Source organism: Convolutriloba macropyga, chromosome 8, assembly GCF_964194025.1.
Source record: "Convolutriloba macropyga chromosome 8, txConMacr16.3, whole genome shotgun sequence".
NCBI classification, from domain to species: domain Eukaryota; kingdom Metazoa; phylum Xenacoelomorpha; order Acoela; family Convolutidae; genus Convolutriloba; species Convolutriloba macropyga.
Window position 1 is genome coordinate 41605135 of NC_134475.1, and position 72089 is coordinate 41677223.

Sequence of the window (72089 nt, forward strand, 5' to 3'; positions counted from 1 at the left end):
GCTCCCATATAAACATGACAGCTGTTTCATTGGAAGCCTTTCTGGAATTTTGTTTTGCTTATACAGTAAACATTTTAACCCAAAAAAAATTATTGACTGGAATGTTGAGCAGAGAAGTCAATTGTACCAGACCTGAACGTTCTTTGCCATAAATAGGAGGATATCACTGTCAAAGCTGGAGTGAAGACTGAACCTTTCTACTTCGTATGATGAAAAAACAAAGAACGGGGAAGCAACGGCTGCAGAGAAACGTTGAACTCTTGCTAACCGAAGCAAATTCATTCACCTTATTTACTAATTTGAACACTTTGTTCTCTGGAAACAGAATGTAACAGCTTCATCGCAAAGTCTGCCTCCGAAACTACTTCTGATGCCCAAACACCCAACTGCTGAAGAAAATCAATAATGACACAAATTTGCCTTAGAACAAAACACTCGTATTAGCACACAAAGCGCACAAAATAGTTCACTATGAAAAACTGACAGCTCTTCTGTTTTACGGTTTATATGAGAAATTTTTTTGAAAGATTATAAATAATATGAACTATTTCTTTAAGAGATGTTTCAGAGAATGATTCCTTTAATTTATCTTTTTGTAAACTTTCATTGTTTTTCGAGACTGAAGAGGTAACAGCTGATAAGTGACACTGCAGTTGAGGAAACGTATTTTAAAAAAGAGCAATGGTAAATAGTCATAGAAATTTTGCAATAAAACAACTCTGCCGAGATTGAATATTTCTAATCACAGCTGCGAAGAAGCTTGATTTTGGATATCCACTTTCTCAAGTTTGGTTGATTGTATTGTACTTGATCCCAGGCTAAACAAGATTATACCAAAAGATCGCGTTTTCATGGCAGTGACAGGCCCCTCAGGAGGAGGGAAAACAGAATTACTAGCAATGCTTTCTGGGAACGTTTTATCTCAAATACGAAAAATTTGTGTCGTTACAGTAGTTCAAAAGGCTGCTCAAAAACTACCACTAAGTTTTAAAAAAAACAAGTTAGACTGCAAAATATCGAGAACTGTCTTCTCATATTTGACGACTCTTGTGAAGAAGTCTTCAATGACACAGTCTTCGTAATGTTAGCTACTGCAGGTGGCCATAAAAACAAACAATATTTATGTGAAAAACACGGCCTATATCAGCAAAGTAAATGGCCAAGAATAGAATTGAACACAGCTTACACCATTTTGTTTAATTCACCACGCAAAATGAGTTTTGATATTTTCAGTTTTTGCTATGTCTTCATCAGCTAAGTGTGCTAAGTTGAAAAGCTATCTGACGACAACACCTGCTATAATTACGGAGTTGCAGCTCAAATTTGGGAGTTGGTGGTCGAGTCGAGCAAGTTTGAGGAGGCACCGCTCATCACCAAAGAGTATGTGGAGCAAGAGAGGGTGCGGCTTGGGAAGGTGCCGGCCCCAATGATGAAGCTTGACTCGGAAGAAGCTCAGGTTTGTTGTTCTACTTCCTCGTTGATTGTTCCTGTGCTGCTTTCCTTGTTGTTGGCTAGAGCACATGAAATCAAGACTTGTTGTTAGAATAAAAAAACTAATTTTGTTACAGGCAGCTGCGGTGGCGACGACTGGTCGAGGGACCTACCGACAGATGTTGGGCAGTGTGGAGGATCCTCGGCCAGACTGGGCGTTTGGGTGGACGACCATCTACGAGGGCGTGTACCCTCTGTTGAGGAAGAAGCCCAGCAACGCTCCGCAGCTGTATGAGTTCGAGGTGTTTGGCGGGGATCGACTTCCTGATGCATTGCTCCTGGTTGCTGATGGCCCATCGTGGAGAAGTCCTCATCTTGATGAGATCCCTGACTTGGTCCCGACGTTGGCTGTGCTTCTCAGGGGTCTCCAGCAGTGGATCTTCTCGACCAACCGCACAACGACGAAGTTTTGGGTCAACCAGGAGTTTGATCTTCACTGGATGCTCGCGTTCCTGCAGGTAATAATTGTGTGTAATTAAACCAAATAATGATTGATTAACCCGCAGGAATACTAATCCACTAATCCGCTTGTTTGTCCTGTGGCTGTAGTTTGCATGTTGTGTAGGGTGTTGGCGTACAGAATGTATAGGAAAAAGGAATTCATAGTTCTTATTCTAGCCAATCAGTAAAGTATTGCACAGATAAAACAGCATTCAATTACCAAATTAAGTCATTGGTACCTCTATATTAAGAGCCAGTGTACTTGCTATTTTCAAAACGACCAAAATCTTACTTTTTGCTAATTTAAGGTTTCTAATAATAACGAGTTCTAACCACTCCAGAAACAAAATTCATTAGTTGGTTTGATTGACAAGTTAGATCGTTAACAAAATTAGGCATACGATTTGATCAACCAGTTGGATTGTAGGAATTTTTATAGAGTTAACGAAAAATAAATAGCCGTTTCCGCAATTTACCGTGAAAAATCAGTAGGATTAAACTATTTCCTGACCGCAGGTAATTTTAAGAGATGAAAATTTTTGATCACGATATTGCTTTCCAATTGCGTCCCCATGGAGGTCTGATTGGGATTGATAACTCGTCTCTAGACAAGTACCTGAGGACATCAAAAAATTTACGTCCATGCCAAATTGGATGAGGCTGGTGTCTTCATTCAAGAACTATATGACTTAGGAGCCCGTTAAGCTTACATGCTCCCATATAAACATGACAGCTGTTTCATTGGAAGCCTTTCTGGAATTTTGTTTTGCTTATACAGTAAACATTTTAACCCAAAAAAAAATTATTGACTGGAATGTTGAGCAGAGAAGTCAATTGTGCCAGACCTGAACGTTCTTTGCCATAAATAGGATATCACTGTCAAAGCTGGAGTGAAGACTGAACCTTTCTACTTCGTATGATGAAAAAACAATAAAGAAAGGGGAAGCAATAGCTGCAGAGAAAAGTTAAACTGTTGCTAACCGAAGCAAATTCACTCACCTTATTTAATATATTGAACCCTTTGTTCTCTGGAAACAGAATGTAAGAGCTTCATCGCTCTTACAGTTCTTGAGTGTTTTACGGTTTATATGAAAGATTTTTATGCAAGATTATAAATCTTATGAACTATTTCTTTAAGAGATCTTTGAGAGAATGATTCCTTTTATTTAGCTTTTTGAAAACTTTCATTGTTTTTCGAAATTGAAGAGGTAACAGCTGATAAGTGACACTGCAGTTGAGGGAACGTATGAGGAGAAGAGAAAACAGAATTGATACTAGCAGTGCATTCCAGGAACGTTTTATCCCAAATACGAAAAATTTGTTTCGTTACAGTAGTTCAAAAGGCTGCTCAAAAACTACCACTAAGTTTTTAAAAAAAAGAAGTTAGACTGCAAAATATCGAGAACTGTCTTCTCATATTTGACGACTCTTGTGAAGAAGTCTTCAATGACACAGTCTTCGTAATGTTAGCTACTGCAGGTGGCCATAAAAACAAACAATATTTATGTGAAAAACACGGCCTATATCAGCAAAGTAAATGTTCAAGAATAGAATTGCACCGAACTTACGCCATTTTGTTTAATTCACCACGCAACACTCAGCAAGTTGACTACTTGGGCAAACAATTAAAACTAGTTGTCACCAGCGGCCCAGAAAGTAGTTTAAAACACAAAACAAATAGTCGCGGTTCAAATGGTGCCAAAATTATTGCGCTGCGATTAGCGGTTTGCCTGGGGTTTTGTAATTTTCATTTTCTATGGATGCGAAAATTGGGTTACTTTGGTGTTTCTCAATTTAAACTTGAAGGTTTTGAACTAGATGTTTTGCTTTAATTCAAAGAATCAGAGATAATACAGGCATTACTAGAGCTGCTTAAGTTCAGCTATCCGAATCTAACTTGTCCTGACGAAGATTAGTTTATTAGCACCTCACTTCAATCTTTAAACTAAATATTTACAGTTCAATGATAATCAAGTAACCTCTTAAAAAGGTAACAGCTCTAATGACAGGTCAAGATAATCTCATGATCATGAGGCGTAGCTGCATTAGCATGACCCACCCGCACGTTGAGAGAAAAAAAATGCATGTTTCATGAGTTTTGATATTTTCAGTTTTTGCTATGTCTAGTCAGCTAAGTGTGCTCGTTCGTCGCTAGTTGAAAAGCTATCTGACGACGATAACTGCTATAATTAAAGAGTTGCAGCTCAAATTTAGGAGTTGGTGGTCGAGTCGGGCAAGTTTGAGGAGGCGCCGCTCATCACCAAAGAGTATGTGGAGCAAGAGAGGGTGCGGCTTGGGAAGGTGCCGGCCCCAATCATGAAGCTTGACTCGGAAGAAGCTCAGGTTTGTTGTTCTACTTCCTCGTTGATTGTTCTTCTTTGTTGTTTTCCTTGTTGTTGTTGGCTAGAGCACATGAAATCAAGACTTGTTGTTAGAATAATAAAACTAATTTTGTTACAGGCAGCTGCGGTGGCGACGACTGGTCGAGGGAGCTACCGACAGATGTTGGGCAGTGTGGAGGATCCTCGGCCAGACTGGGCGTTTGGGTGGACGACCATCTACGAGGGCGTGTACCCTCTGTTGAGGAAGAAGCCCAGCAACGCTCCGCAGCTGTATGAGTTCGAGGTGTTTGGTGGGGATCGACTTCCTGATGCATTGCTCCTGGTTGCTGATGGCCCATCGTGGAGAGGTCCTCATCTTGATGAGATCCCTGACTTGGTCCCGACGTTGGCTGTGCTTCTCAGGGGTCTCAAGCAGTGGATCTTCTCGACCAACCGCACAACGACGAAGTTTTGGGTCAACCAGGAGTTTGATCTTCACTGGATGCTCGCGTTCCTGCAGTTAATAATTGTGTGTAATTAAACCAAATAATGATTCAATAACCCGCATGAATACTAATCCACTAATCCGCTTGTTTGTCCTGTGGCTGTAGTTTGCATGTTGTGTAGGGTGATGGCGCAGCTGGCTTCTCCTTTTGTGTGCAGCGTCCTGGTGAGATGGTCTTCATGGAGAAGGCAGTTGGTCACGGTGTCCTGACGGTGAGCGGCATTCCTCGGGAATTCAAGGACTTCAGGACCGAGCATGTCGGCGCAGTGCTCCTATCCTCTTGGGTAGTGAGCTACCGGACGGAAGGTGACGAGCCTACCCTGCAGAAGTCTTGGTACTTCGCTCCTGGCCATCGGACATGGCAGGCGACTGCTGAGTCGAAGTACAAGAAGAAAAGGAAGTCGATATTTGGTCGAAACGGAAGTCGACATTTGGTCGAAATTCTTTTACTGCACTCTCTTGTTTGAGAAATTAGTTAGCACCGCACTTACTATGAACAGTAAAAACAAACACTAGTTTTACTAATATATGAATGTTACATTTTGCTAATCCAAGGTAAAAATGTGTGAAAAATGTTGCAAAGTCTGTGAACCACCTGGCATATATGATCAAAAAAATCTGCACAACAAAGAGAGATAGATAAGCATGTCATTGAGAATTCAAGTTTTTCCGAAGAGCAGGGGTTTTGTAATTTATAAATTTGAAGTCACTGTATTTTCGTGAAAATCGGTGTTATGAAATTTCAAAACCATATAACTTTGAAAGTAATAACACATTCACCATGGAAAATAGATCATGACAATCAGCAAATCTAGGATAATTCAGATCACTATCAATGAAATTAGCAATTTTTCAAAGCTCAGGGGTTTTGTAATTTGCAATTGACACCTCGAAAATTAGCATCAAATATATAATTATCAAAAAAAAATAATATATATTGTTTTATTATTAGTTAATAAGTAAGCACTTGGATATTATGTTAACGATAAGCAGAATGATAGAATTAATACACTTTTTTGTAAGTTTTAAAGTTTTGAATTTTTTTCTTTCAGAGCTTGTCAAGTTATCAAATCTGTCAAATTTAAGAGAACAGCCAGTAATCGACAACTGCGTTGATGGAATCAGTCTTTTGTTTACAGATGTTTGAAATAATTCAGTAGTTGTGTTTGTATTTATCTCAATTATATACAGTACCTTACAAATTATTCAGTTCTGCTGCGCCTTGTTTTTGCTATTTATGTTAAATTAAGATTCAATTGAAACATGTTTTTCCAAAGACAAAAACAATGAAAGTGTAAATGTACTGATAATGAAGTTCAGTACCTTAGCTTGTTGTTGCAACCATGTTAAACAGCAACGATAACAGTACATAGGGGCCCTTTATGTAAAGTTAGTAAATTCAACAAATTATTTCTAGATTGCAAAATGTTTCAAATGTTTTGGGGTGTTTTGCTTTTTTTGGATTGATTTACTGCGCGAATGAAATATGCGAATTGTTGCAAGAGATATGGGAGCACAAACAACACTTGGAATGGAAATGTTGCGAAGGGAAGGAGTTGTACTTGGATGGAAATTTGATGGCCGAAATTGGAGACCGTTTTCACAGTCAAAAAGTTATTGGAAAACCACATAACGCGATGATGTTGTTTACTGCAATCGTTCAACAGACTGTAGCTCTTTGAATTTTGGTGTGTTGTGTTAGATACTTTTAGAAACTTTACAACACAGTTTTAGCAAATTTTAGTTACTGTAAAACAGATTCAGACTTTTTATAGCTCCGTTTTAAGAACTTGATGAGATTTTAGATTGAAATAGAATTGAAGATAGAGCACAAATGTTTTATTCTAGACTGCTTAGAGAGCATCGTCAAAGAAAGTTTGGTGATCACAAGTGTGAATCACCTAGGGTAGGATAAACCCCACCAAGTTTTTCGGGAGACCCTTTAGAAATATTAATGTTAGCACTGGGCTCATTGGAGTTTAAACTTAGTAACTGAGTTTGTAATTGAGAAAGTGCTATAACAACACCTTTCTTCAATAGGCGATGGTCTTGATGACTTTTTGTATATTCAAAATCTGCGTCAGAAACGATAATAATTGGTTTCGATTTAAGTCGTTTTCTCAATTTGAAGGCGAAAGGGGAAACGTTTATGAACTTCTTGACATCTCTGGAATAAATAGCTCCTAAGGAGATGCAAAAGGAAGGAAGTTACAAACAAAACAGATCCAAAAACTAAATAGGGCGTCCAGCTTGCTGTATTATCAAATTTGGAATCAAGTTGAGGATGAAACTTTTTCATGTTAGTAAGAATAGGTTGAGTTACCTCTTCAATAGCGTCTAGGCTTCGCTTTTCGTGTTGTGGTACCTGTACGAGTTGCAGTTTTACTTGTTGAATGAGATGAGTTCTGGCAATAGCCACATCTTTGATTTGTGGCATGTCATCAATGGGTGGTAGTTTGTTAAATAGAAAGGCAAGAGGAATAGGCAAGGAAAGATCTAGAACTGTTGTCTCAGTATTCTGACATGTTGACCAGTCAGCGCGCAGATGAATGTTGGCACCCTCCAGTTCTTGACCACAACTAAGGATGACAATGCAGACTTTGCAACCACTTCTGTGCTCCTTGTTAAATGTATGTGTTGAATTGGAGGCAGTTGTTGACATGATGAAGTCTTCCGAGGCACTTGTGATCAACCACAGACCATGCTTTCAGCGGAAGTTGAACATTGCGGATTCGGCAAACTTCTAAAGCAGACAAAAAATCTTTAAAAAGCAAAGTCGCCAAGCAAGAATCCTTAGATTTTTCCATAGGAAAAGACGAAAAACAGATTGAATAAGACTTAGATCCTATACACTCTTCTATATCATAAGCAGTAAGCAATGGTGCTTCATTTTGGTTTTCGGTTACCGCTTTATACTCTGTTTCCAAGTCCCACATTGTTGCTCGGATCGAATCAGTCGTCACCATTGGCAGGGGAATGGCGTGAAAAACATCTAAAACTGTTTCGCCTGAAGAAAAAGGAATTGATAGTGTAAACATTAAACCACAATCAGTTGAAATGACATTTAAAACCAGCTTAGTTTCGTAATAAGACATGATGTTTGCTATCGGAATTGACAAAGTTAACCGGCTAGCTGGAAGCTGAGAACGTATTACAAAGCTTCGTAAGATATCGACAAGAACACGTTTAGGTATCAGTGATAAAGGTATCATTCCTTCAGCAATAGCAGGTGAACCTGTAAAAAGATTCATCTTAAAAGCATACAAGGAATTCCGATAAGATCTTAAGTTAGTGTAAACAGATCCTAAAATAGAGTTTAGGAGAGAAAGGTGATGATTAGTTTCACCTCTAATATACAGAAGTTGGTCAGAGTTTCTCATTAAATGAATGCTATCGGTCAACACTTGAAACTGTATCTGCAAAGTCTTAGCATTTTTTGATTGAATATCCATTAAATGTTCAGAACCTCCAAAAGATCATGAATTTCCTTACCAACAATGAAAAACTTTTCATTCGTGATGTTCTGAACTGCGGTCCATTGCTCTTGCGCTGCATTGATATATCCAATTGATTCTTTGATTGCCTTTCTATTCTGCTTAGTCAACCCATTGCATCCACCAACGATCGTCCCAAGGGTACATGACAATTTATCTTTGAGTCCAAGATTAAGACTAAAAATTGCAGCACCAGTCATAATTGCAAAAGGAACAGCTCGGGCATGTCTTGAATGAACTCTATAATCAGTAACAGAACTTGGATAAAGAGAGCTTACCTCAAAACGGAGAAGTTCAAAATCCCGTTTCACTCGTTTCTGTTCGGCCAAAACTTCTCGTAGTATCCAGTAAAGTTCAAGTGATGTTACTGTAAACCAATTTGCAACCATAGTTAGGAGTGTTCCACAACTCGTCCATTTTATTAGCAATTTTGTGAACGAATTTGTCAATTTGAGAATCAGAAACAGGAAAAGGCAAAACAAACTGTAGTTTTTCAAGCTTATCGGCTAAGAGAATTTTTTGATGAGTTAAAAACAACACCATTGTGATTTGAACCAAGTACTGCACTTATGTTGTACACTGAAAACCGCAAAAGCCAAAAAAGTTGATTACTCCCATTTGAAATTTGTCGACTTAAAATCAAAAGACGTTTCAACTGTGGAGTTTGACAAAATTACTGATAAGAAGATCAACTGATATTGACTGAGGTCCAGATTATAATGATTAAAGTTAGAGAGCAAAGTTGAACAAACACATTTGGACTTTGGTTTCACTAATTAAAAGGACAGTTGATAAAAGGGGAGTTTAATCAACAATAAAGTTTAAGGGGGCGTTATGAAGTGTAACATTTAATCCAAAGAGTTCATATTTACTTACTTTGAACTCGATTGAAATCTGACAAGATTGACAATCCTGCGAAGTTCATATGCTCTGTTTGTTCCTGAGCGGGGATCACTCTGAGGTGAAAAGGGCAAAGTGCGTCGTCTCTATTTCGGTTGTGTTTGATGAACTGGTAACATTCGGGCATTGGCAAATATTCCACCAGGTTGAGCTGGAGGGTCAGTGAAGATATTGGCTCGAACATCTATGACATCCGGCTGTAAAGGTTCATCAGGGGCTGTAGTGCCTTCTACAATGAATGCGTCTGGGTCATCAGGCTGAGGATGAAATTGAGCATGAAGATTAGGATCTTGATTTTGTATTTCACCTGCTGCTGGTTCATTTAATTCAACAGCAGATAATTCGGCTGCAGTTTGAACAGCTGGGGCAACAACTACTGGGGCTGCTATGGGAGCTGCTGCTCGATTTGGACATTCAAGGCCAAAGACCACTGTATGGCCTGGTACTGCTGGATAACCAACAATTGGTTCGTAAGCAATCATTTGATCAAGCACGCTATCAGTTATTTCAGGTTCAGACATTCGCTGAGTTGATGGATCAGGGACAAAATTTTTTGAACCGACATTAGGTATATCAATGATTTCGTACTTAGGTGAAATAGAAGGGAGGCGCATTCGATTAACACCTTGAGTATGATTAAAAACTGATTAGTATGATTAACTTTACGCACAACTTTAGTTGGAGTTTGTTAAAACAATTTCTACACGATACAAAGGCAACCATTTAGTGATTGACTTACCAGCAAAATCACTAGGGGTCACAAGTTTTGGATTCAGTAAAATACAACTATGAAGTGACTATGGAGTAACTATGGAGTGATGGTGGCATAGCATTTGCCTTTTTGTCATAGATTTTGCGATATTTTTGATATGCAAGTAATGAATTATCACGTGCAGTTGCAAAAACTATTCAGGTTCTCTTGGGTGTCAGCGAGAAAATCATGTGTAGGTGCCAAGTTTTTGAAAACAACATTGTTGTAGCGATAGTCAATTGGTTTGAATGGATCTCTGCCATGAAATAACAGGGATGGTGTACAACCCAGAGATGAGTGATATGATGTGTTAAAGCCAAACGTTGCAATATCAACATTTTTATTCCAGTCTTTAGCTAATGAATCCTTATAAATACTCATAATTCTCTTCACAGTTTAGTGACTACGCTCAATAGCACCAATAGTTTGTGGATGCTTGACAATTGCAAATTTAAGGTTGGTTTCGAGTAATGAACACAATTCTTGCATCATTTTAGAAGTGAAAACAGTTCCTAAGTCACATAAAATAGTGATTGGCAAGTATGAGTGTTGCATAAATAAATGAAACAAATGACTTGCAACAGTTTCAGCACTAGCATTTTGGATAGGAATGGCAAACAAATAACGACTAAAAACGTCCATTGCTGTTAGAATATGAGTATATCCATGAGATGGTTTCAATTTTCCTAGAAGATCAACTTCAAGCAAATCGCCAGGATAGCACTTCTGAGATGCGAGAGAAAGCATTTGTGATCTAAGGTCACTAAGCTTTCGTTTGCAGGCATGAAGAACAGATTTTGATATAATCTAATAGCATTTCAGTGAAGTTAGGAAAATAAAGCCTTTTACGAAATTCAGAAGCTGTCGCTTTGATACCTAAATGATCACTGAACCTGCTATTGCGAATCCTATACAATAATCCTTTACGCAAATAAATTGGGAACCGAAAGTAGGCGATGTAAATGCTTACGATACTTTTGTAGCTCATCATTAAAGTATGGACAGTCCGGTTTCTTTGATTGTTAGATCCAGTCAATGCCAATTCGGATGTTCAAATCTTTGTGCTGCTCTTCTAAGACATTTAATGGCTGATTTTCATCGTGAAACTCAATCTCATCCAAAGGGTTCCGTTCTGCCAAAGAGTTCAATTCGAGGTCGCACAAGATTTCACTGATTTCTACGTCCAGGTCACATATTTGAAAGTCATCATCTTCGTAACATTGGAGGGCTGTCATTGCAGGGCTATTATCCGGTACGGAAGGTTTCATTTCCACTTCTACTCCATGAATTGGCATCTTGGTTGATATCTTGAGACTCAATTTCGTTAAAAATTTTGTTAAGTGAATTCGAGATAAAAAGTCAGCTGCGGTATTTGCACGGCCAGGGACGTCCAAGAACAAAATTGAAATTCAAAACATGCTCAATTGCATTCCAAAATGGCGCTGGAATTGTTTTAGTTTGGAAAAATGACGTTAAGTTTTTGTTATCGGTTAAAACTAAAATCGGTTTCTTCGCTCCCCTAAGATATGGGCAAAGGTGTCAAAAGCAAAATGAACGCCTGGAAATTCCTGAGCATAAATAGACAGCTTTAGCTGAGTAGCGTTAAAAATCTTTGAACCAAAGGGTACTGGTGCAAAATTTTTGCTCAACATCACCTTTTTGAACATAATCTTCAACCATAAGAACATATCCAGCAGAATAATAGCTAGCGTCTGCTAAAATAACGTACTGCAAATCTGGTTTTGGTAGCCGAAGAGTAATTTTACACGAGTTTTCCAACATTTTAGTCAAGTCTTTCAAATAAGTGTGATGTTCGTCGGTAATTTCATAAGGCGTATCATTTTTTGTCAAATGATAAAATGGCAAAAACTTATCAGCTAATTTAGGCAAATAGTGTCGGAAATACTGAAAACATCCAATCAAACGTTTTGTTTCTTTTACAATTTTAGGCATTTTAATTGCTGACAGGAACTTATCGACCTTAGTTTTGTTGAGCATTGTTCCTTCGGAACTTATTGAACGACCTAAAAATGTAATGTTTGGTACTCTTATTTCACATCCTTCCATCGGAAGTTTCGAACCTGAACGGCGAATACAATGAAATATGCTTCCTAGATTGGAATACAATTCGTCGAAATTGTGAGCAGCGGTGCCAAGATCGTCAACGTATTGAAAAAATGGTCATTTGCAAAACATGGGTCAAGATACTTACGCATGAAGGAACTAAATGTACTTACAGAGCGGCTTAAATCCTTGCGCTAATCGTGCGTAGGCAAAAGTTCTCGATGAGAAATTGAAAGCAAGTAGTCGAACGGAAAGGGGGTCTGCCATTTTTACAGCATAGTACGCTTGGCTACAATCTAATTTTATAAAAAGGCTTTTACCGGCTAAATGGATACCAACATCCTCGAGCGTTGAAATTGGAAAATTATTCGAATTATAATCATGGCGAATTAAATGGTTAACACGTCTAATGTCTACAAGCAAACAGAGTTTGCCGGATGGTTTGCGTTGCGCAAAAAGAGGACTTGAATATTTTGAATACGGCAAAGTCGTAATAATTCCAAAATGTTGCAGTATTGCAAGATCGACTAAAATTTATTCACGCAGATGAATTGGAGTTGGGGGACTTTGCTTGTTAAAGGGTTTGGGTTTTTCCGGCGTAAGTTTGATTTTGAACTCGTCGTTTCCACCAACCAACATCGAAACGAAGTCCTGCAAAAATATCATTAAATTCGACTAAAAGATCCTCGACTTTGGATTTTTGCTCTACATTCAGTACAGATTTATTCCAATTAATATTACTTAAAAATTTAAGTTTTTCTTCGTGACGTTGTAAAGGATCAAGCTCTTCAAGTTGTTTCAGTTCTACCAAAGTTTCGAAAATTCTTTTATGAATTCCTGTCAAGTTTTGCGATGACGAACAGGCTCGGGCGTAGGGAACCAAAACTCTTTTTGGGAAAGGGATCGATGACTCGTTACTAGCTCATTAAGTTGAAAATTGTCTAAACTAAACAAACTAGGATCAATTGGTTGAATATATTCGGCTTGTTTTTCGGTTAAAATTTGGACAGGGAACTTGGACAGGGAACTTTGGGCAGGGAACTTGGACAGGGAACTTGTTAAGCATAACCCCGAATTATTTTCAAAACCAGCATTAGGCTCAACTATACCTATGATTTCTTCAGAGAATTTTTTAAACTATTGCGCACTTCAAAACTTCTTGACTGTGGTGAATAGTAAACTTTTGAGTGCTTTTTAGCGCAAATTTGTTCTTATGATGAATAGTTTTCCGCTGGCTTTGGCCACAGAGTTAATTTGCAAAGTAATATCGGGCAAGAGGAGCTTACGGGACTAAAGATCAATTAAAATATGATTTCGTTCAAAAAAGGGTAAACCTAGATTTGGTTGGTCCATTTTTGGCAAAACTAAAAATTGCTCAGTGAATGGTTGATTGGCTAGAGTAAAAGAAATATTAATTAGGCCTAACGTTTTTGCATAGATTCCGTTAGCCACTTTTACAACAGGGAATGGATTAGGTGGCAAGTTTTCGATGCTTGTTGGCGATACTTGCTTGATTTTGTCAATAATTAAAGGAGAAATAGCAATAGAAAAACTCCAGAATCGACTAAAAATGATTGAAAAGATAAAGGAACATAAAATAATTTAGTACAATAAGGGGGTAGCACTGAATTAAGATGAGCGACTTTGCGCTGTAATTGTGGCTTACCTAGTTTTTGGTTGTTTGTCGAAAGGTAGCTTCTGGTCACGCTCAGCTTCACAATACCAGCAATACTTCGGTCTGTGTCCATACTTTCCTTAAATGTCACAAAAGAACCTTCCGCGGTTTCCTCTGGCATTAGATCTGTTGAAGTTTCCATTTCCACATCCACCTTGTGACTGAAAGTTTCCTCCGTTGTTGTTAGGCTGAACACCATGGTGCATTGCTATCATTTGCTGCATCATGCCTTGCCAGTCGAAAGGAGGGTCGTTTGCTGCTGCGTGGGAGATCTGTTAATAGCTGAAATACCAGCAACAACTGTTTCAAACTGTGAGGTTGATACTTCATTAAAGGCTGACTCTGAATCATCCTCGGGGTACTGATCACCTAACATTAACCTTTTTGAGGCTTTTTCGCAATGTTGTTCGACGGGGGTCGCTTCTGGTAGAGTTAACAGATATTTTTTAAGTTTGTTTGGCATACCGTTTATAAAAGCTTCTTTAACTCTTCTAGTTCTATCATTTGCTCTGTCTTCTGCAGCTATTGCAGGTAAACCACCGGCGGTCGCTCGTGATGCTATATTTAGAAAAGCTACATTTGCCAATCTTTGTAACTCAGTTAGGTAGTCTTGAACTGTTTCTTTTGATTTATTAAACTTACGATTCTGAAACTGCAATTTAAAAAATTCAACGCGTTCGGGACCTACATACCTTTCACGTAAAGCTGCCAAAGCTAGATCGACATCTTCTCTTGTAGCTTCTGCAAGTTGATCATAGAAAGTTAGAGCGTTACCTTTCAGGTAAAGATGTAGGTACAAATGTTGATTAGCTGCATCAATTTGAGCCAAACCAATGCGACCTCTCAATTGCCGCTCAAATTGGTCAATGTTTTTAGTTTCTGCTAAAGAAAAAGTTTGCAAATTCAAAAAACGTTGGATAAGTTGTGCCATTTTGAATGGAAATTTTCAAAAACCTCAAAATTCTGTTCAGAAACACCAAATGACTCCTGTCACCATGTCACGAGCGCCCGGAAAGTAGTTTAAAACACGAAACAAATAGTCGCGTTTCGAATGGCTACAAAACTATTGCGCTGCGATTAGCGGTTCGCCTGGGGTTTTGTAATTTTCATTCCCTACGGATGCGAAAATTGGGTTACTTTGGTGTTTCTCAAGTTAAACTTAAAGAAAGGTTTTGAACTAGATGTTTGCTTTAATTCAAAGAGTCAGAAAAAATACAGGCACTATTAGAGCTGCTTAACTTCAGCTATCCAAATCTAATTTGTCCTGACAAAACTTAGTTTAATAGCACCTCACTTCAATATTTAACCTAATATTTACAGGTCAATGAAAATCAAATAACCTCTTAAAAAAGTAATAGCTCTAATGACAGGTCACGATAACCTCATGATCATGAGGCGTAGCTGCATGAACAAGACATTAGTAGTATTTAGAAAACTGTTATAAGCAACGAAAAAAAATTTTGGACATTCGCTGATAGACCTTGATACCAAAACGTATGACTGTTTGCTATATTGTTCAAACAAAATTTAGCCGGGTACTTCAATCTTTTATATTCCATCTGACAACGCAGATGTAACACCACTTATTAAAGAAAAAAAAGTTATGTCAGGCGAATGTTTTCACTGCCAGACGATGAAATGCAAAAATTTCTACGTCAGCCAGATCAACCAGTAATTTTTGCGCTGTTTGAGGGTCAGTTCAAACAAAGAACTCGCAACAATATCTGACCATTTCCAAAATTGTTCTAAAAAGCCTCTGAAGAACTAACTCAAAAAAACCTTTTTTTGTCAGTAGGATGGCTCGCTACTGACAAAGAGGTCAGAAATGAAACAAAGGCTCTCAATTGTCATTGCTAAAAAGAATACCGACCGAAAATTACAAGAGCCATATATCCGATACTATTAGTGAACAGAATCAGGAACAGAACGAAGTTTCACAAAACAGGCTGACAAAGTAAAAACATTTAAACCATTTTGATTCCGAGTACAAAACGACTTAGGAGAAAATTGATCACCTGAAACAATCAGAACGAATTTTAATTAATGAAACAGAAAGATTATTGTTAGATGCGAGTCACACCAACATACCTGCGTCTTAATTTTTGTACCATTTGCAACAACCTAACCAGAAAACTTCAAAAACCTGAATTTTTCAAATTTTTGGATTTCCTAAATCTGAAAGAACTTATAACCAATATCTATGCGAAAGCTGCAATCAGCAAGAAAAATCCAACGCCTTCCAGAAAACTACAGAAGACAACAAAAGCAAAAAGAACATCAAAAAACCCAATAAATCAGCCCACGATAGGCAGACATCTTCATACCGAAGAGAGCAAAACGTCTCGCAAAAAAGTTTGGAAACCTTACTGGTGACAAAGCACAGGAATCAGCTAAAGAAAGATGCTCCAACAACTGAGATCAAACTGCTAGAATCAAAGTACACGAGGGGCACAGCCGCATACGGCAGCGAGGCAAGTTTACAAAAAATGACCATCTAATTCCTTTTAAAACGAAAACTGCTCATACAAAGCATAAAAGGAATCAAACAAAACTTCCTCGACTGAAAGTAATTGCATTCAATATCAACGAGATTTTGTCTCCTGACTTAGCTCACGCTGACACTTTCTCAGAAAACAACCGTGGTGAAGTTTTTGTTAGTAGCAGTTGACTGTATGTCACACGATTTAGCGTTGAACCACAGAAAACAAAATATGCTACAACAAAAGCCAAACCTTAAAGAAAATTATTGAAAACAAGCTACCAGAAGGTGCTCTGATGCTGGTAGAGAGCTCAAAGCCTCACTTCAATTTCTATATTAAAACGAAAAAAAGATTGATATATAAAACTATTGAAACTAAGAAAGAAAACTCTTCTTTTGCTTAAAGAAACATACGGCTGCTGAAAAACTTGATATAGAAACATCATGACGACAAGTTGATATATTCATAAATTGACCACTTGCAAAAATTTTCAAACAATGAAATCGAGTCAATAAATTAGCACCCATCAAGATAACAGAGAAAAATGTTCCGTTTTTGTTATCATTATCTGTTGAGGCATCATTGAATATATTTCACCGTCCAAAACATTGTTGATTTTGTAAGAATATCCAAAGGTGATATACCTTTTCGGAAAGGTTATAAACATTCGTAACGGGTGGTAACGCCCCCACCGGTGACAAAAATTGATGAACGTTTTATCACGGGGGGACGCCCCCGTGATAATGCGTGCATTTTATACTACTTATGGGTGCAAAACAACCTATTAGGGTGAGATTCGAACGCTCGAGCTCCAAAGTCCATGACAGAAGCATTTAGCACGCTGCTATCAGACCCCTGTAATTCTCTATGCCACAATCTTACTAAGGCAAACTTTACTTCGGAGTGAGTAAGATCTCTAAAATAAGAAAAGAAACGAGAAGTATTCAGTTAACAAACTTTTTAGAAAAAACTTGAAAACCGTCAAAAGCCAATTTTGCCTAAAAAGGCGCGTTTAAAGTAAAAAATACATTAATGGTTAGAACCCTTTTTAGTATTAAGATCAATGTAAACCTTTGAAAAACTATTCTAGCACAAATCTCATTTGAGCGATTAGAAAAAACTTCCACCGAACTTATTTCTTAAAATTACTACAAAAAAACTCTCACTTTACTTTATCATTGTCATCCTGTTTATATGTCTCCAAGGGCGATTATCATGAAAGAAGACCAGCATCGATTCATGAACAAAAACCTACAAAAAAGAAGACCGTAAAACAGCTACAAGACAATAAGTGGATATTATCAGATTTGAGAAGGCGCTGATGAAAGCAGCGCAGGAAACGACCAACCATTTTAAAGGATAAAAAAGGGAATTTATATTTGATCCGACAGGATAGATGAAAATGCGAGGAAAATTCTTGACGACTAAGATATTAAATAAATTCCTTAGCCAAACCGGGAAGGATAATGCAGGCACAAAGAAATTACTGGATTCCCGCAAGGTTTAAAGTCAGAACTCCACCAAATTCTCCATTACAAGAAAAACCTGGACTCCGTCAACCCTGAATGACACAGTACCCAACTTAGTGCCAATTTTGCGTTTTCTGATTGCTTGGGATAAAAACAAAAACTAGCTTCTGTTGCTAAAGGTTTTTTCCTCTTAGTTTGCTCTTAAACTACCACTCTTATTTTTACTTCTGTTTGTGGTCTTCTTTTGGACACGTTTCCGGTGGCTATTATCTTGAAAGAGCCCAGTCCCGATTCAAGAACACTAACATACGAGACCTACAAGAAAAATTCGTCATTGCTAAACAAGAGTTAAGACAATAAGTAGATAACCTCCAACCACAAGGCGCTACCAGTCGTCAGCTTTGACTTTATCCAGTCATCCAGAGTAGAAAAGGCGTTGATGAAAGGAGCGCAGTACATGATTGATCTTGTTAAAGGACATGTAAGGGAATTTGAGTTTGATCAGGTGACGATAGATGAAAGCGTGAGGAGAAATGTTTACGACAACTATATCAAAGAGATTCCCCTGAAGCGTCAAAAAGCACTCTATGTGCAAACAGCAGTCTTCAAACTCCCCTAGTCAACGTTTGCTTTGCTCGAAAGAAACGAAAAACTTATATCATCTTATAAAGCTTCTCTAGAGACACTTTTTGTTCTTGGATTGTGTTGCTCTGACAAACTATTTTATTTCTGCGGCTGAGTTTTGCTTTCGGCGTTGACAAACAAAGTCGAATATAAAATTAAAGTTAAGTTATCCCAGCATTAAGTATTTTTGAGTTAATTTCACCTAAATTGTGTCAATACTTGGCAAACTTGGTATTCCTTCCGCCTGTAAGGTTTACGACTTCAACGGCAATTCTTTGGCCGGCACACACCATGATTCTCTACCTGGAGCATCGGTGCTTGAATTTTATTTGATATCTAATATGCGCACCCACACTCTAATAAGAATAACATGTGGTCAAAAAATCTATCAAATTAAAAAAATGAATTTTGTTTAGTCGAAATTTAACAATCTGACGGCTTTCTCTCTCTCTCACTCACTGACTCAGTCGCTCACTGACTCACTCAGTCACTCTCATTCACTCACTCATTCTTTCTTGTTTTGAGTATGAACTGTTTTTGGGCACGCTTGTCATTTCTCCATTACAGGATATACACAATGGATCAACAAGCAATATATACTTGAAATGAAGAAAACGCTGCATATTTAGCTCAGCATGTGTCTGAACGAATTGATATGATTGGCAGATGAAACATTTGCATGTTAACAAAAAAGAAGATCGTCTTTTCCTTAAACTGAAAAGGTTACATCTACAATTTCAATTTAAAACCCGAGAAAAGTCTCCTCTGACCAAAAAGCTTTGTCCCCGCACAAAACTGGCAAAAAATTGGCAAGTTAATGTCGCGACCAAAACTGAAAAAGAAATGCAAGTTTCTTCACCACGAAATGTGCCGCACGATTTGTAATGGGCGGGGGCGTCCACACCCGTGACAAAACGTTTACTTAAGATCTGCAACGGGTGGGGACGTCCCCACAAGTGATGAAACTTGTCCTTAGTACAACAATCAATTGATTTGTTTTTTAATTAAAAATGCCACCAGTTAAATTAGCAAATTAAATACGCGAATGGATAATACAAAATTAGGAAGATAAGTTTGAGTAGTACCTCCGAAAAGACAAATAGTCAGATGAAAATCAATCAAGAAAGCAACAGCATGAAAAGACCAGAAAGACCCATATAATAGCTAAAGCTTGTTTGAAAGCAATTAACCATCCAATCGAAAGAGGGGAAAATATGAGCTCAGTACTCCAACGAGCGGCTCCACACATCGAAGTACCTGCAGAGCCATAAGAGTAACAAAATTCCTCCTTAGAGCTGGACGAATAAACAACGGACCATAGTGGAAACTATTACAAGAAAAACTATTTGAGGTCTATGCACTAAAAACATCTCCAAAGTGCCACTTCGTATCAGTGAGAAACAACTTAAATGACGACTTACTGCATCAGCTTCAACTAAAGGACAAGACTATTTTAAAAAAAAAACATGGCATAATTAAAAGATCTTTTACTCAAGGCAGTTCGTAGAGTTGATACTTAAAGAACACAGCTGGCACGATTGCCGGAAAACAGCCGCGATAGACGCTTGTGGACTTCCATGAAATCAAACAACTAAAGAAATAAGATAGACAGAAAAGCAGAACAAATGGCGCCACGCACACAAATTTTAACTGCAAAGCAGTAAAAATCACAAATTGAAAAAAAATTCAAGAAGTCAGGTCGTAAGAATAATCGATGGAAAAACGACAAATTAAAAAACATAGCAGGATAAGTCTTGACGCACAATTCAAAAAGTTTTCATTGACTAAACAACAAACTAGACCTAGAACGGACTATGAGTGAATTGGGAAAATCAATTCGAAAAAAAATTAAGACAAAAAAAAACAAAAACAAAACAAAACGCATATGAACAATAACCCACTAGCGAGAAATGGAAATTTGGTTCAAACAAAAAACTAGGCCTAGAATGAACTATGAATGGATTGGAAAAACCAATTAGAAAAAAATTCGATCCAAAAAATAGTAAAAACAGTAAAAATCACTACTCGCTCCACTTCCTGTTTCGGCGTGACCAAAATCACTACTCCAATTTGACTTCAAAAATCATGAAAATGTGTGAACATATCTTTAAAAAAAGAGAGCGCCCCAATACAATTCAAATTCTTTGATTTGTAAAAAACCAAGATGTCCCCAATAATTGCCGCTATCGCTTCGCGGCTATGAATTATAAGCATAATGTTTTCCGGCAATTGGCTTTTCGCATTTATGGTGGGACTCTTACAGGTCCCTGATCTATAACATGGACAAATAGAATAATTATGAAGATAATACGCTTTTGAAACGGCAGCCAGTGTAGCTGTCTGATATAACTCGGTGTATCTGGTGAATTCATAATACGCTGCAATTTCTCTACCTGATATTTAGGCAGCCCATAGTAGAGTGAATTACAAAAACCTAGTTGTGAGATCACACGTACTCTGGTTAGTTGAAGTAACGAATCTCTGTTCATTCATTCTTCGCTGCAAAATATTTTGCGTAAAAATTTTCGAGGAAACTAAATTATTCTGTTTCAAAGTAGGCATGTTATCATCATTCGAGAAACCTAAAATTTCATTTTTCGAAAAATTCCTGACAGAAGGTAGTATCAAGTCGCATTGAACAGCTTTCTTTCGGCTAACAAAAATAAACTCGTCTTATCTGTGTTCAACTGAGTTTCGCACTTATGCAAAGTTTATAAGATGGGATTGAAGGCATCATGTGTCAGATAACGGTATCGTCAGCATAAAGTAGAAAGCCAGTGGAACAAAATTATTACGCTATCGAAGTTGATTGGAGAGCAAAGTTTCCCCTGCAGCAGCTGACGACAAGGCTTGATTTTGATTATAGCACACGACGCTCAAATATTTACAAAAAAAGAAACACAGTTTGTAATGTTTCAGATGTGTGCATCTTTCCTTTGGACAATGTAGGGCATGTCTAACCGCGTAATATTTATTAAAAGCGCATAATGATGGCATCTTAACGAGATCATAGCTATCTTGAAGTGGAATGGCGTCACGAATTTTGCTCTTCATTTTATCAAAAAACTATGGATTCAAAGGCATAGAATTAAGGCATTATGATGCACCCTTTTCATCTACCTCGCAAAATGAGCGATTCTAAGTTCGTTCTTTTAAAGGATTTTATTGTTATGTCAAGACCAGAGAACCTTAAACCGGGCTTTGATGCAATATTTAGAATTGCTATCAAACATTGTGCGATAAAATTTTCCCCTTGTTTCTATAAGAACTTATTCTTGAAATATCTTGTAAATTGGACAATTTTTTTATAACTCATGGTAATTTTTTTAAAAGTGATTCTGTAAATCATTTAAGGCTTTGAATTGACTTTGGAACGTTGCGCCATGTCATCACATACCAATTACCGCAGTAATTTTTTTTTAGTTTAGCCAAGAATTTGCAATAATAAATCGATTATTTGATGTTATGGCTTAACCACTCCCGTATGTAAAAGGAGGGAGGTGAAAAATGAAAATAGGTTTACGGTTGATTTAATTGTGGGCATTGTCGTTATTATCACTCTCATACAACGAAAGAAAGCACCTTGCTGCTAATGAGTTAGCACAATTTAGCGAATACCAAGTTTCTCTCAGCTAAAATCATTAAGTCGTCCATTATTTTCGGATCGTCTCGATAACGGTCCACAAAGGACTGGATCAACCCAATAGGCGTTTCTGGATAGTCATATTTTAACTTGATCTCTCCCTGAGAATCCATTGACAAATTTGGCAGTATTAGCAACTTCCTGGGAGCTTTGTTATGTATCACCGCATCTCTTACGCTGAGGAGGAAGTCGTTTGGAGTTGAGTAACTCGAAAACATTTTTAACGCTTCGGAAATATTTCCCGTGGATTTGAAAACTTGAAGTTTGAGTAGAAACTGTCTAACAGCATTTTGGCAAATATTAATTTTTGCTGCATCGAAAATCAGTTGAACATTTATTACGTTGCCGTCATTGTCTTTTAAAGGCGTAACAGTGACTGCAGTAGCATCCGCCTCCATGAATACCTGCATGATAGCAAAAGCCGCCTGCATGTGAGCTTGGCCCCAAGACTTTTTCACAGGATCGTAAAACTCAAGTGACCTCAGGCCATCATATGCAAATTGGAGGTAATTCATTGAAACTACGTTCCTTTGGTCCTCTTCGGTTAGGTATCCGAAGAGTTTCAACACCTCTCTATCAGTACACAAGACAAGGCCTACACATTCAGCTCTGCATTCTTCGTAAGGTGAACTGATTGACGCAAACTTGCCATCATAAGTCTCTCCTGCTTCATAATAAGACTGAACGGGTTGTCCAGTCAATGGGTCCACAACTTCAGGAGTATTTTGACTATTGAACAGGAGTCCACTTCCATGACCTAGCAGCTCGTGGAGAGCAGTTTGCAACTCCCAAGCTTTTGCTTTCCAAGCCTTTAAAAACTCTACACTGGCTTCACCAAGGAATGGAATTCTGGTATTTATAGGGTTAACATTTTGGACATTTCCCAAATCTAAGTTTTTGAAGCCATCTCTTTCTCTGATGTCATCATAATTAGGAATGTTGATTCCCGAAGGAACGTCGCTGCTCCCAAATGTAATAATATCAAGCGAGGTGAAGTCTGGTTCAAGAAAATTTTGTTTTTCGAAGTCCGAACTCCATGGTAGCTTTTCCAGAAGCGTCGGGGCCATTTTGACTAGCTCTTCAAATTTCTTGCTGCGTTCTTTGTTCACAACTGCGACAAAACCTTCAAATTCAGCTCTGCTTCCATGGGGATCTCTATAGTTCTCAATAAATCCGATGTAGTACTCGACAGCAGGACCCTTATTCTGAACCCAGTAGCGAGACGCGGTTTTATGGTCCTCTATAGATCCACTTTCGAAGCTAAGGATATAATTAGCTATCATTTTCGATTCAATCTCATTCGATACATGTTTTGCAGCTTCTCTTAAACCTTTATTTACTCGTGTGAGAAGAAGATCATAATCTCCGTACTCTAAATGCAATTCAGGCTCTTCGGCAACTTTGGACATCGTTTTTGATTTTTCTGACGCAACTTTAACAACAAATTGCTTATCATGTTTCTTCAGCAGCCTTGTATTGTATCCAGATATGTCGTTCTCATCTAAACTCTTCTGAACTAACTCTACATCTAAGCTTGTGCAGTTATGGGATAGGTACGTTGTGTTCCCATAAGATAGCTGGAATTTCTCTTCAGCGAACTCGTAAATTTGTTTCTGAACATATAACCAAATATTGGAAATGTTGTCAAAGGATTTGCTCATTTTGATCAATGTTTCAAAAGAGTTCAAGGTAAGACCAGGTAAAATTTTGGTATCACCAAATGACTTATAATTGCCAAGATTCGATAGCACTCCAGCGCTGTACATCAGGAATGCTTCAACTTCAGTTTTACTGACTTCGACCGTACTGCCTAAAGCCTGCTCAAAATCTGGATCAGAAAATAAAAGGAAGAGCATTGCCACGATAGCTGGACTTTCAATTGAAGTTTGTAAAGGACATATGAGGGCACCGTCATTTGATGCCTTAGAGAGCCAGAAGAGATACTGTTTTTCAGCATTTGTCAGAGATTCGAAGGCCGTCTTACATTCAAGCTTGCAAATAGGTGTATCGAGTGGCAAAACAAAACGCTGCTCCATGACAATTTTTTGCATCTAAAAACGAGTAATACACTTTTATATCAGGTGCTTAATAGCTGCGGAGCTCAGTCCTGTATATCAAATTTGCACGGAGAGAAAAGACTTGAATCTAATTATCGGCAAAAATAAACAAACAATTCACTACTTTAAAAAGTAGCACAAAACATCTTCGCGCGACGTCCCACTGATAACGAAAGTTGCGAAGAGTGGGAATTATTTTTGTACTTGGTTTATGCAAAATGCACAACAAAAAGAAGCAAACTCTTAATACCTGAGCATGCGATGCAAAGGTGTTTTAATGGCAAGTGAAAAAGACAGAGCCAATGTATTTGAACATGATCGATGTACAAGTATTAGCTGGACTTGGTTATTGTCTGAGCAGTTTTGTTTTTCGAAGCTCTTTTGTCTTGTTTCCAAAACCATCGGAACAGCTGTTTTGTGTGGGTTCTTCCGACTAGTACCTGAATTTTTTCTTCCACTTGAGATGGATCGTCAACCGCTGGCACACTGGATAGACAATCCTCATGATGTATTTTCCTTTCTCCCTGGTGATGGATTTGTCCCAGTTTCTTAATCCATCGCACTAGCAGTCCCTCGTGTTCCTTGAAGCTGTACAACCACGTAAGAACATGATGATCTTTTACAATGGTAAAGTTTCTTCCCAGTGAAAAATTCCAAAAGTAGTATGTGAAATAAACAATGGTAAACAACTCTCTCTTTGTTGCTGAGTAGTTTCGTTGACCCTTATTCAGAGTATACTGGCGTACAAATTACTCTGTCCCCCAATTCGTCTTCTGGGTAATGAATGTTCCTATTCCAGTTAGAGAAGCATCTGTTGTCAAAGAGAAAGTGTCGGTATCATTTGGAAAACTCAAAATGGGCGCTTCCTGTAGTTTTGATTCAAGATGCTCCACAGCTTCGCTGCATTCGCCAGTTCAAACAAATTTTTGGTACAGTGGTTCCGCAATTTAAACAAAATCTGCTACGAATCGGCGATAAAACCCGACTAGACCAAGAATTGCACGGATTTCTTTCAGACTGTTCGGAGGTTTCATTTTAGCTATTGTGTCTACCTTTTCCAGATCAACTTCCACACACTCTTTTGATATAATGTGGCCTAGAAACTGGGCCGGTTTCTGAAAAAGCGGCATTTTGAGCTTTTGATATTCAGAACGGCCTCTTTTATCGGACAAATGCTCTCCGAAAGACCTTCCAAGAATGATTATGTTGTCAAAATAAATCAAAACTATCTTGTCTTCAATCCTGCCAGGATTAGTTCCATCAGATTTTGAAACACTCGATTGCTTATTTGCGCTAATGTAAAACCCATTGGCAACCTCTTCCATTTATAAAAACCGATAGAAGGGATGAACGCTGTCAAGCTTTGTGATTCCTCCTCTAAGGTCATTTTGAAAATAGTCTGTTATTGAGTCGGTAGTTGAATAGGAAACATTTCCCTCCACGATTCTATTACATCACTATTTCTTGGCAACGGCTAGCTTGTATTTTCAATTTGCTTTTAAACCCTTGTAGTCAACTACCAGTCGTAATAATCCGCAATTCATTTTGACTAAAATGGACGGTGCAGTCTAGTATCAATAATTTGATTCCAGCAAATAGTCTTTTTTCACGTCTTCCACAATAGTCTTTATTGTTTTGCGCTTTTCAATTCTTATAGTGCCATAGGTACGTCGGAGCGGTTTCGCATTTCTTCTCCAGCTTTTTTTGCCGTATTTTATCATGGAAACCCAAGTTATTGGAGCTTTGGAAAATTCTTGAACAAAGCATGCATGAACAAAGCAAACACTTGGTCTGAGGGATTTCTACTCAAGTCTGTCCCCTCCAGGGTTGCATGAGTCCTCATCCGGAATGCTTCCGGCAGTCTTGGTTTGTCTTTAATTGAATCATTTAGCTGCAAGCTGTCACAGTTGCCGAAGAGTTCTCTTTTTTGAAATTTTTAAACAAATCGATTTCATTATCTGACAGGGCAACAACTCTCAGTGGCCTAATTGAGTCGTTTCAAAAATCAAACTGTCAGCCACTAATGAACCAGTGCTACTTTCAAACTCTCTCAGCCCTTCAAATAGGCCATGATTTTCCTTTCCTCTGGTATTCCGTTTTTCACAATTCTGTCTATGCGGGCTTCATGTTTCGTCGGTATAATGAGTGTGTTCAATAAAAAAGCGTATGAACTAAAATTGTCTACGTTCTGAGTAATAAGCGGAATACTTAATTTGAATCATCCGCAAAAACAATCTTTTCATTCAATTTAAGTATATATTTTTGGTAACTGAGGATTTCTAAACTCAGTAAATGTGAGATATAGTTTTTTTAAGTGATTAAAAACTCGTGGAGGAATTCGGACTGTATGGGTTTCATTTAAAGTAAGACTTCAAGCTTTCCTAAGTTTTTAACTGATGTATTATTAGCAGCTAGAGCTCTATTGTCTTATGGGACTATTCATTTTACGTCTATTATGTCTTTCAGCATTTAAGAACTGATGAAAGATACACCCTTGGCACTATCAACTAGCCCCACTTTTATTTGACTTTTCAGGATTATTTGCATATTAAAATATTTTGTTTTTCTGTTTGAACTGACTTCGATAACATTTGCTGTTTCTGTTGTTTGTTTGTGTTTTTTGTTAGGGCAGTAGCGTTTTATGTGTCGCGAACTTCCGCAGTGGAGAAATTTTTACGTTTTTTAATTCTGTGCCCCTTTCTTTCGCATCCACTAAAAGAATGGAGTTTCCATTAACTTTTTTATCAGGATCCATTTTTTTTATTTCTACAACATTGTTATTACAAATTAATTTGTCCCTGACATCCTCATCGTGTGTTAACCCAGCCTTGATTGATACCGCCACTTTCGCTGGAATTGCTATCAGAGCTTCCCAATAGTTCCTAATGCAAAACATTAACTGCCTCAACTAGGGACTTGTTTGTGTCATCGTGTCTAATGGCAGCCAATTGAGGCACTTAATCCTCTTCCTCTCATCTTGCCACGGTTTCAAGATGTACGATTCTTCTAAGCGCTTTGCCCATAGTCACATTTTAATCTTCTTATATTTTTCATAGGTCTGGCCTAACCTGAATGTGATGTATTCCCTACAGAAAACCCGGAGAACAAAGTGGTCACGTATAACTTGTGACCTCACGGGGTGGCTTTGTAGGCTAAATGCTTCAAACCTCCTAGAAAATGTGTTACTTTTTTATCTGGGCGTTGAACACTAGCAATCAGCGGAAAATAACAGGATTTTTGCTGTAAGGAATTTGAAAAGCCCTAACCGTATCATCGTAGCTATCTCTCACGTTGTGCGGTTATGTCCGATAAAGTTCGATTGCTGACTTTTTTATCCAGAGCGCAAAATAGTGCGGCCGTTCACCTAATTTCCGAGTCGCTCCTCGAGAGTTTTGGATATCTTCCATTTTTGCAGGCATTAGCTTAAAATGAGTCAAGTAGCTCTCAAAATTTTTGAAACGGGTCAGAGCTACCGGTAATAACATTTTAAATACGTAACTTGCTGCCTTTTTGACTCAAATTGGTTGTGTACTTGCTCCTCTTTAATTTTATAATATTTTGCTACTGATATAGATTTATATTTTACTTCGCCTTCAAGTTCAACGCAATGATCAAACTGAGAGAGTTAATCCATTTCTTGTCTTTACCGAATAAAACTTCGATTAATGGTTGAGGTAGCAGAGCAAGACAATCTAAAGCATACTCAATAGTAAAATATACAACCTAAATTAATTGAACTGGAATTCGTATGAAGTTTTGATTCTCAACTTGTTTCGTTCAAAACTGCACTGCATCACCCCAGTTTCCTGTTGTTACCAAAACTTAATGCTACTATCGTGATACTTGTGATATTTCTAAGCACGGTAGTTCTACTCATTTGAACGCTTCCAAAATCACTTCCTCCAGAATGGTCCTGCTCACCAAAGAAGCATCACTCGATCTCTGACCAATGAAGCCACTTTCTGCACTGAACTCAGACACTTCCAGCATTTTGCTGTTTTTCCTCTCTCTGTTGAATAAAATTTCTTTCCCAGCAACTTGCTGTAACTTTTGGTGTTGAACAATACTTCGCTGCCAGCAACTCAATTAGTTGAATAAAGAAATACAATCAAAAGTCAGCTCGAAGTAAGATTGCAGGGAAGGCAGCCTCTGAAATGGGTTTAAAAGTTAGTAAGAACTGTGATACTCAAACTTTAATGGTTTGACCCCCCCGGTGCTATCTCTTTTTTTCTATTTACCACTCTAACTTGGTCCCAGAGACATTGCTCTGTTTGGTTTTTACCAAACACAAGGTTTAGTTCCAACAATATCGTTTCTACATCATAATTATTCTCTGACATAATCTCGGTTCTGATTTTTGAACCATAAATTCTTTTGAAAAGTGGTTAGACATACTGTCTCAATAATAATAAACCGTATATCAGCACACTTAGCTGTCACTCTCAATTTTTGTGTTAAAAGTACCTGAATAGGTAAAATTCAAAAGCGTCCGTTTTTTTAAAAAAGACTCGTGAACAAGTTTCAAAGCAATATTATGGTAACTACCGGACTGATAATTGCCACCAACGGACTAGGAGAGACACATCAGCACTTCACCAGATAAAGAAGAAAAAGAAAATAAATTACATTTTAACAGGTTGTTAAAAAACTGGGTCATTTAAGAAAAATTATTATACAAACGTTTTTACTGTATCTGGCATCATCTTGTCAAATACAACTTAGTTTTGCAAGTTATTCTGTTTACAATTAAAATTATTTCAGTTCAAATAATAAACAACAATGTAAAATAAGAGGTTCTCCGAGTATTATTTATTAGTAAACCGAAAATTCCTCAAATTTCAAATTGAATAGCATGACAACTGTGGATGTAACAGATGATGAAAAGATATCAGAATTGAGTATGTCTACGAACTTTAACTTGCTTGATGACCTGAGTTCTAAACAGACAGGAAGAAATCAAGATAAAGATCACAAGTGAAACCTCTCGATACCATGCATGCTCAAAACGCGATCAAACACCATCTTTAACCACATGACGTTCCATACATCGTATCAATTCCGAAAGGAAGATATTATGCTAACGCGGATAACTTATTAACTAATCTACTTGAACAAAAACAGCAGAGAGGATAAAATTGTCGACTGAAAATCAAATTGATTTAAAAAACGAACGTTCACGGACATTGAGTTTATCGTCAGGTTTACTTAAAATTATTTTCACAATCGAATAAAATTTTTACAACGTGGATAAACGTGCAAATGACTCCTTTTATCGAATTCTACGAAATGAGTTAGAATAACAACGAATTTTTGAAATTATTAACAGTTAAAATCACATTTAAAGTTTTTCGTTTACATTCAAAACAACAAAAAAATTACGATCTTTATTGCTGAATTTTTGAACTCCCAGTTGTTTTGTTTTCAATTACTGAAGAGGAGTGTTCACTTTCATTCCTATCTGTTGTTATCGCTTACCGGTTGAGGTTGACAATATTTCGAACAAAAAAGTACCAGAATCACTTTAGAATTTCAAATCAGCAACAATAGCAATCAGACAGAAAAAAATAACGTTTGAAACCGAAAAATCTGAGAAACTGTCAAAACTCAAAAATGGTCATAACTGAAAATTTTTAATAGTTGGGACCGAAATTTTGTACAACCCCAGATTTTGGAAGGGGAAACACGAGCAACCCGAGGTCACGGCATACGGTTAGGGTTACCTCTAAGCTACTCATGGGCCCAACAAAAATTATTGAATCAGAACCACAGCTGTGGCAATTGGCACTTACTTGGTAAAAATTCACATTTTCGGTATTTTGTTATTTTTTGTTTAAATTCCTAAGCTGTTTATTTTATGATACTTTCGGTGTTCATTAAAAGTCAAATACCGTACAATCGAAGCATATAGAGCCACGTAATAACCATCCGTGCCTAGTTCAATAAAAATAAATATTTCAGTATTTGACATTTACTATGTAAACAATGATCTAAATCACTTTCTTTTTTAACAATCAAAAACAAGTAGTGATGATGTTATAAATGATGCAATAGATGCCAAAAAAATTCAAGTCTGTTAACGGTCAAAAAGTACATGAAGGGAATTATTGCGGTAAACTGAAAACCAGAGCTAATGGAAGTTTTTCGAGCAGTGAATAGGACGCTTCGGGTACCGTATTTGAGAGTATTCATGCTTTGAAGTATCTAGGATCCTACGTCAGTTTACAGGACGGTGATACAAATGACATTATCTGTAAATTGGCTGAAAGTAGACAACGCTTCAGCGATTTTCGGACATCTGAAAAAACAAACAATTAACCACAACGTTGAATTCAAGCTTTGCGAAGCGTTCATCTTGTCAGCGGTGTTGTACAGCTCAGAGGCATGGACGATAAGCAAAGTGTTGGAGAAGCAACTTGATAGTTTTCACCTCAAATGCCTACGTCGTATACTTTGTTTCTCTTACATGACAAAAAACTAATCAATCTGTCCTCAACAAAACACAGATGCCAGCCACATCAAAAATTATCATGATTAAAAGCTTCAAACGGTTTGGACACGTCCAAAGAACGGAGAACGACAGACTGCCAAAGGAAAGCTCCTGAATGGAACCCCACTGAGCATTATCCAAATGCCGTGAAAGTTGTTGGAGGACAGCGAAAAACATGGCTGGGTCAACTACAAAACGATTGCAAAAGAAACAAGCTAGAATTTTCAGTGTTTCAAGTAAGAGCTAATAACAATTTGAGGTCAGCCTTCAACAAATTCATCAACAAAAAGTTTCTTGTTTAACTAATAACTTGATGCTGATTTAATTTAAAGAATGTTATATTTATATTTTTGCCTTTTATCTATGTTTGATTGTTTTGTAATCGTGCCTTTATTTCTTATTGGAATTTAAGTGTTGTATCAATAGTTAGAGTAGTAATGTTAATAGTGGCAGTAAGTGTAGCAATAGCTGTACAGATTCAGTGTTGATCCATGGGTTTTGGACCCGCGGTGCAGTTTATCGATTAATAAAATATTTTTTTCATGTTTCCTGCAGTTTCTACATGTGCAAATTGTTTGCCTTGGACATTGTGTCTACACACTGTAGCTTTCAACAAACAGTTTTCAGTAAATATCTCTAATAGTCTTTCTACTCCATAGTTGTGGTGTTACATTTGAAACCTATTTAAGTATATTTGTCTGGCGTTTCATTCTCACGTAGAAGCATGTCCTCTACGTAAAAATGAAGACTGCCAGTATTTTGTACTCTTTTTGACACTAGAAGTTCTTCTCTTGTTCCATTTTATGCATTTTTTTTCGTTCAGTGCAGTTTATTAGTTTCACTTTATATCAGTCGCATTAAGTAATTGTTCACTTTCATTGCAATTTTTACATATGCATATCATGTGCCATTATTATTGTTTTTGCACATTGCAGTGTCCAGCAATGTTTGCGGGTACATTGAAAAAATTGTGTGATATTCAACTCATCTTTACATCGAAGTTGCTAGACCACCATGAAATCATCTTTTGATAAAAATCTGAACTCGCATGTGGTTTAAAAGTTACCTTTTACGGATGCAATTCCATCTACGTTCGCCATACCAGCTGACATGTTACCACTAGAACTTCGGCTCCTCAAAAGAAAAATTCCTCTAGGGGCAAACACCTCGTGGTACAGCGCATAAGATTGAATGAGAAATTCCTGACGCATGTTGCGGGGTTGAAAAACTAATGACAACAGAAGCGATCTACATCGAAAAGATGAAACCACAGCTAAATAAGCACGACCATTACCGGAGACTGAAACTGGCATCGAAGTATTAATTCATATTCAAAAAAATTGACTTTTCTGTTGCCGCTGCTAAGAATCTCAGCGGAACCGATATATCACACCCCTGTTCATGAGCTTTACGCCGGCCTGGTTGTTCACTGAATCCACTTGTCTAATGATCTCGCCGAAACTATTAGTCGCGTTGACGTATTAAAGGACTGTAACTTTGATTTTATTGATTGAAGGTAAAAAAATCCTTACTGATAAACTATGTTCAACCTCTTGCTGAAGGTTGTAAGGCCTCAGACAGCAGCTAGTATTGTTGCTGAATATTCTTCAACTGAACACAGCTAACTTAAACTCGCAAGATCTTAAGATCTATCAAAACTTAGCGAAAAAGATTAAGGTTGTTAAAGAATCTAGTTTCAGTCTAAACTGAGAGCCAACAGCGCTTGGTAACAGTTTCTCATGGTTCTAAAAACAGTTCGATTTCACTAAATAAACAGTTGCGTGAAAGTAAATAATCAAATTTTTATCATTTATAACATCATCACTACTTGTTTCTGAATGGTTAATCAAGAAAGTGATTTAGATCCTTGCTTACACAGTAAATGTCAAATTACTGCAATAATTACTTTTTTGAAATGAGTACGGATGGTTATTGCGTTGCTCTAAAGACCTCAATTGTATGTTATTTGTCTCTTACTGAACAACCAAAATATCATAAAGGAAACAAAGTAATTTATTAAAAAATGATAAAATATCGAAAAATGTCAATTTTCTACGATATAAGTGCTCATAGCCACACTTTTGCGTCGGATGCAATATTATTTGTGAGGTCCAGGAGTAGCGTAGAGAATACCTAACCGTGTGCTATGACCTCTTCCTCAGATTTTTCCTTCCAAAAAGCGGGGGGGGGGGTGTACAAAACTTCGGTCCCAACTTGTAAAACTTTTCAGAATTTCATAGTTTTTTCCATTTCAGAGTTCTGACAAATTCTAATTTTTTAATCAGTTTCAAAGGTTATTTCGTGCTGCCTGATGGCTTTTGTTGCTGATTTGAAGTGGCGCCTACATCGCCGGCCGGGATTTTGGTTTCGAATACACCATCGTAGAATACTGGCGCTAACTTCACTACTGACCGGTTCAGTTCTTCATGTGCCTTTTTGACTATCACTGATCTCACAACACCGTCGTTGCGATTGAAGATCTCAATGATTGGACCCAGTTTCTAATCACAGTGTTCAACAGAATCATCTTCTAGCCAAACACGTTCACCTTCTTTCTGGTTTCGCGTATGTTCTTTTGACCACTTCGATCTCTGGTTCCATTGTTGAAGTTATTCGCCCATCTTTCCCAGATCATATCGTCATATGCTTGAGCCGTTTTGAAGGATTTTCGCAGATAAAGGTAGCGTTCACTGGATGGCATGAATGGTGCACTCGCGCTCTCTCGTTCTAGCAAGAAATGATTTGGACTGATTGCCGTCAAATCTTCTGAATCGGCGATGTTCAATGTTTTGGAGATTTATTTGCTGTTTGCTATCCACTATGAAACATTCGGGAAGTTTTCCGTTTGAACAAATCGAAACAGTATTTGATCTGCTTGATAAATTTTGTCTGTTTTGTGGGGTCCCTTCTGCTTCGTCTTGAAACTCATGCAGTAGGCCATGAAGTTATGATACGGTTGAAAAAAACCGTATAGTCTCCAGTCAAATAGTTGGTCTAGTTTTGTTTCTGTCGCTACAGTACTGGTAACTTGCTCGGGCTCAAGTTCGTTCTCTTGACGCTATGGCTTTGGCCACTTACCTTTGCACCGTTGTAGCCATGCCAGCCCTTTCAACCACACGGACCCCTTGAGGCCTTCGATGGACATTCCACGGGTTGACATTTCGGCAGGTTTTTGAAACCTTTGACGTGTCTCCATTGAAACATCGATGAGTTTTCCAGTATTTCCGCTACGCAACCAACATTAACTGTCTCTGGAGTAAAAACTTGCCGTATCAAATTCTGTGGCAGCTTCTTCATGAAATATCATATTGCCACCGCCAGCAATTGACATGGCGTCATCCGCATTGCGATTTGCTGGGATAAGCTTTTTGTTGTTAAGAATCAATTTCTTCACTGACTAAAAGATATGATTTCTATTTAAAGTATGTCTTTTGAAGATGTCGTTCTTACTACGCTCATCAAGTTGAGTCTTTGTTGTGTGTCTGGAAGCTTCTTCTACTACTATTGATCAATTTCCTCCGCATATTTGTTGAGATTTTCTTGTCGCTTTGACACTCTCACCAATCTTGTAGTGAGGTTTGCTGGAACAATTTTTTTCGGTTTCCTCTTCAATGTTTCTTAACTGTATTGTTTGGCACAAGGGTACTACCAACCGCTTCCACTCAGAGGGTCTCTTCTATTGATGAAAATTGTGCGAATGACGTGGTTTGTTAACCCAATGAGTCTCATGCACCAGAACGGGTTTTTCGTCCATTTCGGAGATGAGTGAGTAGTAAATCTGCCCTTCGGTTTACTCACTTGTGTTCTCTCCTGGGTAGGGTAGAATCAATGCCTTCTTGACTGCAAATCAAGTGTTTGTCGAGTTCCTAAATTGTTTCATTAAGAGAGTCTAGAAGCTTCTGTTTCCTTTTTAACAGCTTCTTGTTTTGGTTGGCAACAACTGTTTGTACCATTTCAGTCTCATATTCCTCTTTCTGTTTGTTAAATGGAAATGATTGCTGCTGTAGCTCCTGCAGCTCTTCTGTTAAGGAAACAATTTCCAAATCACTTGATTTCTCTTTTTGTGAAACTCAGATATCCTCTGATTGTGATCTGGGATTAGTTTGACTCGATATTTCTTTGGCTCGATATAGTTTGGCTCGATATTTTAAGAGTCGATATTTCTTCTTCTAGTCGAGCAGTCAACTGCGCCATTTGCCAGTTTGTCTTATCTAATATTGTTCTCAATAATTTCTTTTTGTCACAGTTTCTCTGGATGTTTTCGATGATCTCTTTTTCAATCCTGTAATACCGGTAGATATCATCATGGTGGTTTTCGTCCTAACGTTTTCATTGACGTTCGGGTAACACATCGTGTTTCTGCCTGACTCTTGCCAGTTCCATTTCCAGACAACTTCCTTCAGTTACTAGCGTAAACATCTGGCTGTTAACAGTCATTAATTCTGTTCCGTTGATGTCACCCATGTGTGACAAGGAAGTTGCTTGAATGTGCTCATGTCTTATCCACACTATTTCGTTAGTTTTTTCATGTCAAGATTTTTCAAAAACTAATAGTTCTGTTGTTATCATCCGGGTCCTGTTTTTTGAGTGGGTCAGGCAATGCAAATCGAACATTCGTTGCTGTCATATTGTTGTTGTCAACGTGTTGTTGCTGTGGTCCGGGTCCGGTTTCTGTTGTCCTGGTCGCCAGACCAAATGTTGCAGCTGCTCAAGAACCTCAGCGGAACCGATATATCACAGCCTGGTTCTCAAGCTTTACGCCGGCCTTGTTCTTCACTGAGTCCAATTTTCTAATGATCTCGCAGAAACAATTAATTGCACGGACGTATTCAAGGACTGTAACTTTAATTTTGTTGATTGAATTTAAGAAACTTTTTACTGATTTTCTATATTCAATCTCGTGCTGAAGTTTGTAAGGCTTTAACCAGTGGCTAGTTTTGTTGCTGACTTCTCGTCAAGTGAGCTCAACTAACATAAACTCGCAAGATCTTAAGATCTAGCAAAACTTAGCAAAAAGACTTAATTGTTGAAGAATCAAATTTTAGTCTAAATTGACAGCCAACTGCTCTCGGTAACAGTTTCTAAGGGTTTTAAGTACAATCCGGCTTCGCTGTTCAAATACGTGGTTTAGAGTAAGTAATCAAATACTTATCTTAGGCTCTTTTCAAGGTTTTTGAACTTTGCACTAATGGGCTTCACTAACTGAGGCTTTGTGTTTGCGTCAGCTTTCTTGCAATAACTTGACTCGTGTACTTTTCGTCCATCCACAGTATCAAAAGAACGCTTACACGTTGAGCATTCTTTTGATTCGATGGTAGATTCCGGTGGTCCATTGTGACTAGTCTCGCATGTCAAATGTTTCAAGAGGATCTTGTCTCCTTTCAGGGTTTCAAACCAGAACCAGCCTGGTTTTTTCTTCGTTGCCTCGAGCACCTCCGTGCCAATGGAAAATCTCCAGACTTTGTGTACCCCTGAAGAATCAAGTTTGTCCTTTGTAACATCATCTTATAATCTCGACTTGATTTTGCTGTGCTGATGTTGAGGCCACTGGGTTTTCAAACGATTCTCCCATGTTTTTGTTCTTGCTAACGTTAATCAGAAGATCAACATTCTGAGCAGTTTCTTCAATCCTATGTAGGTTCTCCTCAACATCCAGATCACAATTTCCCACAAGGGCAACATCATCAGCAAAGTCAAGGTCTGCAACATATTGGCCAATGTCTAATCCACCACGCACCGAGTTTGCCAATACGTAATTGATGACAAGTCCGAACAGCAATGGAGACCATACGTCACCTTGACGAACTCCAGCTCTGACGGCAAAGGTATCCCCTACCAATCCTGCAGATTTGACTCAACGTTTGGAGCCATCATAGCTATTTTTGACGATGATCACAACTTTTGCGGGTAGTCCATAATGCCTCAGTATTTTGTACACGAGTTCTCTCTTAACTGAATCAAAAGCCGCTCTAAAGTCAATAAAGCAGAAACTTAGATCAGCTTGGTACAAAAACGCTTTTTAAACAATCTGTCTCAGCGCAAAAAGTTGATCGGTACAACCTGTGCTCTTCCTGAATCTTTTACCTCAATACCTTATGAAGAGCTTCCTGGAATCTGCTTAAAGCTACTGCAGCGAACACTTTCCCCGGCACTGACAGTAGGGAGCTGCCACGTAACTGCTGCCACGTCTGTTCGTTTTCCTTTATTTTTTGTACAGTAGTACAATCTGCGCAACCTTCCAGTCCTCTGGTAGATGTTCTGTTTTACACGACTTGTCATTTATGTTCCAGAGCATTTGCGCAATGCCGTACTTTTAACATATCAGTTGAGATTGCTCCACTAGCTCTACCATTTCGTACAACATCAATAACTTCGTTCAAGCGAATGGGACCAAGATCAAAATCAAGGTCTTTTGAGGCTTCAAAAATGGCGATGGACAAGCTTTGCATCTATTCGACGAATTTAAGTGTTGTTTGAAGTGTTCCGTCTACCTTTAGAACATCTACTCTTTCTTTCTTAGCACTTGGCCACCTTTAGACATGAGTTTTGTTGTTTGTGGACACTACTTTCTGCAAACAAGCTTTGTTTCTCCAAACATTTCTTTGATGCTACCTATATCAGCAAGTTTTTGATTCAGAGTACCTTTTTTATTGAGCTATTTTCTTTTATCTGCCCGCACAGATTTTCGCACAAATTTGCAGCAGTCTTCAAATTCTAACAAATCCTCCGCTTTGTTAGAGTTAGTGTCAGTTAACTCAACCAAAGCCTCCGCTTTACCTGAGTTGGTTTCTCTATTCAAATTGGTCTGAACCAAAGCCTCCGCTTTACTTGAGTTTTTCTTTATCTGCAACTCACCTCTCTTTATACTCAGATCGATTGTCTCTATATATATCCAAGGCTTGTGTTCTTTTCTATCCTGCACAAGAACCTTTGAGGCAGCTTCGTTAAGAGCACTACGAAAGATGAGCCTCTATTGTTCGACGTCGTCAATGTCCTCATTTTCGTGCAGTTTTCTTTTCACTAATTCGTTGAACTTGTTTCGAACCACTTCGTCATGCAATTTTGTCAGGTTAATTTTTGCAGGTTTACGTAGTTAAGAGTTCTGCAGTTTAAGGTCAAAATGTGCTGTTAATAGTTCAAGGTCAGTCAAAGTAAGTTTTCCCCTTCTGGTTCTGACACCTTGCAAACAACTGCGACACCGACCTGAGAGCAATAATTGAATCAACAAATTCTTCCGACAATTTTTGTCCGCCGGGTTGAAAGTGTACCTATGCAAAAAATTGTGACGAAACCATGTTCCTCCAATCAGTAGCTTTTTTGCGTCAAAGAGACTCAGTTATCGTTCTCTTCGCCATAACCAAAAGAACCAATGCATAGTATTTCGTTCTTTTCATTACTTCTCGGCTCTGCATTAAAGTCTCCGAGGAGACATTTGCGCTGCATTTCTCTGAAACCATTTGTTAAACTTGTTAGTGTGTTCCAAAAACCTTCCTTTGTTTGAATATCTGCTTCATTTGTCGGCGCACAACACACAATGACAATCAATTTTGTTCTTGGTTGCACAGCGATTTTGATTTAGCACACGCGTTCATTCACAGTCAGATTTTCGATTATGCAGCCAAGCAGTGTCTTCTTAACCACAATACCCACACCTGCTTCTTTTGAACAATTGGTGGAACGCAGTGCTTTGGTCAAGAAGAATTTGTGCGTTCCATGGTCAATCTCCTGTTCGTCAAGTCTGGTTACCTGAATGCCTAAAATGTCTAAATATAACTTTGCTCAGTCAATTTTAAGCGTCTGTAACCAACCAGCAGGAGCAAGCGTCCCGATATTTAGGGATCGAATCTTCAATTTTTTCCGCGGGAGTTTCTTAGCATCCCTAACCCGTGACTCGGGGCCTTTCTCATCAGTTTAAATCTTGTTATAGTGTTGTTGGCTGTAATACATTTAGTCGCGCCACCAACCATAGGACCATTGCCTCGTTTGCTCAGCTTACGGGACTGAGCCACGCAACGCTTACCCAAGGGACACAACGGGGAGGTGAGGATGGATTTTGACACCCACAACTACTACTACTACAACCGCTACTACTACTATCACTACTACTACTATTGTTACTACTACTACTACTACTACTACTACTACTACTACTACTACTACTACTACTACTACTACTACTACTACTACTACTACTACTACTACTACTACTACTACTACTACTACTACTACTACTACTACTACTACTACTACTACTACTACTACTACTACTACTACTACTACTACTACTACTACTACTACTACTATTAATACTACTACTACAACTACTACTACAACTACTACTACTACTACTACTACTACTACTACTACTACTACTACTACTACTACTACTACTACTACTACTACTACTACTACTACTACTACTACTACTACAACTACTGATACAACACTTGAATTCCATTAAGAAATAAAGGCACTATTACAAGACGATCAAACATGGATTTAGGACAAGAATATGAATGAAACAATCATTAAACGAATCAGCATCTAGTTATTAGTCAAACAAGAAACTTTTCGTTGACGAATTTGTTGAAGACTGATCTTGAATTGCTTTTAGCTCTTACTTGAACCATTGGAAAATCTATCTTGTTTTTTTGTTTTGCAATCGTTTTGTAGTTGATCTAGCCATGTCTTTCGCTGTCCTCCAACAGCTTTCATGGCGTTTGGATAATGCTCAGTGGGGTTTCGTTCAAGAGCTTTCCTTGGCAGTCTTTCGTTCTCCATTCTTTGGACATGTCCAAACCATTTGAAGCGTCTAATCATGATAATTTTTGATATGGCCGGCAGCTGTGTTTTGTTGAGCACAGACTGGTTAGTTATTTTCGTCATGAAAGACAAACAAAGTATACAACGTAGGCAGTTGAGGTGAAAGCTATCAAGTTTTTTCTCCAACTCTTTGTTTATCGTCCATGTCTCTGAGCTGTACAACACCGCTGACAAAATGAACGCTCTGTAAAGCTTGCACTTCAATGTCGTCGCTAGTTGCGTGTTCTTCCAGATGTTCGAAAAATCACTGAAGCGTTGCCTACCTTGAGCCAATTTACAGATAATTTCTTTTGCATCACCGTCCTGTAAACTGACGTGGGATCGTAGGTACTTGAAAGCCTGAACGCTCTCAAATTCAGTACCCGAAGCGTCCTTCACACTGCTAGAAAAACTTCTAGTAACTCTGGCTTTCAGTTTACCGCAATATCTTGCTTCATGTACTTTTCGACCGTTAACAGACTTGAATTTTTGTTGGCATCTATTGCATCTTAGGCTCTTTTCAAGGTTTTCGAACTTTGCACCAATGGGCTTCACTAGCTCGTGTTTTGTGTTTTCTTCAGCTTTCTTGCAATATCTTGACTCGGGTACTTTTCGTCCAACGACAGTATCAAAACATCGCCTACACTTCGAGCATACTTTCGAATCGTTGGTAGGTTCCGGCGGTCCATTGAGACTAGTCTCGCATGTCAAATGTTTCAAACGGATCTTGTCTCCTCTCAGGGTTTCAAACCAGCCTGCTTTTTTCTTTTTTCCCTCGAGCACCTCCGTGCCATTGGATAAGCTCCAGACTTTGTCTATCTCCCTGAGGAATCCAGTTTGTCCTTTGTAACATCCTGTTAAAATCTCGACTTCTATTTGCTGTACTGATGTTGAGGCCATTGGGCGTTGAAACGATACTCCCATGTTTTTGCTCTTGCTAACGTTAATCAGGAGACCAACCTTCTGAGCAGTTTCTTCAATCCTATGTAGGTTTTCCTCAACATCCAGATCACAATTTCCCACAAGGGCAACATCATCAGCAAAGTCAAGGTCTGCAACATATTGGCCAATGTCTAATCCACCACGCACCGAGTTTGCCAATACGTAATTGATGACAAGTCCGAACAGCAATGGAGACCATACGTCACCTTGACGAACTCCAGCTCAAACGTCAATGGTATCCCCTACCACTCCTTCAGATTTGACTCGACATTTGAAGCCGTCATAGATATTCTTGAGAATGTTGACAATTTTTACGGGTAGTTCATAATGCCTCAGTATTTCGTATATGCGGTCCCTCTCAACTGAATCAAAAGCCGCTCTAAAGTCAATAAAGCAGAGACTAAGATCAACTTGGTATAACAACACTTTTTCAATGATCTGTCTCAGCGCAAAATTTGGTCGGTACAAACTCTGCTCTTCCTGAAACCACACTGCTCTTCCCTCAATACCTTATCAAGAGCTTCCTTGAATCTGTTTAAAGTTACTACTACTACTACTACTACTACTACTACTACTACTACTACTGCGGCATTATGGAAACTGTGTAGGGCGTCCGCGGTTTCCAGAAATTGTCCGCTCCCGCTCAATTCTTGTTTTAAATGAAAAGTGAGATTATGTAAGGTAAGAAAAAATGTTTCTCTACCGAAGTGTCAAGATGGCCTCAAAAAAAGTAAAAACTGACAGCGAGATTCTAGTTCAAAAAAATTGGACATTTTTGCAAAAAACTACATTTTTCTCTGTTTTTTTAAGAGCAGAAAAACCTTGTTTTTTACACGAGCAGATAGGGTTTAACTTCCAGTTTATGGAATAATTTTATTTGTTGTTCTACGTGTACTATTTGTTGAGTTATTGTCCGAGCGGAATTGGACGCTTTTTTGGCCAGGCTGCACGTAAAATTGAAATGTGAAAATCTCTTCGAAAAACAAATTTTTCCGTAAATTTTTTTTTTAATTCGTTGCTGTATGACTATTTTTTGACGTTTCTGGCAATATGAAATTAATCGCAGACATTAATATCGCCGATCAAAACTTTGATACATTAAATGATGTGGACCTCATCGAGTGCGTCTGGACCTCCTGAAGTTCGAGATCAGGTCAAATTCTAAAAATGACCCTACAACTCTAGTTTTTTGCATGCGGCTACAAAAGAGTCATACAAGGCAGCTCACAAAATCCAAGTTCTAGATAGTTTGAAAAAATCGAGAAAAAACGGTCTCTGAAAATGCTCTATGGAAATTGGGCATGCTTTTTGAATAATTTTTTAATCATATATTTTTTGTTTTTTAAGATTTTGTTGGTTTTTTTTTAGTTTTTCGGATCTCCGAAATCAAGTTCCAGGAGAGAGGCAATAGGGCCATTATTTTATTGAGCAACTGAACATTTTTCTTGAAGTCGGAAAAAAATGTAACAAATGCGAAAAAAAGTCAGGAAAGAATAAAACATTGGCCATTTTGTTTTGGCTTAACCCAGAGTAAAAAAAATAACAACTTTCGCAAACTTATGTAATTATGGAGAGATCTCGATGTTTTGGTGTCCAATTAAGGACGAGAGGTATAAAAAACATTTGACTGACTGTGAAAATTTTCCGGAATCAAGCTAAATTTTATTGTCGTATAGAAACTTCAGCAAACATTTGTTTGTCTTTCAGTTTGTTTTTGAGGCCTGAGAACGTTTTTGGTAACCATTTTTCATCTTTTTGATCTCGTCAGTTTGACAGAACTTAAATGTTTTGGTCTCAAAAAAATTTCTGCGTAAAAATGGAAATTGGGCAGAAAAACGGGCCTTGTAGTCAAACTCTGCATTTTCAGGTCGCTAATGGGTTTTAATTGATTCAAACAAAGCCCCAAAAGTTTAAAAATGGTGGCACTTTTTAATTTCAATTAATTGGCTATGCAATACATCTTCTTAGAAAGGTAAGTAGATTTCTGGGTTAACATAAAAGAGTTGAAATTCTTTTTGAGACTGGAACAAAAAAGTCTGACTCTTTCAGTCAATTCCTTTGGTACAATCCAACTGCTTTATTGTTCATTTTAATATTTGTACTAATGCTAGGGATTACGTAGTTTAAGAGCACATTAACAGAATTTCTCTCATCGTTTTTCTCTCAACGTACGTTTCAAATACATTTTCTAAATTTTGGAAATTGGGCATATGAATTTGACTCTCATTTGGCCACTTCATTTTTTTCAAATAGCCAACAATACTAAACCGCAATCGTGCGTTTTTAAGTCCTGGATTTTGTGAAATCACGCTGCGTCTAGCTGTCCATCGCCAAAGTAAACTGAAAATGAAAAAAACCCTAACTTCAGGAAAAAGGTACTTGAGACAATTAAAAGAAACTAACAAAAAACATTTTCTGCAACAATTTAGAGCCAAATTTTAAAAGAAATTATTTCATAATGAATAGACACAAGCATATTTAATCAAAAAATTTCAAATATACAAAATGAAATGGTTTTTTTTGCATTCATTATGAGTTGTCACTCATATTTGTCTCAAATTTGCTGATATATTGTCACTGTTTTGAAAACTTTGAACCGCTTTTCTTTTGCCAGTAGGTTGGCAACTTGTCAAAGTGGAACTCAAAGCAATGAGAGCAACCATGGCAAACCATGGCACGAGTTTTTGATCAAAAAATTTATCAAGTTCTGTTTTTCACCAAAAAATGGAAATTGGGTAGGAAAACGTAAATTGAAATCAAATAGAGTCGTTTTGAATGGTTAACCGAAAAAATAAGAGCGTTATCACCACCATGCCCTCAGAGTGTTCAAAGAAGCTCCCAATTTGACATAATTAGGGATAAGATTGTGAACTTGTCACATAAAAATTCTCTCGGGAAAGAAATTGCGATTTTGATATTGAAAAAAGAACAAAGTCTTTGTTTCTGACGTAAAAAATTATGTTATTTAGTTTAAAAAAATGCTGTTTATTTCAACTGCGTACCCTCAGTCATTATGTAAAGCCTATCTTTATCAATGGTGTGTAATAAGAACTGATATAGAACTGTTAGAATGCGACATAAGTGTATGAAGAGAACAAAAGTTGAACAAATTTTGGTGCCATGAATAAGTCCACAGTCGCCAAAACGTTGCGCCAAAATGACAACCGTAAGCGCTCGTTTGCAGAAGGGTCAAAAAATTGAGCAGAAGCTCGTGCCTCAGGCTCAAAGTGGACCCTAAACACCACCCACTAAATAAATGTTGAGTCTATATTCAAATAGTGAGCGGACTAAACCAATTATCACCATCATACCTTTCGAATGTTCTAAAAAGCTCCCCATTAAATGAAATATGGACTACGGTTAAGAACTTCTCACATATAAAGTCTCTCGGGCAAGAAATTGCGCTTGTGAAATTGAAAAAAATGCAAAATTTTTGTTTCTGAGTGAAAAAAAAATGTATGAAAATTGTATTTTTCACAAAAAATACATGCTGTTTTATCACCCAGTCCACCTCAATAGTATAATTGCATTACCTATTGCCTAACTGGATCAATGATGGGCAATTAAATTTGATCTAGACCTGTTAGAAGGCAACATAAGCGTAAGAAAAGAACAAACGTTGAACAAATTTTGGTGCCATGACTAAGTCCACAGTCGCCAAAGCACTGCACCAAAATAACGATCCTAATCGCTCGTTTGGAGAAGGGCCAAAAAATAGGGGGTCACTCTGAGCCCGAAGCTAATGCCTCAGGCTCAAAACGGCCCCCTAAACCCCACCCACTAAAAAAAATGTTGAGTCTATATTCAAATAGTGAGCGGACTAAACCCATTATCACCAACATGCCTTTCACATGTTCGAAAAATCTCCCCATTAGATAAAATTTGGACTACAGTTGTGAACTTGTTACATATAAAGTCTATCGGGCAAGAAATTGCGCTTGTGCAATTGAAAAAAATTCAAAATTTTTCTTTCTGAGTGCAAAAAATGTACTAAAATTGTGTTTTTCACAAAAAAAGACATGCTGTTTTTTCACCCAGTCCACCTCAGTAGTGTAATTGCATTTTTTATTGCCTAACTGGATCAATGATGGGCAATTAAACTTAATCTGGACCTCTTAGAAGGCGACATAAGCGTAAGAAATGAACAAACGTTGAAAAAATTTCGGTGCCATTACTAGATCAACAGTCGCCAAAACACTTCACCAAAATCACGATCGTAATTGCTCGTTTGCAAAAGGGCCAAAAAACAGGGGGCCACCTTGTGCCCGAAGTGGCAATGTCAGTTAGCTTGTATCCGAAAAAAAATTCTCGTTGTTTTTGTGAAAATAAAGTTATTGAAACATTGTATTCAGACGTCTCCCCACCGTCGTGTTTATGTTAGCGATAAACTGAATTTCACAAGGAGTGAAATTTGTATCAGAAAAAAATGAGAAACTTAAACATAAAACCTAAGCAAGATCTAAAAGTACTAGAACGAGCACAAAAAAACGGTTAAGCATCATTTTTTCTTTGCAAGAAAAAGAAAATAAGTTTTAAGTTAGCAATAATTACATTAACTTCGCTCGGGAGCAAGCAAGCATTAATCCCAAAAGAAATTAATTTTTGTTATCTTTAGACGTATTTTAAAAATATTTTTGAAGGTTAGCCAACATTAAGGGCTTTAAACTATCAGTTTATGGCTGAACGTTTTATTCAACAGAGTGGCAATTAACTGTAATTTTAACAAACACACCTAATCTTTTGCAAAGAATTTCTCAAGCGTTTCTTATTTTGGTTCAACATAATGAAGAAATTAGCTTGTTGCACTTCTGAAAGATAGATTGTAACATCAAATAAATATCTTCAAGACGAAAAAAATTGAAAATTAGGGAAAGTCCAAATGACATAATATCTGCTTAAAATTGTATTCGAAATTATCTTTTGCTTAAAGTTCAACAAAACGGAAAATTTCTTTTGAAGAACAGCCTAATCATTATGTCAAAGAATCGTTCATATCAGTTCAATCTCTTACCAAAGTTTTTTTTGCTAGATGTCTGCTTGCCGTTTGGTGCACATCACCGACCTCTACGCACGATTTTATGTAATTCCAGTGTTTTGTCACAAGATGGTCGCACAGTTCGATAGAAAGTCGCACGAATTTTTGGTTGCTCGAAAGTTGCACAAACAATTGTGTCGCCCAAAAGTTGAGCAAATGTCTTTTGGTCGCACTATGGTTGCATCAACTCTTGGGTAGCACTACGATCTGAGCGTCGTACTTGGGTCTGATCAGACCTTTTTGCGTCGCACGATGGTCTGGTCAGAGGTGTTTTGAATCGCAACTATGATCGCACTTTTTTCTGGGTTGCACAATGGTCTGATCATAGGTCCTTGGGTTAAACGATGATCTGACCAGAGGTCAAAGTCTTGGAAATGGTCTTCACCTATTCTTCGATGAACATTCGACTAAAAATGAGTGAACTGCTTCAAATACCGATTTGCAATTCGGAGAAACTGCTTTCAAATTGTTTCCAGCAAAAATATATACATTCCCAAAACGTTTGAGGACGAAAGTTAGGGAGAGCAGAATTTATGGTTCGGAAAGGTCAGTTACGAAAAATTAAGACATAGCAACATTAATTCTTTATAACAAAGTTTTAGAGAAAAAATTTGATAATTACAGAGACAAAAATTTAGGCAAAGAGCTTCAGAAAGAAGAAAGGTGAATCGAAGTTCAAGTTCTCGAAAATTAAGTGCAAATAAGAAGCTTTCCAATTTAATCTTCATTACTATTGAATAAAAAAAGTCAACCAAAACACCACTAGCGCTAGCAACTGTGCCTTACAAATTGGCCAGATTGAAATAAAAATTAAATCACTGCGCTCACAAAATTTTGAACAAAACTCAATGTAATTGCTATATTTATCAACACGAGTACTTTTATGAGCTTTTATGAGTAACTGACCAACCAATTTTGGTGCTACTCAATTTCCATTCTAGTCAGCGAAGTCATAGGACCACGGATGGAAATTGGGGACTGGGCCAAAATGGAAAACAGCCCTGATTTGTGTATGGAAATTGACCATCAAAATTATGGAAACTGGGTAAGGAAAATTTTATGGAAATTGGGCAATGGAAATTGGGTGGGGTTCTGCAGGGCCAATTATGGAAATTGGACCAATTTTGGGCCAATTTCCATAATGTCTACCTCTACTACTACTACTACTACTACTACTACTACTACTACTACTACTACTACTACTACTACTACTACTACTACTACTACTACTACTACTACTACTACTACTATTACTACTACTACTACTACCGCCACCACCACTACTACTACTACTACTACTACTACTACTACTACTACTACTACTACTACTACTACTAGGCATCATACCAATTTCATCGCATTCCCTGCATATCTCACATATTTTTGGAACTTATCTCTCAGCGGTAAATATATGTAAGTTCACCACTAAACTTATCGGTGGCTGTATGTAGTTTCACCGCATTCAAAGCTATTCTAAAAAAATTTTACACTTTTCGTCTACGCGGTGAGTTTAATTAAGTTCAACACCAATTTAGGACAAAAATTTATGTAATTTCACTGCATTCACTGCTGTTCTCACAAAATTTTAAGACTATTCGTCTAAACGGTATGTCTATGTAAGTTCGCCACCAAGTTAAGCGGTGAATTCATGTAACTTCACCGCTTTCACTGCTGTTCTCACACAATTTTACCACTTTTGTCTAAGCGGTGAAATTATGTAATTTTACCGTTTTCACTGCTTTTCTCACAAATTTTAACACTTTTTTCCCAGAGGTGAGTTTATGTAAGTTTACAACTTTGTAAAGCGGTGAATTTATGTAATTTCAGCGCATTCACCACGTTTCTTACATAACTTGGACCCCTTTTTCAAAGCGTTGAATTTATGTAATTTCATCGCTACCAAGCGATTAGGGTTTTTTTCACCGCGATCACCGTCTATTTATGTAATTTCACCGCATTCACCGCTTATCTTACAAAATTTTTCGCATTCACCGCTTATCTTACATATTTTTGCGCTGAATGGCTGTGACACCTCGACCCTGGATAGACCCATCGCAGTTGAAGGGGCACCCAGGATGAAGTCCGCGACCCAATACAGGTATTGGCCAGACCGACTTGGGTCGCGGATAGGGGGTCCGGTGCGACCGTCCACAATGGTCTGAAAAATATTTGGGTCGCACCTTCCGTCTGGCCAATGGCAATTTTAGTCTGTTCGGTCTGGCGAATACCCATATTTCGGTCTGTTCGGTCTGTCCAATACCCATATTTCGGTCTGTTCGGTCTGGCCAATACGCAAATTTCGGTCTGTTCGGTCTGGCCAATACCCAAATTTCGGTCTGTTCGGTCTGGCCAATACCCATATTTTGGTATGTTCGGTCTGGCCAATACCCATATTTCGGTCTGTTCGATCTGGCCAATACACATATTTCTGTCTGTTCGGTCTGGCCAATACCCATATTTCGGTCTGTTCGGTCTGGCCAATACCTAATTTCAAGGCCTAGATGTCCAGCCAAATAAGAGCCAAATTGCATAAATGCGTGCTGTATTGACTGTTTTTAAAAATAGCAGCCCGTAAATGGTAAACGACATCTACTTCTAGATGATTAGAATACTTCATTAACCTTCTTTTGAAATTTGCATTTGTCTTTCAATCGACGGTTTTTTCAATTATTTCTTTATAAAATCTCATATTCATTTGTCATTCAAAAAAATGAAACGAATAAATTATAAATTTTATTGGATGCTTATAGACGTTTAAATGAGTCTGGCTAATAGTCTGGCCTAGGATCTGTTCGGTCTCGCCAATAATCTTGACAACGGTCTGGCGGATGGTCTGGCCTACGGTCTGGACAAGGGTCTGGCGTAGGGTCTGCTCGGTTTGGCTATTGGGCTGGACAACAGTCTGGAGGATGGTCTGGCCTACGGTCTGGACAATGGTCTGGCCTAAGGTCTGTTTGGTCTGTTTGGAAAAGTTAGTTTTTCATACGGAAATTTGCTATTATTTCAAATAAATGATTTTAAAAATAGGTCTTTTTCATCGGGTCAAGGAGTTGTTCAAAGTGAACCAAATTGATATCCCAGACTACCAGTAATATGTAGGTTGTAATGCAAAAAGAATGGTCCGCCTAACTTTCCTAGAAAAAAAGTTAGTTTTTCATACGGAAATTTGCTATTATTTCGTTTGAATTGCAATTATTCAATTTTAAAAATAGGTCTATTTCGTCGGGTCAAGGAGTTGTCCAAATCGAACCAAGTTTGGCATGTAGTATCTCTTGTGTACCTAGAGTCTAAAACGAAAAGAAATTTTTGCCATAGCTTGCCTAGGAAAAAAGTTTGTTTTTCATACGGGAATTTGCTATTATTTCAAATAAATAATTTTAAAAATAGGTCTTTTTCATCGGGTCAAGGAGTTGTTCAAAGTGAACCAAATTGATATCCCTGACTACCAGTAATATTTAGGTTGTAATGCAAAAAGAATGGTCCGCCTAACTTTCCTAGAAAAAAAGTTAGTTTTTCAAACGGAAATTTGCTATTATTTCGTTTGAATTGCAATTATTCAATTTTAAAAATAGGTCTATTTCGTCGGGTCAAGGAGTTGTCCAAATCGAACAAAACTTGGCATGTATCTCTTGTGTACCTAGAGTCTAAAACGAAAAGAAATTTTGCCATAGCTTGCCTAGGAAAAAAGTTAGTTTTTCATACGGAAATTTGCTATTATTTCAAATAAATAATTTTAAAAATAGGTCTATTTTTCAGACTCCCATTCTCTCCAGTTCTCTCTGCTTATGGCAAAGTCCTTTTCTGCTTTTTAGGGTTGCCTTCTGGGCAAATTCGGTCGTTCGCTCGCTGTCACGGTCGTCCGTTTTTGTTTTTCTCGTTTTGCGGCCGCTCGTTTTCCGTTTGTTCGCTTTCAGGCTCTTCGTTTCGCGCTCGCTTTTCGCTCGTTCGCTTTCACGCTCGTTCGTTTTCGTTTTGCTCTCGCTCGCTTTCTGTGTGTTCGTTTTCACGCTCGTTCGTTTTTGTTTCGCTCGTTTTGCGCTCGCTCGCTGTTCGCGTGCTTATTCGTTTTTCGTCGCTGCTCTCGCTTTTCGCTTGAACCCCCACCTCTTTTCTGTGCCCCCTTTCTTGTGCTTTTAGATGTTCATTTATATGTTTGTTTGTTTGTTTCTTTAGCGCGGTAACCCCCGCCCTTGTTTCTGACCCCTTCGCGCAGCACAATACCCCCCGCCCTCTCTGTGCCCCCTTTGTTTTGCATTTAGATGTTCATTTATATCTTTGCTTGTTTTTTTATTCTGCGCGATAACCCCCCGCCCTTGTTTGTGACCCCTTCGCGCATTAGTCTTAGCTATTTAGGGTCTTTGTTTTTTTCTTTGGTGGCTAGGTCAGGTGCGCTCCTTAAGGAGCACAGTAATGCGCCGGCTCTAGTCTTCAAAGAAGCTAAAAAGGCCCATGCAAAAGCTAAGACAAGTTTACTGCAGCAAATATCTGAACGGAAAAAATTGGAAAAATATGTAAGATAAGCGGTGAAAAAATTTTGCTATATGTTGCCTAGGAAAAAAATTAGCTTTTCATACGGAAAGTTGCAATTATTTCGTTTAAATTGCACTTATTGAATTTTAAAAATAGTTCTATTTCGTCGGGTCAAGGAGTTGTCCACATCGAACCAAATTGATATCCCAGACTACCAGTAATATTTAGGTTGTAATGCAAAAAGAATGGTCCGCCTAACTTTCCTAGAAAAAAGTTAGTTTTTCATACGAAAATTGCTATTTATTTCAGATAAATAATTTTAAAAATAGGTCTTTTTCATCGGGTCAAGGAGTTGTTCAAAGTGAACCAAATTGATATCCCAGACTACCAGTAATATTTAGGTTGTAATGCAAAAAGAATGGTCCGCCTAACTTTCCTAGAAAAAAAGTTAGTTTTTCATACGGAAATTTGCTGTTATTTCAAATAAATAATTTTAAAAATAGGTCAATTGTGTCGGGTCGAGGAGTTGTCCAAATCGAACCAAACTTGGCATGTAGTATCTCTTGTGTGCCTAAAGTCTAAAACAAAAAGAAATTTTGCAATAGCTTGCCTAGGAAAAAAGTTAGTTTTTCATACGGAAATTTGCTATTATTTCAAATAAATAATTTTAAAAATAGGTCTATTTTTCAGACTCCCATTCTCTCCAGTTCTCTCTGCTTATGGCAAAGTCCTTTTCTGCTTTTTAGGGTTGCCTTCTGGGCAAATTCGGTCGTTCGCTCGCTGTCACGGTCGTCCGTTTTTGTTTTTCTCGTTTTGCGGCCGCTCGTTTTCCGTTTGTTCGCTTTCAGGCTCTTCGTTTCGCGCTCGCTTTTCGCTCGTTCGCTTTCACGCTCGTTCGTTTTCGTTTTGCTCTCGCTCGCTTTCTGTGTGTTCGTTTTCACGCTCGTTCGTTTTTGTTTCGCTCGTTTTGCGCTCGCTCGCTGTTCGCGTGCTTATTCGTTTTTCGTCGCTGCTCTCGCTTTTCGCTTGAACCCCCACCTCTTTTCTGTGCCCCCTTTCTTGTGCTTTTAGATGTTCATTTATATGTTTGTTTGTTTGTTTCTTTAGCGCGGTAACCCCCGCCCTTGTTTCTGACCCCTTCGCGCAGCACAATACCCCCCGCCCTCTCTGTGCCCCCTTTGTTTTGCATTTAGATGTTCATTTATATCTTTGCTTGTTTTTTTATTCTGCGCGATAACCCCCCGCCCTTGTTTGTGACCCCTTCGCGCATTAGTCTTAGCTATTTAGGGTCTTTGTTTTTTTCTTTGGCGGCTAGGTCAGGTGCGCTCCTTAAGGAGCACAGTAATGCGCCGGCTCTAGTCTTCAAAGAAGCTAAAAAGGCCCATGCAAAAGCTAAGACAAGTTTACTGCAGCAAATATCTGAACGGAAAAAATTGGAAAAATATGTAAGATAAGCGGTGAAAAAATTTTGCTATATGTTGCCTAGGAAAAAAATTAGCTTTTCATACGGAAAGTTGCAATTATTTCGTTTAAATTGCACTTATTGAATTTTAAAAATAGTTCTATTTCGTCGGGTCAAGGAGTTGTCCACATCGAACCAAATTGATATCCCAGACTACCAGTAATATTTAGGTTGTAATGCAAAAAGAATGGTCCGCCTAACTTTCCTAGAAAAAAGTTAGTTTTTCATACGAAAATTGCTATTTATTTCAGATAAATAATTTTAAAAATAGGTCTTTTTCATCGGGTCAAGGAGTTGTTCAAAGTGAACCAAATTGATATCCCAGACTACCAGTAATATTTAGGTTGTAATGCAAAAAGAATGGTCCGCCTAACTTTCCTAGAAAAAAAGTTAGTTTTTCATACGGAAATTTGCTGTTATTTCAAATAAATAATTTTAAAAATAGGTCAATTGTGTCGGGTCGAGGAGTTGTCCAAATCGAACCAAACTTGGCATGTAGTATCTCTTGTGTGCCTAAAGTCTAAAACAAAAAGAAATTTTGCAATAGCTTGCCTAGAAAAAAGTTAGCTTTTCATACGGAAATTTTGATCTATTCGCTTATTCTATTTTCAAAAATATGGAAATTTCATCGGGTCAAGGAGCTGTTCAAATTGAACCAAATTGATTTCCCAGACTACCAGTACTATTTAGGTTGTTAAGCAAAAAGAATGGTCCGCCTAACTTTCCTAGAAAAAAAGTTAGTTTTTCATACGGAAATTTGCTATTTATTTCAAATAAATAATTTTAAAAATAGGTCTTTTTCATCGGGTCAAGGAGTTGTTCAAAGTGAACCAAATTGAAATCCCAGACTCTCAGTAATATTTAGGTTGTAATGCAAAAAGAATGGTCCGCCTAACTTTCCTAGAAAAAAAGTTAGTTTTTCATACGGAAATTTTGACTTATTCGCTTATTCTATTTTCAAAAATAAAGAAATTTCATCGGGTCAAGGAGTTGTTCAAATCGAACCAAACTCGGTATGGAGAATCCCATAGCTACTTTGAGTTTAAAACAAAGAGAATTTTTGCTATAGCTTGCCTAGGAAAAAAGTTAGTTTTTCATACGGAAATTTTGACTTATTCGCTTATTCTATTTTCAAAAATATGGAAATTTCATCGGGTCAAGGAGCTGTTCAAAGTGAACCAAATTGATTTCCCAGACTACCAGTACTATTTAGGTTGTTATGCAAAAAGAATGGTTCGCCTAAATTTCCTAGAAAAAAATTAGTTTTTCATACGGAAATTTGCTATTATTTCAAATAAATAGTCTTAAAAATAGGTCTTTTTCAACGGGTCAAGGAGTTGTTCAAAGTGAACCAAATAGAGATCCCAGACTACCAGTATTATTTAGGTTGTTATGCAAAAAAATGGTCCACCTAACTTTCCTAGAAAAAAAATTAGTTTTTAATACGGAAATTTGCTGTTATTTCAAATAAATAATTTTAAAAATAGGTCAATTGTGTCGGGTCGAGGAGTTGTCCAAATCGAACCAAACTTGGCATGTAGTATCTCTTGTGTGCCTAAAGTCTAAAACAAAAAGAAATTTTGCCATAGCTTGCCTAGAAAAAAAGTTCGTTTTTCATACGGAAAGTTGCGATTATTTCGTTTAAATTGCAATTATTGAATTTTAAAAATGGGTCTATTTCGTCGGGTCAAGGAGTTGTCCAAATCGAACCAAATTGATATCCCAGACTACCAGTAATATTTAGGTTGTAATGCAAAAAGAATGGTCCGCCTAACTTTCCTAGAAAAAAGTTAGTTTTTCATACGAAAATTGCTATTTATTTCAGATAAATAATTTTAAAAATAGGTCTTTTTCATCGGGTCAAGGAGTTGTTCAAAGTGAACCAAATTGATATCCCAGACTACCAGTAATATTTAGGTTGTAATGCAAAAAGAATGGTCCGCCTAACTTTCCTAGAAAAAAAGTTAGTTTTTCATACGGAAATTTGCTGTTATTTCAAATAAATAATTTTAAAAATAGGTCAATTGTGTCGGGTCGAGGAGTTGTCCAAATCGAACCAAACTTGGCATGTAGTATCTCTTGTGTGCCTAAAGTCTAAAACAAAAAGAAATTTTGCCATAGCTTGCCTAGAAAAAAAGTTCGTTTTTCATACGGAAAGTTGCGATTATTTCGTTTAAATTGCAATTATTGAATTTTAAAAATGGGTCTATTTCGTCGGGTCAAGGAGTTGTCCAAATCGAACCAAATTGATATCCCAGACTACCAGTAATATTTAGGTTGTAATGCAAAAAGAATGGTCCGCCTAACTTTCCTAGAAAAAAAGTTAGTTTTTCATACGGAAATTTGCTATTTATTTCAAATAAATAATTTTAAAAATAGGTCTTTTTCATCGGGTCAAGGAGTTGTCCAAATCGAACCAAATTGATATCCCAGACTACCAGTAATATTTAGGTTGTAATGCAAAAAGAATGGTCCGCCTTACTTTCCTAGAAAAAAAGTTAGTTTTTCATACGGAAATTTGCTATTTATTTCAAATAAATAATTTTAAAAATATGTCTTTTTCATCGGGTCAAGGAGTTGTTCAAAGTGAACCAAATTGATATCCCAGACTACCAGTAATATTTAGGTTGTAATGCAAAAAGAATGGTCCGCCTAACTTTCCAAGAAAAAAAAGCTAGTTTTTCATACGGAAATTTGCTGTTATTTCAAATAAATAATTTTAAAAATAGGTCAAATTCGTCGGGTCGAGGAGTTGTTCAAATCGAACCAAACTCGGCATGTAGTATCTCTTGTGTGCCTAGAGTCTAAAACAAAAAGAAATTTTGCCATAGCTTGCCTAGAAAAAGAGTTAGTTTTTCATACGTAAAGTTGCGATTATTTCGTTTAAATTGCAATTATTGAATTTTAAAAATGGTCTATCTCGTCGGGTCGAGGAACTGTCCAAATCGTACCAAACTTGGCATGTATTATCTCTTGTGTACCTAGAGTCTAAAACAAAAAGAAATTTTGCCATAGCTTGCCTAGAAAAAAAGTTCGTTTTTCATACGGAAAGTTGCGATTATTTCGTTTAAATTGCAATTATTGAATTTTAAAAATGTGTCTATTTCGTCGGGTCAAGGAGTTGTCCAAATCGAACAAAACTTGGCATGTATCTCTTGTGTACCTAGAGTCTAAAACAAAAAGAAATTTTGCCATATCTTGCCTAGGAAAAAAGTTAGTTTTTCATACGGAATTTTGCTATTATTTCAAATAAATAATTTTAAAAATAGGTCTATTTCGTGGGGTCGAGGAGTTGTCCAAATCGAACCAAACTTGGTATGGAGAATCCCATAGGTATCTAGAGTGTAAAACAAAAAGAATTTCTGCTATAGGAAATTTGCTATTATTTCGAATAATTTTGCGATTATTATTTTAAAAATAAGTCTATTTCGTCGGGTCAAGGAGTCGTCCAAACGGAACCAATTTTGGCATGGAGTATCCCCTGTATATATAGAGTCTAAAACAAAAAAGAATTTTGCTATAGCTTGCCAAGGAAAAAAGTTAGTTTTTCATACGGAAATTTTGACTTATTCGCTTATTCTATTTTCAAAAATATAGAAATTTCATCGGGCCAAGGAGTTGTTCAAAGTGAACCAATTTGATATCCCAGACTACCAGTGCTATTTAGATTGTAATGCAAAAAGAATGGTCCGCCTAACTTTCCTAGAAAAAAGTTAGTTTTTCATACGGAAATTTTGACTTATTCGCTTATTCTATTTTCAAAAATAAAGAAATTTCATCGGGTCAAGGAGTTGTTCAAAGTGAACCAAATTGATATCCCAGACTACCAGTACTAATTAAGTTGTTATGCAAAAACAATGGTTCGCCTAAATTTCCTAGAAAAAAATTAGTTTTTCATACGGAAATTTGCTATTATTTCAAATAAATAATTTTAAAAATAGGTCTTTTTCATCGGGTCAAGGAGTTGTTCAAAGTGAACCAATTTTGGTATGGAGTATCCCCTGTATATATAAAGTCTAAAACAAAAAGAAATTTTGCCATAGCTTGCCTAGGAAAAAAGTTAGTTTTTCATACGGAAATTTTGACTTATTCGCTTATTCTATTTTCAAAAATATGGAAATTTCATCGGGTCAAGGAGCTGTTCAAAGTGAACCAAATTGATTTCCCAGACTACCAGTACTATTTAGGTTGTTATGCAAAAAGAATGGTTCGCCTAAATTTCCTAGAAAAAAATTAGTTTTTCATACGGAAATTTGCTATTATTTCAAATATATAATTTTAAAAATAGGTCTTTTTCATCGGGTCAAGGAGTTGTTCAAAGTGAACCAATTTTGGTATGGAGTATCCCCTGTATATATAAAGTCTAAAACAAAAAGAAATTTTGCTATAGCTTGCCTAGGAAAAAAGTTAGTTTTTCATACGGAAATTTTGACTTATTCGCTTATTCTATTTTCAAAAATATAGAATATTCATCGGGTCAAGGAGTTGTTCAAAGTGAACCAAATTGATATCCCAGATTACCAGTACTATTTAGGTTGTTATGCAAAAAGAACGGTCCGCCTAACTTTCCTAGAAAAAAGTTAGTTTTTCATACGGAAATTTTGACTTATTCGCTTATTCTATTTTCAAAAATAAAGAAATTTCATCGGGTCAAGGAGTTGTTCAAATCGAACCAAACTCGGTATGGAGAATCCCATAGCTACTTTGAGTTTAAAACAAAGAGAATTTTTGCTATAGCTTGCCTAGGAAAAAAGTTAGTTTTTCATACGGAAATTTTGACTTATTCGCTTATTCTATTTTCAAAAATATGGAAATTTCATCGGGTCAAGGAGCTGTTCAAAGTGAACCAAATTGATTTCCCAGACTACCAGTACTATTTAGGTTGTTATGCAAAAAGAATGGTTCGCCTAAATTTCCTAGAAAAAAATTAGTTTTTCATACGGAAATTTGCTATTATTTCAAATAAATAGTCTTAAAAATAGGTCTTTTTCAACGGGTCAAGGAGTTGTTCAAAGTGAACCAAATAGAGATCCCAGACTACCAGTATTATTTAGGTTGTTATGCAAAAAAATGGTCCACCTAACTTTCCTAGAAAAAAAATTAGTTTTTAATACGGAAATTTGCTATTATTTCAAATAAATAATTTTAAAAATAGGTCTTTTTCAACGGGTCAAGGAGTTGTTCAAAGTGAACCAAATAGAGATCCCAGACTACCAGTACTATTTAGGTTGTAATGCAAAAAGAATGGTCCGCCTAACCTTCCTAGAAAAAAGTTAGTTTTTCATACGGAAATTTGCTATTATTTCAAATAAATAATTTTAAAAATAGGTCTATTTCGTGGGGTCGAGGAGTTGTCCAAATCGAACCAAACTTGGTATGGAGAATCCCATAGGTATCTAGAGTGTAAAACAAAAAGAATTTCTGCTATAGGAAATTTGCTATTATTTCGAATAATTTTGCGATTATTATTTTAAAAATAAGTCTATTTCGTCGGGTCAAGGAGTCGTCCAAACGGAACCAATTTTGGCATGGAGTATCCCCTGTATATATAGAGTCTAAAACAAAAAAAAATTTTGCTATAGCTTGCCAAGGAAAAAAGTTAGTTTTTCATACGGAAATTTTGACTTATTCGCTTATTCTATTTTCAAAAATATAGAAATTTCATCGGGCCAAGGAGTTGTTCAGACTACCAGTAATATTTAGGTTGTAATGCAAAAAGAATGGTCCGCCTAACTTTCCTAGAAAAAAAGTTAGTTTTTCATACGGAAATTTGCTGTTATTTCAAATAAATAATTTTAAAAATAGGTCAATTGTGTCGGGTCGAGGAGTTGTCCAAATCGAACCAAACTTGGCATGTAGTATCTCTTGTGTGCCTAAAGTCTAAAACAAAAAGAAATTTTGCAATAGCTTGCCTAGAAAAAAGTTAGCTTTTCATACGGAAATTTTGATCTATTCGCTTATTCTATTTTCAAAAATATGGAAATTTCATCGGGTCAAGGAGCTGTTCAAATTGAACCAAATTGATTTCCCAGACTACCAGTACTATTTAGGTTGTTAAGCAAAAAGAATGGTCCGCCTAACTTTCCTAGAAAAAAAGTTAGTTTTTCATACGGAAATTTGCTATTTATTTCAAATAAATAATTTTAAAAATAGGTCTTTTTCATCGGGTCAAGGAGTTGTTCAAAGTGAACCAAATTGAAATCCCAGACTCTCAGTAATATTTAGGTTGTAATGCAAAAAGAATGGTCCGCCTAACTTTCCTAGAAAAAAAGTTAGTTTTTCATACGGAAATTTGCTGTTATTTCAAATAAATAATTTTAAAAATAGGTCAATTTCGTCGGGTCGAGGAGTTGTCCAAATCGAACCAAACTTGGCATGTAGTATCTCCTGTGTGCCTAGAGTCTAAAACAAAAAGAAATTTTGCAATAGCTTGCCTAGAAAAAAGTTAGCTTTTCATACGGAAATTTTGATCTATTCGCTTATTCTATTTTCAAAAATATGGAAATTTCATCGGGTCAAGGAGCTGTTCAAAGTGAACCAAATTGATTTCCCAGACTACCAGTACTATTTAGGTTGTTATGCAAAAAGAATGGTTCGCCTAAATTTCCTAGAAAAAAATTAGTTTTTCATACGGAAATTTGCTATTATTTCAAATATATAATTTTAAAAATAGGTCTTTTTCATCGGGTCAAGGAGTTGTTCAAAGTGAACCAATTTTGGTATGGAGTATCCCCTGTATATATAAAGTCTAAAACAAAAAGAAATTTTGCCATAGCTTGCCTAGAAAAAAAGTTCGTTTTTCATACGGAAAGTTGCGATTATTTCGTTTAAATTGCAATTATTGAATTTTAAAAATGGGTCTATTTCGTCGGGTCAAGGAGTTGTCCAAATCGAACCAAATTGATATCCCAGACTACCAGTAATATTTAGGTTGTAATGCAAAAAGAATGGTCCGCCTAACTTTCCTAGAAAAAAAGTTAGTTTTTCATACGGAAATTTGCTATTTATTTCAAATAAATAATTTTAAAAATAGGTCTTTTTCATCGGGTCAAGGAGTTGTCCAAATCGAACCAAATTGATATCCCAGACTACCAGTAATATTTAGGTTGTAATGCAAAAAGAATGGTCCGCCTTACTTTCCTAGAAAAAAAGTTAGTTTTTCATACGGAAATTTGCTATTTATTTCAAATAAATAATTTTAAAAATATGTCTTTTTCATCGGGTCAAGGAGTTGTTCAAAGTGAACCAAATTGATATCCCAGACTACCAGTAATATTTAGGTTGTAATGCAAAAAGAATGGTCCGCCTAACTTTCCAAGAAAAAAAAGCTAGTTTTTCATACGGAAATTTGCTGTTATTTCAAATAAATAATTTTAAAAATAGGTCAATTTCGTCGGGTCGAGGAGTTGTTCAAATCGAACCAAACTCGGCATGTAGTATCTCTTGTGTGCCTAGAGTCTAAAACAAAAAGAAATTTTGCCATAGCTTGCCTAGAAAAAGAGTTAGTTTTTCATACGTAAAGTTGCGATTATTTCGTTTAAATTGCAATTATTGAATTTTAAAAATGGTCTATCTCGTCGGGTCGAGGAACTGTCCAAATCGTACCAAACTTGGCATGTATTATCTCTTGTGTACCTAGAGTCTAAAACAAAAAGAAATTTTGCCATAGCTTGCCTAGAAAAAAAGTTCGTTTTTCATACGGAAAGTTGCGATTATTTCGTTCAAATTGCAATTATTGAATTTTAAAAATGGGTCTATTTCGTCGGGTCAAGGAGTTGTCCAAATCGAACAAAACTTGGCATGTATCTCTTGTGTACCTAGAGTCTAAAACAAAAAGAAATTTTGCCATATCTTGCCTAGGAAAAAAGTTAGTTTTTCATACGGAATTTTGCTATTATTTCAAATAAATAATTTTAAAAATAGGTCTATTTCGTGGGGTCGAGGAGTTGTCCAAATCGAACCAAACTTGGTATGGAGAATCCCATAGGTATCTAGAGTGTAAAACAAAAAGAATTTCTGCTATAGGAAATTTGCTATTATTTCGAATAATTTTGCGATTATTATTTTAAAAATAAGTCTATTTCGTCGGGTCAAGGAGTCGTCCAAACGGAACCAATTTTGGCATGGAGTATCCCCTGTATATATAGAGTCTAAAACAAAAAAGAATTTTGCTATAGCTTGCCAAGGAAAAAAGTTAGTTTTTCATACGGAAATTTTGACTTATTCGCTTATTCTATTTTCAAAAATATAGAAATTTCATCGGGCCAAGGAGTTGTTCAAAGTGAACCAATTTGATATCCCAGACTACCAGTGCTATTTAGATTGTAATGCAAAAAGAATGGTCCGCCTAACTTTCCTAGAAAAAAGTTAGTTTTTCATACGGAAATTTTGACTTATTCGCTTATTCTATTTTCAAAAATAAAGAAATTTCATCGGGTCAAGGAGTTGTTCAAAGTGAACCAAATTGATATCCCAGACTACCAGTACTAATTAAGTTGTTATGCAAAAACAATGGTTCGCCTAAATTTCCTAGAAAAAAATTAGTTTTTCATACGGAAATTTGCTATTATTTCAAATAAATAATTTTAAAAATAGGTCTTTTTCATCGGGTCAAGGAGTTGTTCAAAGTGAACCAATTTTGGTATGGAGTATCCCCTGTATATATAAAGTCTAAAACAAAAAGAAATTTTGCCATAGCTTGCCTAGGAAAAAAGTTAGTTTTTCATACGGAAATTTTGACTTATTCGCTTATTCTATTTTCAAAAATATGGAAATTTCATCGGGTCAAGGAGCTGTTCAAAGTGAACCAAATTGATTTCCCAGACTACCAGTACTATTTAGGTTGTTATGCAAAAAGAATGGTTCGCCTAAATTTCCTAGAAAAAAATTAGTTTTTCATACGGAAATTTGCTATTATTTCAAATATATAATTTTAAAAATAGGTCTTTTTCATCGGGTCAAGGAGTTGTTCAAAGTGAACCAATTTTGGTATGGAGTATCCCCTGTATATATAAAGTCTAAAACAAAAAGAAATTTTGCTATAGCTTGCCTAGGAAAAAAGTTAGTTTTTCATACGGAAATTTTGACTTATTCGCTTATTCTATTTTCAAAAATATAGAATATTCATCGGGTCAAGGAGTTGTTCAAAGTGAACCAAATTGATATCCCAGATTACCAGTACTATTTAGGTTGTTATGCAAAAAGAACGGTCCGCCTAACTTTCCTAGAAAAAAGTTAGTTTTTCATACGGAAATTTTGACTTATTCGCTTATTCTATTTTCAAAAATAAAGAAATTTCATCGGGTCAAGGAGTTGTTCAAATCGAACCAAACTCGGTATGGAGAATCCCATAGCTACTTTGAGTTTAAAACAAAGAGAATTTTTGCTATAGCTTGCCTAGGAAAAAAGTTAGTTTTTCATACGGAAATTTTGACTTATTCGCTTATTCTATTTTCAAAAATATGGAAATTTCATCGGGTCAAGGAGCTGTTCAAAGTGAACCAAATTGATTTCCCAGACTACCAGTACTATTTAGGTTGTTATGCAAAAAGAATGGTTCGCCTAAATTTCCTAGAAAAAAATTAGTTTTTCATACGGAAATTTGCTATTATTTCAAATAAATAGTCTTAAAAATAGGTCTTTTTCAACGGGTCAAGGAGTTGTTCAAAGTGAACCAAATTGATATCCCAGATTACCAGTACTATTTAGGTTGTTATGCAAAAAGAACGGTCCGCCTAACTTTCCTAGAAAAAAGTTAGTTTTTCATACGGAAATTTTGACTTATTCGCTTATTCTATTTTCAAAAATAAAGAAATTTCATCGGGTCAAGGAGTTGTTCAAATCGAACCAAACTCGGTATGGAGAATCCCATAGCTACTTTGAGTTTAAAACAAAGAGAATTTTTGCTATAGCTTGCCTAGGAAAAAAGTTAGTTTTTCATACGGAAATTTTGACTTATTCGCTTATTCTATTTTCAAAAATATGGAAATTTCATCGGGTCAAGGAGCTGTTCAAAGTGAACCAAATTGATTTCCCAGACTACCAGTACTATTTAGGTTGTTATGCAAAAAGAATGGTTCGCCTAAATTTCCTAGAAAAAAATTAGTTTTTCATACGGAAATTTGCTATTATTTCAAATAAATAGTCTTAAAAATAGGTCTTTTTCAACGGGTCAAGGAGTTGTTCAAAGTGAACCAAATAGAGATCCCAGACTACCAGTATTATTTAGGTTGTTATGCAAAAAAATGGTCCACCTAACTTTCCTAGAAAAAAAATTAGTTTTTAATACGGAAATTTGCTATTATTTCAAATAAATAATTTTAAAAATAGGTCTTTTTCAACGGGTCAAGGAGTTGTTCAAAGTGAACCAAATAGAGATCCCAGACTACCAGTACTATTTAGGTTGTAATGCAAAAAGAATGGTCCGCCTAACCTTCCTAGAAAAAAGTTAGTTTTTCATACGGAAATTTGCTATTATTTCAAATAAATAATTTTAAAAATAGGTCTATTTCGTGGGGTCGAGGAGTTGTCCAAATCGAACCAAACTTGGTATGGAGAATCCCATAGGTATCTAGAGTGTAAAACAAAAAGAATTTCTGCTATAGGAAATTTGCTATTATTTCGAATAATTTTGCGATTATTATTTTAAAAATAAGTCTATTTCGTCGGGTCAAGGAGTCGTCCAAACGGAACCAATTTTGGCATGGAGTATCCCCTGTATATATAGAGTCTAAAACAAAAAAGAATTTTGCTATAGCTTGCCAAGGAAAAAAGTTAGTTTTTCATACGGAAATTTTGACTTATTCGCTTATTCTATTTTCAAAAATATAGAAATTTCATCGGGCCAAGGAGTTGTTCAAAGTGAACCAATTTGATATCCCAGACTACCAGTGCTATTTAGATTGTAATGCAAAAAGAATGGTCCGCCTAACTTTCCTAGAAAAAAAGTTAGTTTTTCATACGGAAATTTTGACTTATTCGCTTATTCTATTTTCAAAAATATAGAAATTTCATCGGGTCAAGGAGTTGTTCAAATCGAACTAAACTCGGTATGGAGAATTCCATAGGTACCTAGAGTGTAAAACAAAAAGAATTTTCATAGCTTGCCTAGGAAAAAAGTTAGTTTTTCATACGGAAAGTTGCAATTATTTCATTTAATTTGCAATTATTGAATTTTAAAAATAGATCTATTTCTTCGGGACAAGGAGTTGTCCAAATGAAACCAAACTTGGCATGTAGTATCTCTTGTGTACCTAGAGTCTAAAACAAAAAGAAATTTTGCCATAGCTTGCCTAGAAAAAAAGTTCGTTTTTCATACGGAAAGTTGCGATTATTTCGTTTAAATTGCAATTATTGAATTTTAAAAATGGGTCTATTTCGTCGGGTCAAGGAGTTGTCCAAATCGAACCAAATTGATATCCCAGACTACCAGTAATATTTAGGTTGTAATGCAAAAAGAATGGTCCGCCTAACTTTCCTAGAAAAAAAGTTAGTTTTTCATACGGAAATTTGCTATTATTTCAAATAAATAATTTTAAAAATAGGTCTTTTTCATCGGGTCAAGGAGTTGTTCAAAGTGAACCAATTTTGGTATGGAGTATCCCCTGTATATATAAAGTCTAAAACAAAAAGAAATTTTGCCATAGCTTGCCTAGGAAAAAAGTTAGTTTTTCATACGGAAATTTTGACTTATTCGCTTATTCTATTTTCAAAAATATGGAAATTTCATCGGGTCAAGGAGCTGTTCAAAGTGAACCAAATTGATTTCCCAGACTACCAGTACTATTTAGGTTGTTATGCAAAAAGAATGGTTCGCCTAAATTTCCTAGAAAAAAATTAGTTTTTCATACGGAAATTTGCTATTATTTCAAATATATAATTTTAAAAATAGGTCTTTTTCATCGGGTCAAGGAGTTGTTCAAAGTGAACCAATTTTGGTATGGAGTATCCCCTGTATATATAAAGTCTAAAACAAAAAGAAATTTTGCTATAGCTTGCCTAGGAAAAAAGTTAGTTTTTCATACGGAAATTTTGACTTATTCGCTTATTCTATTTTCAAAAATATAGAATATTCATCGGGTCAAGGAGTTGTTCAAAGTGAACCAAATTGATATCCCAGATTACCAGTACTATTTAGGTTGTTATGCAAAAAGAACGGTCCGCCTAACTTTCCTAGAAAAAAGTTAGTTTTTCATACGGAAATTTTGACTTATTCGCTTATTCTATTTTCAAAAATAAAGAAATTTCATCGGGTCAAGGAGTTGTTCAAATCGAACCAAACTCGGTATGGAGAATCCCATAGCTACTTTGAGTTTAAAACAAAGAGAATTTTTGTTATAGCTTGCCTAGGAAAAAAGTTAGTTTTTCATACGGAAATTTTGACTTATTCGCTTATTCTATTTTCAAAAATATGGAAATTTCATCGGGTCAAGGAGCTGTTCAAAGTGAACCAAATTGATTTCCCAGACTACCAGTACTATTTAGGTTGTTATGCAAAAAGAATGGTTCGCCTAAATTTCCTAGAAAAAAATTAGTTTTTCATACGGAAATTTGCTATTATTTCAAATAAATAGTCTTAAAAATAGGCCTTTTTCAACGGGTCAAGGAGTTGTTCAAAGTGAACCAAATAGAGATCCCAGACTACCAGTATTATTTAGGTTGTTATGCAAAAAAATGGTCCACCTAACTTTCCTAGAAAAAAAATTAGTTTTTAATACGGAAATTTGCTATTATTTCAAATAAATAATTTTAAAAATAGGTCTTTTTCAACGGGTCAAGGAGTTGTTCAAAGTGAACCAAATAGAGATCCCAGACTACCAGTACTATTTAGGTTGTAATGCAAAAAGAATGGTCCGCCTAACCTTCCTAGAAAAAAGTTACTTTTTCATACGGAAATTTGCTATTATTTCAAATAAATAATTTTAAAAATAGGTCTATTTCGTGGGGTCGAGGAGTTGTCCAAATCGAACCAAACTTGGTATGGAGAATCCCATAGGTATCTAGAGTGTAAAACAAAAAGAATTTCTGCTATAGGAAATTTGCTATTATTTCGAATAATTTTGCGATTATTATTTTAAAAATAAGTCTATTTCGTCGGGTCAAGGAGTCGTCCAAACGGAACCAATTTTGGCATGGAGTATCCCCTGTATATATAGAGTCTAAAACAAAAAAGAATTTTGCTATAGCTTGCCAAGGAAAAAAGTTAGTTTTTCATACGGAAATTTTGACTTATTCGCTTATTCTATTTTCAAAAATATAGAAATTTCATCGGGCCAAGGAGTTGTTCAAAGTGAACCAATTTGATATCCCAGACTACCAGTGCTATTTAGATTGTAATGCAAAAAGAATGGTCCGCCTAACTTTCCTAGAAAAAAAGTTAGTTTTTCATACGGAAATTTTGACTTATTCGCTTATTCTATTTTCAAAAATATAGAAATTTCATCGGGTCAAGGAGTTGTTCAAATCGAACTAAACTCGGTATGGAGAATTCCATAGGTACCTAGAGTGTAAAACAAAAAGAATTTTCATAGCTTGCCTAGGAAAAAAGTTAGTTTTTCATACGGAAAGTTGCAATTATTTCATTTAATTTGCAATTATTGAATTTTAAAAATAGATCTATTTCTTCGGGACAAGGAGTTGTCCAAATGAAACCAAACTTGGCATGTAGTATCTCTTGTGTACCTAGAGTCTAAAACAAAAAAAAATTTTGCTATAGCTTGCCTAGGAAAAAAGTTAGTTTTTCATACGGAAATTTTGACTTATCCGCTTATTCTATTTTCAAAAATATAGAATTTTCATCGGGTCAAGGAGTTGTTCAAAGTGAACCAAATTGATATCCCAGATTACCAGTACTATTTAGGTTGTTATGCAAAAAGAATGGTCCGCCTAACTTTCCTAGAAAAAAGTTAGTTTTTCATACGGAAATTTTGACTTATTCGCTTATTCTATTTTCAAAAATAAAGAAATTTCATCGGGTCAAGGAGTTGTTCAAAGTGAACCAAATTGATATCCCAGACTACCAGTACTAATTAAGTTGTTATGCAAAAACAATGGTTCGCCTAAATTTCCTAGAAAAAAATTAGTTTTTCATACGGAAATTTGCTATTATTTCAAATAAATAATTTTAAAAATAGGTCTTTTTCATCGGGTCAAGGAGTTGTTCAAAGTGAACCAATTTTGGTATGGAGTATCCCCTGTATATATAAAGTCTAAAACAAAAAGAAATTTTGCCATAGCTTGCCTAGGAAAAAAGTTAGTTTTTCATACGGAAATTTTGACTTATTCGCTTATTCTATTTTCAAAAATATGGAAATTTCATCGGGTCAAGGAGCTGTTCAAAGTGAACCAAATTGATTTCCCAGACTACCAGTACTGTTTAGGTTGTTATGCAAAAAGAATGGTTCGCCTAAATTTCCTAGAAAAAAATTAGTTTTTCATACGGAAATTTGCTATTATTTCAAATATATAATTTTAAAAATAGGTCTTTTTCATCGGGTCAAGGAGTTGTTCAAAGTGAACCAATTTTGGTATGGAGTATCCCCTGTATATATAAAGTCTAAAACAAAAAGAAATTTTGCTATAGCTTGCCTAGGAAAAAAGTTAGTTTTTCATACGGAAATTTTGACTTATTCGCTTATTCTATTTTCAAAAATATAGAATATTCATCGGGTCAAGGAGTTGTTCAAAGTGAACCAAATTGATATCCCAGATTACCAGTACTATTTAGGTTGTTATGCAAAAAGAACGGTCCGCCTAACTTTCCTTGAAAAAAGTTAGTTTTTCATACGGAAATTTTGACTTATTCGCTTATTCTATTTTCAAAAATAAAGAAATTTCATCGGGTCAAAGAGTTGTTCAAATCGAACCAAACTCGGTATGGAGAATCCCATAGCTACTTTGAGTTTAAAACAAAGAGAATTTTTGCTATAGCTTGCCTAGGAAAAAAGTTAGTTTTTCATACGGAAATTTTGACTTATTCGCTTATTCTATTTTCAAAAATATGGAAATTTCATCGGGTCAAGGAGCTGTTCAAAGTGAACCAAATTGATTTCCCAGACTACCAGTACTATTTAGGTTGTTATGCAAAAAGAATGGTTCGCCTAAATTTCCTAGAAAAAAATTAGTTTTTCATACGGAAATTTGCTATTATTTCAAATAAATAGTCTTAAAAATAGGTCTTTTTCAACGGGTCAAGGAGTTGTTCAAAGTGAACCAAATAGAGATCCCAGACTACCAGTATTATTTAGGTTGTTATGCAAAAAAATGGTCCACCTAACTTTCCTAGAAAAAAAATTAGTTTTTAATACGGAAATTTGCTATTATTTCAAATAAATAATTTTAAAAATAGGTCTTTTTCATCGGGTCAAGGAGTTGTTCAAAGTGAACCAAATTGATATCCCAGACTACCAGTACTATTTAGGTTGTAATGCAAAAAGAATGGTCCGCCTAACCTTCCTAGAAAAAAGTTAGTTTTTCATACGGAAATTTGCTATTATTTCAAATAAATAATCTTAAAAATAGGTCTTTTTCATCGGGTCAAGGAGTTGTTCAAAGTGAACCAAATTGATATCCCAGACTACCAGTAATATTTAGGTTGTAATGCGAAAAGAATGGTCCGCCTAACCTTCCTAGAAAAAAGTTAGTTTTTCATACGGAAATTTGCTATTATTTCGTTTAAATTGCAATTATTGAATTTTATATAATTGTTTATATAATTGTTTTATTTATTGTTTGCTTTTATTTTGTTTTGGAGATAGAGTTTAGACCTGGTTTTTTGGCCAGTGCTTTGCTCAAAAATCTCCTATAGTTGAATGTTCATTACTCCGCCGTAGCCGGTCCCCAGCCCGGTTGAGATAAGGAGGAGGGAAACACACCCTAATCATAATGGATCATAAGTTGATTTTTTAAAATCAAATTGAGATATATCCGACACTACTGTAGCTAAATTTATAGACTCATTTAGTGCATCTGATCAGACTACCGCGTGCTTTCGAGACGGTTTAATGGCCGAGGATTTTGCCCGAAATAACGGGGAAAAGAGTGTAAAGAGTGTAAAAATAATATTTTTACACCGTTAGTGCCCCCCCTAATTAAGGGTTTAATAACGGGGAAAAGAGTGTAAAGAGTGTAAAAATAATATTTTTACACCGTTAGTGCCCCCCTTATTAAGGGTGGAATTACATATTAAGGTGTAATTAACGGGTGTAAATTATAGAAAAAGAGTGTAAAAAAGAGTGTAACAATAAGTTTTAACGGTGTAACAAAGAGTGTAACAATAAGTTTTAACGGTGTAATAAAGAGTGTAAAAATAAGTTTTAACGGTGTAATAAAGAGTGTAAATATAAGTTTCAACAGTGTAATCAAAAGAGTGTAAAAATAAGTTATTCCACTCTTTTTCCACCGTTAAATCTTAAAATTACACCGCTAAAATTACACTCTAACAGGGAATTCCACCCTTAATAAGGGGGGCACTAACGGTGTAAAAATATTATTTTTACACTCTTTACACTCTTTTCCCCGTTATTTTCGGGCAAAATCCTCGGCCCGGGATACTCTGGACAACGGTCTGGCCGATGGTCTGGACAACGGTCTGGCCTAAGGTCTGTTAGGTCTGCCCAATGGTCTGGACAAAGTCTGTTCAGTCAGGCCAATGGTGGCCAAAGTCTGCTCGGTCTGGTCAATACCTATCTTTGGGTATTGTCGGTCCAGCCAATGTCTGTTTTGGGTATGGTCGGTCTGACCAATACCTGTCTTGGGTCGCGGACTTCATCCTGGGCAGTTTGATTACACCTCACATTGGTACCAACCCCCGCCCCCCACTAGGTCAATCAATGAGGGAGTCCATGGGGCAATTTGAATACCGGAGACCCCTCACCCCGACGACTACAAAATAAAGGGTTCTCCTCCCGTAGCCTTCAGGTCGGCTCATTTCTCGTCCACTTTGTTGATGAAAAACGAGCTGACTTTTATTATGACGGGAAAACAGCTAATTGATCCGTAATTGCGTTGTTTACATGATTTTTGTTTGTAGACATGGTAGCAGTTGATTAAATTAAGCAACTGAATGACAGCTGCAAGTGCTTTTGTTGGGCCTACTTCGAAAATGCGACTATTTACATGCGTCTTTTACTTGTTGTTAACCCCACAACCCATCCCAGGTTGAGGTGCCATCCGGAAGTGACCTCTGATCAGACCAAGTCCAACGCACACGGTGTGTTCCCAGACCAAAATTACAGGGTCTGGGATTTGGTTCCGGCGCAAAATAGTATGATCAGAGGTCACTTCGGTCTGCGGATGGTATGATCAGAGGTCACTTCGGTCTGGGGATGGTATGATCAGAGGTCACTTCGGTCTGGGGATGGTATGATCAGAGGTCACTTCGGTCTGGGGATGCTATGATCAGAGGTCACTTTGGTCTGGGGATGGTATGATCAGAAGTCACTTCAGGATGGGAATGGTCTGATCAGAGGCGGATTAAAGCGCACATTAGTCTGATCAGAGACCATTTCGAGCGGAATTTTTTTTGAATTTTTGTTTTTTTTTACAGAGAGATGTCGGCTCTGTCAAGAGGCAACAAAAAGCAGCATTCTGATCACAGACACATCTAGAGTCTGATGTCTTTGATCAGAACCAAAGGGGTCCAACTGATTGAACATGTCATTCCCCTTACAAGGAAACTTTGTTTAACTGTAGAATACGACGTTTTATATGGAAAACTGTCTAAATTTATCCATTGAATTGGAAATGTGCACTAATGTATACTCAATAATTTTTTACTCAGCAGTTGGGTTATCTTTTCTTTAGCAATAATACTTTTAGAATGGTCTTTTTTAGATGAATATAATAATGCAAACATCATTTTGTATGAAATGAATATATTATAACAAAATTCGTGCTGTGAGGTGATTTCGAGCGCAAAATAGTCTGATCAGGAGTAACTTTTGAGCGCACAATAGGCTGATCAGAAGTGATTTTGAGCGCACAATCGTCTGGAAAATGGTCTGGGTTTGAACTGGGCCATGGTCGCACAATCGTCTGGACAATGGTCTGATTATGGTCTGATCAGAGGTCCTTTCCGTCTGGGAAGGTCTGATCAGAGACAGTTTCGAGCGCACTTAGAGCGCACACGGTGTTTCGAGCGCACTTTAGTCTGATCAGAGGATACTTTGGTCTGGGAGGGTCTGATCAGAGGTAACTTTCGTCTGGCACGTTCTGATCAGGGGTCACTTCCGGATGGCACCTCAACCTGGGATATCCCCCCACTTTGGTATCAACCCGGCAATACCTCCCACTTTGGTACCGAGAGATGGAGTGAATGATGAAGCATCATCATTCACTCCATCTTAACTCAAAATCATAACACAATATCTTAACACAATAACTTAACAGTCAGACAATTTAGATATCCATAGATATCGGGGAAACGTTTATGTAAATGCATTTGATAAAATAATACCCAGGATGAAGTTTGCGACCCAAGAGAGGTATTGGCCAGACCGACCATACCCAAAACAGGCATTGGCCAGATCGACAATACCCAAAGATAGGTATTGGCCAGACTGAACAGACTTTGGACACCATTGGCCAGACTGACCAGACATTGTCCAGGCCATTGGGCAGACCGAACAGACCTTAGGCCAGACCGTTGTCCAGACCATTGGCCAGACCGTTGTCCAGACCAATGGCCAGACCGAACAGACCCTAGGCCAGACCATTGTCCAGACCGCAGGCCAGACCATCCGCCAAACCGTTCTCAAAATTAATGGCCAGACCGAACAGACCTTAGGCCAGACCATTGTCCAGACCGTAGGCCAGACCATCCGCCAGGCCGTTGTCAAGATTAATGGCCAGACCGAACAGACCTTAGGCCAGACCATTGTCCAGACCGTAGGCCAGACCATCCGCCAGACCGTTGTCCAGACCATTGGCCAGACCGAACAGATCCTAGGCCAGACTATTAGCCAGACTCATTTAAACGTGTATAAGCATCCAATAAAATGTATAAATTATTCGTTTCATTTTTTGAATGACAAATGAATATGAGATTTTAAAAAGAAATTATTGAAAAAAAACCCTCGATTTAAAGACAAATGCAAATTTCAAAAGAAGGTTAATGAAGTTTTCTAATCATCTAGAAGGAGATGTTGTTTACCACTTATGGGCTGCTATTTTGAAAAACAGTCAATACAGCACGCATTTTTACAATTTGGCTCTTAATTGGCTGGACCTCTAGGCCTTGAAATTAGGTATTGGCCAGACCGAACAGAGCAAAATATATGGGTGTTCGCCAGACCCAACAGACAGAAATATGGGTATTGGCCAGACCGAACGGACCAAAATATGGGTATTGGCCAGACCGAACAGACCGAAATTTGGGTATTGGCCAGACCGAACAGGCCGAAATTTGGGGATTGGCCTGACCGAACAGACCGAAATATGGGTATTGGCTAGACCGAACAGACCGAAATATGGGAATTCGTCAGACTGAACAGACTAAAATTGCCATTGACCAGACGGAAGGCGCGAACCAAATTTTTTCCAGACCATTAAGGACGGTTGTACCGGACCCCCCCTGTCCGCGACCCAGGTCGGTCTGGCCAATACCTGTCTTGGATTGCGGACTTCATCCTGGGTATATATATATATATATATATATATATATATATATAAATATATATGTATCAACGAAGTTAAAGTTCCCGACCCAGGCCGAGGAATTTGGCCAAAAGTATGTAAGATCAGCGGTAACTAGCGTCGACAAGTTGGAAATTTCACCGCAATTTTCTTACATAATTTTATGTTGAATGCTTACATAATTTTAGGTTGAACAAAAATTCAACGCATTCAACGCAAAATTATGTAAGAAATGGCGGTGAATTTTTCAGCTTGTCAACGCTAGTTGTCGCTGATCTTATATATTTAGCGTTGAATTTAGCGTAGGTCTTACATATTTAGCGTAGAACTTAGCGTAGATCTTACATAATTAGCGTTGAATTAAGCGTAGATCTTACAAGTTTTTGCGTTGAATTTAGCATCGATCTTACAAAAAATCAAAGCGTTCACTTGAACTATTAACCTCCAATTGCGTATGGGACTCAAACGACTGACCTCCTGCTTGCTTGTCGCCTCTTCTACCATTCTGCCAAAGTACTTTGGTTTCCTTAAGAGCAGAAATTCTTATAAAGCGTAGATCTTACATTTTCTGCGTTGAATTTAGCGTAGATCTTACATATTTTGCGTTGATTTAACTTAGCATATTCAACGCATTTACCATGTGAGGCGTACAAATAATGTGAACTTACAGACAAAAATTCAACGTATTCAACGAAAAATTAGGTAAGAAATGACGGTGAATTTTCCAGCTTGTCAACGCTAGTGGCCGCTGATCTTATATAATTAGCGTTGTATTTAGCGTAGATATTATATACTTTGCGTTGATTTTAGCGTAGAACTTGCATATATTTCGTTGAATTTAGCGTATATCTTACGCGTTTTGCGTTTAATTTAGGCGAGATCTTACATAAATTCAACGTATTCAACGCATTTACCATGTGAGGCGTACTGGGAAAAATTTAAAATTTTTTTAAAGTTTTGAAAAAAATCTGAATTCCTAAAAAGGACTTAAATGGTTTTTGCACTGTAAGATAGCACTCAAAATCTTTTCTTTGCTGACTTCCTTTTTCTCACTTCTGCAGTATAAGGGTCGAAACAGTAAAAAAATGCTGATGTTTTGAAAAAACAACTTGGAAAGGTTTTGAAATCTTGAAAATTTCTGAAATGGAACGAAAAAAACTCAACGCTAAATATGTAAGATCTCCGACAAAATTCAACGCGAAATTTGTAACATTGGCGTTGAATGCGTTGAACTTGTGTAAGATGTACGCTAAAATTCAACGCTAAATATGTAAGATCTACGCTAATTTCAACGCTAAATATATAAGATCAGCGGCAACTAGCGTTGACAAGCTGGAAAATTCA

The 72089-nt window shown here is 36.8% G+C and overlaps 1 pseudogene; it reads right to left on the reverse strand.

Moving 5' to 3' along the window:
* Positions 1-21728: 21728 nt before the first annotated feature.
* Positions 21729-24895, reverse strand: LOC142344736 (dipeptidyl peptidase 3 pseudogene; annotated as a pseudogene).
* Between the last annotated feature and the right edge of the window lie 47194 nt (positions 24896-72089).